The following is a 72,089-nucleotide window of genomic DNA, read 5'->3' on the forward strand; positions in this document are numbered from 1 at the left end:
GTATAACAGCCCTTGCACCCTTTGCCTCTGAATCATAATTTATTCTCTTGACGAAAGTGTTCTTTCTGTTTCTTTGCTGAAATCTTATGTTTTGTGCTGGTATGGAAATGATGGTGGTAAAAAATTATATGATTCAGGGATAAAAAACTGTGTCCATCAAACTGGGTTCTGGGTGGTTTACTAACCAGAAGACTGAGTACTTCTTTGTTGTGATGTCCTTGAAAATTGGAATGTTGAGAGAATGACAGACTTTGAATGATTTGTACTGTCTAATTCTGTGTTCATCTGGACAAAAGAAATATCAAAGAAGAAATTGTTCAGTTTTCAGAATTTGTTTGAAATAAGTAGGCATATGCATCAGTAGGGAACACTGTTTGTGTGCCTGATATTTGTACATAAGAACTCACTGAGATCCTGAAGTTATTTTAGGAGTGGCAAGATGCTGGATTAGAGATACATCAGACTGTAAAAATCACGGTTTGATCAACCTTCTTTTCCATATTTTAGCACTAATTAATATATCAGTATCAGGTACAAATCTCTGTATGCACATCCTGGAAACGTGTCATTGTATTAAAACATTGATCAGAAATTTATTTTTCCCATAGTTATGATCAGTTTTGTAACACAAAATCTACCCCTGGCATTGCAGATGCTTCAATTTACACACATGAATAGCTGTGCTGACTTTAATTCACATCAACAAATTTATGTGCATCTGTAATTATTGCCCGATCAACGCTGCATGTTGTAAAAGAAAGGAAATTGTTCCCAGAGTAGAGTAAGCATTCAAGATGTAGTGGAGCTAGCTTTATTCCATGTGCCATTCATGCAATCTGTTGGGTCAGGAAAATGGAAAACAAAAAAATCGACACTTCTAAAATAATGGAAATAAGTCAGTCTCCTCTTGTTCGCATGTTCTTTAAGAGGGTGTTGCTTCTGATCTGTGAGTAGTATATCTCCTTTTCCCCTCTCCCATATGGATTTCAGCATTTAAACTATAAACCTTGCTTGTGACCTCCTATCAGACCTTACCTCCTGAGGAAGGTGTATTAAGTCAGGATGCAGAAATAAATTTTCCTCAGAGCTCCTTCCTGCACATAAGTTTGTCTGTTACAGTCTATGTAACATGTGGTGATTCAAATATAGCTTGGCCTCTTCATTTGAATATACTGCAATTCAATCAGCAGTGTTCCTTCTACATTCTTAGCATCATCTGCCCCAAATGTGGTTGGCAGCATACGTTCTCACTTCAGAGAACTCAGTTACAGTGGACCTCTCTTCCTCTGCCTACCTTAAAATATCTTGATTAAGCTTGGAATTTCACTCCTTGCTTTCCAAACTTCTGACAGGTGATCTTCTGTTCTCTGAATTCCTCCATTTTCTCCTTTGCCTCGTTATGAATTAAAGCATGTGTCCTCACTTTATCTTGCGCACAGTGACTTATTGCAACATCAGCAGATATGTATAAACACAGTGAAAAGTATGGACAGCATGTCCAATTCTTCCTTTAAAATCAGACCACCTATTCACACTTTCTCTGAGTGTGGGAAACTGACTGCATTTGGACCCTGAACTTCAGTTTATCCCTGAAATCATGCAAAATAAGGATTAATGATCTCTTTTTGTGGGTCTTGTAGTTCACTGCAATCTGCCTAAGCTGGCTTTCCTGCTAATGTGTGAATTCAGTGTTCATGCTCTGCTAGGAGAGTGATCCATGCTCATATTCTGTTTCCTTGTTACAGTAGAAAATAAGTCCATCAGTACCAGAAGGTCATATGTATGCAAATAGGAAGGCTGTCACACATCTCTAAGATAGATAATGTGGTTGCTTCTTATATCCTCTGTGAGCACATTCAGAACCACAATTGAAAGGTCACATTCTATTTTGTTAAGTCTAATGGATATTTGTAATGTAGAAGAAAACCTTCTATAGGCAGAAGTAAATAAAAATCTGGGCTTGTTCACTTGCAGAATCTTTTGGTTTCCTTCCCTGACCAGACTGAGCCAAGTACATGCAGCAGGTTTTATAAGGTGTATTTTTTACACTGTGTCCTGTAACACAAGGTAGTAGTTACACATTTTAATTACTTGTGTGGTATGTTTTAAAGTGGTATGGTTTCATTAAGTAATTTATTTATGAAATCCACAAGGCTTCCTAAGGCCTGAAGCAGCAGGATGATAATGATTAATGAAGGCAGGCAGCGTGTGGCCATGAGCTCCAACGCAGCTCACTGCAAAGCACAGCTCACATGGTCTTCAGATTGTATGGGGAGCAAGGAGAAATGTTCTGCTAAAACACCGTGTTTTGATTCTAAGTATCCCACTGTACTTAAGGTAAAAGCTGCATTTGTAAATTGCATATAGGAGGATTGTGTGTGAATTGATTCTCATACGAGTTATGGTAAAATGAGAAATAGATCTTTCTGTGAATAGCGAAATCTGTATTGTTTGATCAATATGTAGATGTAAAATGAGACACTTCTAACTCTTCTTCTGGCACATAGCTCTGAAGCTTTGCATAGGAGCTTTACCATTACTGTTTCTATTTTAGAAGGCCTGGAGACCCTAAATGGCCCCTGCCAACAGGAACTGTGAAACATACAGTGAAAGTAGGTCCTAAAGAGTAAATAATTTGCATTCTAAGTAGCACATGAGGGTGAAGAATGATCCAGGAATTTTGCAGAGGACTGATGGCAGGTGGAGGATTGGAATACAACTGTGTTGACTAGAGTTCTAGCCATACTGCTTTTCTACAGGACTTTGGTCTTTGTGCTGCAGCTTCTTTGTTCTGAAGAGCCAATGTGTTTTAAGCCCCATCTCCTTTAGCAGCCTGTCAGTGCCCAAGAGTACTCAGGCAGTGCAAAGTCTTTACAAAGCTGAAACACAGCTGTTCTTCATATGCTGATATGCAGTTGTTAGACAGGAATGTTCCACCCAGCCATGAGATGAGGAGTTTATGCCAGGGAATGACTCAGAATGCAAGGCCCCAGAGTTATGTGTCTCCAGTGGGCAGAAACTTCTTAACTAGAGGTGTTCTCTTTGCTGGCTGCGTGCTGTGGTAGATGTGATGGTTTCCCATGTCCTTATAACATACAGACAGAATGCTGTACTTTTTATAACCCCTTCTGTATTCATCACACTAGTATTTGTGCTGAGCTGAGTAGTTGTCACTATAAAATTAGAGATGTCTGCTCTTAACCTCGTTGTATAAATACCGAAGATTCCTTATTATAGAGTGATAGGGAAAAAAAGCACCTCTAAAGATAGTTTCCAGTACTCACTGGTAGAAAGCTAGCTCTGATCCTGTATGGCATGACTGTTTTACGTACTGAGATTGATGAGTGGTAGCCAAAACATTTCATCCTTCAGCTGAGATTATTGGTCTGCTTACAGAATGAGCTCTGTTCATGACAGAGGTACATGAAGAGAAAGACAGCAAGAAGGGCTTAAGAACCAGAACATACAAGATCATAAGACTTAGTTTCAGCCATGCCACATTCTGGTTCTGTGTACTTGATTGCTCTCACGTGAGGTAGTCCCGAACAAACATTCTGATTGATGTGTATGTAATTATTTAATATTAACAATATACTTAGTAGCTCTTTAGTGGAAGGTCTTGTGTTGGTACTTTTTTTTCTTAAAAGGAAAAAAAAAAAAAAGACAAAACCCTGCTGGAGATAATGGTAGTTCTGCTACCTTTGTGCAAATACAAGTGGAATCTTCTTTGAGCATGGAGCTGACATCTCTGCATGCCAAAACAATTATTGTTTTGTGTGAGAGATGAAAGAATGCCAAAAATCTTTCTTTTCTCTTTTCTCCTCTATTATTAAATCTCATTGAAAACTTAAAAAAGTAGGATGTAGTGTCAAGAAGAATAATTGTTAATCTTTGATTAAAAAATTGCAACAAATCAGTGTCACATGACAGGAGTAAAAACTATCCCCTCATCAAAATGATACCTTTTGGGAAAAACACTTTGCTGAGGAGCTCCTTGAAGTATGTGGAATTGCATTTTGTTCCTCGGAACAATTCAGTTTAGTTTGCACATCACATCCACTCATCTAAAGACAGCCACAGGCAGCACAAATTGCCAGGATGCTCAGTTGTAGGTACAATGAAGAAAGCAGTTCTGTCTCACAACACTTACAACCTCAAAAACAACGTGATGTTTTATTACAGAACATTTCATCCATCTGTTGTAATTAATTTTTTTCTCTCTCTCCTCCCCCTCTCTTTTATTTATTTTTTTTGTTTGCTTTTCATTTGTTTTCCTGGCTGCTCGGTTGTCGTGTCTGCATTCTGATTCCAGTATTTTTGTAGCTGAGTGACTTGAGCATCCCTTTCTTGGGGATTACAATTCCTTTTTTGCACATCCTCAACAAAGCAAAGAAGTGAGGATAGAGCTTTCTATTGCTCTCCCACTGACATCCAAAGAATTGTGCTGCTGCCTTCATACCAGAAAAGTACTCCTGTCAACCTATGGGCCTCCCAGAGAATCCTTTGTAGCTTTGGTGCTGGTGGCATTGGGTCCATGCCTTGCTCTCCACTTTACTCTCCAGACATCCAGTGAGGGTCAAGAGGATGTGGGCTTTCACAGCTGTCAAGGAAAGGATAGCATTAAAATACTGGTGATTCAGTACCCAGATTAATATGAAGCACTTTGTACCTTTTTAAAAGAGACTGCAATTAGAAAATGAATGCTATTCTGAGCAAACTCTTCCAGGCCACCAGTTATTTCTCCCCATGTTTCTTTCCTCATACTCCTACTCTGTATTTTGTTAGAAAAGTAGAAGTTAACTGTTAGACCATTGTGTTCTCCAAAATGAGTCAGTTCTGCCGTATCCAACGGAGTTCAGCTTCAGTTTAGCTTCTGAATAAGATGAAATACAATTAAAATGGGGAAAGTGGCACCGTGCTTAGTACTGTGTCTGCTAATTGCTCCAGTACTTTCATTTATTGTGACAGTTTCCACGATGAATTGTCACTCTGGTATGCTCCCCCCCCACACACACACTTTTATCAGCTTTTTCTTGGATTAATCTCTGTATGTTGCTGCACATTGCTGTGCTGAGCACATCCCACAGTTTGCAACTATTAAGTCTGGTCCTGATACCGCTACTGTTAGAATTAGTAGTTGATCTTCTGCCTCTCGTAATCATGTGACATGACGTGGCTCTGTTGATGGTGTCTATTTTCCTAAATTTCCCCTTTCCTAATGTATCCCATTCTTAAAGTCTTTTAATGTACCAAGGTACCAAAGGTACCATTTTTTCAGTTGGAATGAGGGCCAGTTGTGCTGTACTCCTGTGTACTAAAAAAATAATAATTACTGCCTTTGTGATTTAATTAACTTTTATAAATAAAACAAAGCATGAAAGAGGCAATTTGAGAGATTATGAAAGGGAAAATGATCATCAGATTTGTTAAGGTCATCCACGAAATCTGAAACTAGATCTCCTGAATCCCTTTCTGATATTTTAGTTACTTCTTTGCTTCCTATCTAGATCTGAATCTTAATGTCAAACTTTTTTCTTTTCCAGTCTCTTAAAAGCTAAAGAATCAGCTAATCATTTGCTTATCTTGAAAACATACACTTAATCAAATTTGTGCCCAAACTTGCTTTAATTCTCATACATCACTTGGCATTTCTTGTGGAAAGAGTGGTAACCTTGAATGAAACTATGAAAAGTAGGAGTCCCTTGTGCTATGAGTAAGGCTGCTGTAGAGCCAAAGGATCTATCACATGTTTTAGGAATCAACATTACACCGAACTCTGGTGTATCTCTGCTGACGTTTGTGCTTAAAATTTAGTCTCTATTAACGATTCATTGGATAAAGCCATCTGCCCACATAAGTTCCTGAATCAAATAATTATTCCTACACAGATTACAAATTTAAAATCAGAGAAGCAGGCATTTTGTCAATGGTTAAATGACTTATATGACAGTAGACCATTCTTTCAAGAATAAAGTGCTCAGAAGAGAAGTGAGTGGGCTCAAAGGAGGCTGAGGGTGCACATGATGCCAAGAACTACACATGGTTCCCACATAAGTATTTCCATAGCAGTTACTCTTCATATTTGCTTGATTGATAGGTCATGAACTTCCGATGCTAAAAGAGTAGAGATAATGAAACAAAGGGAGTTTTAGAAATGGAAAGAAAGCCAGGGCATTTTTCCAATTCATTTCTTGAATGTACAGAGCTATATTTCTCTTTGTAGTTCAAATTCTTGAGCTTGTCAGATTTGTGAATAAGAATCTTTTGTCCTTGTCCAATAATATCTCCATTCTACCTAAGAAAAGCAGTAATGGAAAACACTGGTGTAGCTAAATTTTCACCGTGTCCTTCTATTGGAGGCCCGGTCTAATACAAAGATGTGATATTTGGAGTCTTGGTGACACAGTCCACTTCCAAAAGGAAAGTGCACAATTCAAAATAGGTACATGAGGTCCATTTAAACACAACTCTAAAGAAACAAGGGCACAATCCCTTTTGCAAGAATTAGAATGCAGGAGAAATGGATAGCTGTGCTGTATTCCGTTTACTAACCCACATAGATGTTCATATTTGTAAGAGAGAACATCAGTAAATGCCGGCTTTGTCAGAAGGCATGAAGTCTTTATGAAAATTTCATTCTCCCACAGGTGTTTAGAAGAGAAGGGAGAGAAGGCTTATTAAGATAAACTGTACATGAGCAATCATTACAAAAAGCTTTTTCTGTATATGACTGATCAGATGTAAGTTTTTCAGACTAATAATAACAGAGTATTTTATGCTGTCGTAAGACCACTGTCAATCCTCAATTGTAAGCATCAAGAAGGCATCAGCAAACCATGGGATGCCATTTCCCTGCAGAAGTTTTCTTGCTGCTGCCTTTCACTTTGCTAATTCTGTCTTCATTGGGTGAAGCCATTGACAACCTCGTCCTTCCCTCCCATCTATACCACTTTCCATCCCAAAAGACATCTGAAGCTCCTTTTACGTGCTGATGGGAGAAACCACAATGACTATGTAGTTCCTCCTGGACACCAAGCAAATGGCATATAGTACTAAAATCTGAAGTCTAGATTGAGTAATTCATGCTTTGTTAGTGTTTTTCTTCATTGCATTCAAGTAAGGGATTTTGTACGGCTGTATTATTCTTTAGGTAAGACATTTTCTCCTGCATTTCTACTTTTCTTTCTTTTCTTTTTTCCTGTCAGAGATAAAGAGCACAACTCCTTTGCAAAAATAGTTGAGTGGATACTAGGCTAGTTGAATTGCATGTTATTTTCTCTGACTCATGCCTCTACTCTTCTTTTGCATTATGAATCTTCATCTCTCTCCATCACTGACATGACCTATATTGAAATAGCATCAGAGAAAGCTTTTATTCTCACATAGAAAGGCAGTTGGACAGAGTGCTGCTGTCCCCATCTTAGTCTGCACCAGAAAACATATGTGATTTGCCCAGGGTAGGGGAATGAACTTGCATCTATTTCAGTGCCTTACTCATGGCCTGTCTTTCCTCTCTGAAGATGATCTCTGCTGAGATAGGAAAGATATTCAATTTGGCCATTGTACATAAAATCCACTTTATATTATTCCACTAATCTGCTGTGAAATTGCTGAGAAAGTGTCAAAGGATTGGTCATTACGGTAATTTCAATTCCAGTCACCTAAGCTGTAAAATACTGCATTTAAACTGTCTGTCATTCTGTTCAACTGGGAACTGCTATAGCTCAAAATACAGCCCCTGGCTAATTAGGGGAGAAGTCATTCACTGTCCACTTGGTGGCATACTTGGCAGATATGTGAAACCAATGCCTACATGGGAGAGTGTCTTTGCTTGGTGTCTTCCCAAAACCTGAGTTTTATGAAGGAACTTGAGGTTGTTGGAACCATTTGTTCCAGATGTTCTGTTCTCTAAATGTTGTCACATTTATCATGGAAGTCGACTATGAGGAACGGTATTTTTGTTCAGTTGGTCAAGACTGAAAAAATGTTAAGATCTTTTAAAAAAATATTTTCCATTTCCATGTGCCAAATTCAAGAGGCCCTGAAAAGACTCGAATAGTACTCCAGGTCCCTGTTTGCTTTCAGGAGATGAAGGCTTCCATGATGCAGATCAAAATGGAACGTTAACACCTAAGAAGTTTCCCTCAACTCTAAAGAGCTTTTGTCCCAAAATGCATTGGTAGGCTGAGGCTATGGAAATCCACTGATTTGTTGCTGTGTCTGTACTTGTTGGAAGTATAGGTAGTGCCACAGAGTTTACTGAAATATTCCACATGAAGTTGAAAATATAAGGGCACAGAGAGCTAATAGGTGTTAATGCTAACGGAAAGCTGCCCAGCATCCTTTGCACATGTACTGCTCAGGTTAAACCACAAACTTTAAATACAGGAAATCTTCCCAGAATGATGTCTTTGTTGAAAAGAATTCCAAATCCTTCATGTTGTGCTGTAGGCTGATGTTTTTAACCTTGTTTGTTTGTTTGTTTGTAGTCTTTCTCTGCTTATCTTAGTTATTCCTTCATGGAAGCACAAGGTTTGGCTCTTAGTTCCATACACCTTAGCAGGCCATACCCTGAGCACAGAATAGTATTGAAGGTCACTCCTCTCTCTTATCCTTCCAAACACAAACTTCCAAAGCATTTGGGATGTGGATGTTCCTTTATTCTGCTCAGCAGGCCTCTGATTGTGGTGATATCCTCAAGGTTGTAACTGTTACTGAAGGGAAGCACAAGAACATAGTTCTCCTGCATGTGGCTTTAATTATGGGTTCTCATGAATCTTTTTCGTACTTGCACTTAGTTATTTTGTCCTGAAATCTCCACTCCGTAAGGATTTTGTTCGTGCATGTTGTTAAAATGCTGTATAGGAGCTAACTTGACGGATTAAGGGATCCTGATACTACTGCTTACCACTTCATTTCTAATTCAGCATGACAAACTGCACAGAATAGATTGAATAACTTGTGCCTATTCCTCAGGAAAGCATCTATAAATTAAAAGCAAATGAGTTTGGGCTGTTTTTCATCATGCTAGGACCAATGGCTGAATTTTCATACCAAACAAAACAATATCATCATTTTAGAAGATGTTTTTTGAAAACACGGGGTTTCTTTATTATTGTTTTCTCATTCAATAATAGCAGCCCTTCATATTTAAAAAATAAATATTTATACAAGCATGCACTGTAGAATGAGATAATTTAGAGTCTGAAGCCCTGCAGGGAAAAATCTCTCTTTCTTTGTGATGGTGTTTTTCTGAACTGTTTGATAAATATTAACCACTGAGGAGGCAGTTAAGCACATAAAAGTACTTTGGAATAGTGGAAGGAGATCAGTTTCCTTTATGGATGTGATCTTAGTCAGTGTGGACTACACCTGAGCATTAAAGAGTCGAATCTATCCATCTAGACAGCAGAGGTAAATTAAGCCCTAAGTCAAAACAAAGTGTGCATTCACAAATATGCCGCAGGACAGCTGCATTTCTGACATACAGTCAGGATAAATTTTGACTCCAAATTCCTTTCCAGTGTCTCAGAAGTTGCTGCACTGTTGGTGCTACTAAGCCTAAAACATTCACAGTCAAAATATTAAACCAAAGGAGTTGTGCAAAATTTGTTTTTCTTTGTTGACTGGCTTTAAATTTGCTCTTTTCTCAGTTTTAATTTGAGCTGTGGTTATGATTCTGTTTAGAATTGGGCCAGAACCACAACTTTGGATCTAAAAACCCACAACTCCTGGCCCAGATTGGAATTTTTCATCTTGAGCTCATCTCTGATTCAAAAGAACCCCCAAATTCTGTTAAAACCACTAAGCTGAGGTTGTTGGAATGCCAAGCCACAACTCAGCGCAGGTTTGTTTGAAGATGGACCTCAATTCATCTAAAACGGGTCATGGGTTCAGTTGAATGTGATCCAAAGTTGAATGGTAACATTTACAAACTTCAGAAAATCTGTGCAGGATTCAGTGCTTGCGAGAAAAATGAATTGGAGTTTTGTGAGGTCCACAGGAAAAAAATGAAGACATTCATGCAGTTCTACAAACCCATTGTGACAACTGCACTCATTCAGAGGAACTGGTGGATTGGAGGACTCTTGTGCTTGAGAGTAATTCTGAAAATAGTGATGCAAATGTATCAGTTTCCTCTCATGTTTTTTTTCCATTTTCAGTGGAATTGTTCTGCTCTGCATTCTATACAATTAAAATGAAAGCCTTTGAAGTGTCTGAATTTGCATATTTTATAATTTTTTCAGAGACTTTGTCAGAGTCTCTTATGCAAGTGATGGCATTAAACTGGTGCAACAAGATGAATTCCAGGAAGAGAGCAATCTTCATTAAGCTTGTTTATTTGCAGGAGTTCCATTAAATTAAGAATCCTTATCAGAATACCTCTGTATTGATGAAACCAGCGTGGCTGTTTGCCCAAAGCATAGTTTCCCTGCCTGATTCTAGGGGTCCTAGATTCTACTCATGTGTTTGGCAAACCCAGGAGATCATTAGTTCAAGACTGACATTCAACCTATTGTACAAGAACAGCGTCTGTAGACTAAGAAATGGAGGTGCAAAAACAGACTTGGTTTAAAACAGATAAATGAAATTTACAGTTAAACTTGAAAACTGGTGTGTATCTGAATCTCCTGACCTGACTGTAAGACACTTTTTGTGGCACTGGCTGATGTCATTTTCATTCAAGCTTGCAATCCAGCATGAGGTAGGAATGCTTGCTGGTGAGCTTTGCCTTGTGCACTGCAAGGACCTCTTTTCAAATGGGAGTGTGTGGATGTAAGGACTGTTATATCTGGATACAGATTTGAAGTTTGAAGTACTGCAGGATGGGACTGCAATCTGGCATTCTTAAACAAGGCACACAGAAGTTTATCTTAGCTCTGGAAGATGCATTGATCTGCTTAGGTTACAAGACCAACCTAATGAAAGTTTAGCAAATGTTAAAGAGTTTTTTGTTATGAGCTCTTAATTAGTAGTGATGATGCAGTTCCAGCCATTTCATTATCCCATAATCTGTGTTACTCCTCTTGTGTTTAGAAAGTGCTGCTGAAGCTACAAAAAAGTGGGAAAAGCCTCCATCTGTGGCTGGAGAATGAGTATTCTTAAAGTAAGAGGGGAAAAAAAAGTTTAATCAATTCTTAATTAAACAAGTGGCAGGACTCCAGTATGATACCTTGAATAGGAGCTCATAAAACATGAAACCAAATTTATTTTCCCACTAAATGTATTTAATGATGGCTGTAAGTCACTGGAGGGGTTTCTTCTCCAAATGATTTAGAGAGACATTTACACTTTTCTGAAATACCAAAGAAAATTGATTTGACGTGTTCAGTTTCTGCTGCGCTGCAACAGATACTCAGAAATATTCACTCCTCTGCAGGGGATAATTGCTGTGGTCAGTTGGACGCATTATCAGCAACAGATAGGAAGCCTTCAAGAAGAGAGCTCCACTTAAAAGATGTTTGTGCTCTCAATTAACCCAGTGGCATCTGGTTGCAGCAAAGATGCTCTGCTACATAATAACGAGAAGAATTAGATATTAATGGTGATCTGGACATAAATGAATATGCATCTGCTTATATTTGCCCTCCTGACACGGCCCATCATGATGCTGTTTAGGACTAAAAACAAAAATGCATTGAAATGAAGATTTTAATGAAAAAAATCTCATCTTTTTTTTTTCTGAGTTTTACAATTCAAGTGTAATGGTGACAGCTTTCAAATGATCTCTCAAATGCCTACACTCCTATTGTAGGAGTTGTTTATATATTGTGTTTGTGCAGATACCAATCGTAAGCTTTTCACAGTGACAGACCAATTTAAGGTGGCTCAGACAGTGGTAACAAACTGCTCGATAATGAATGCTGGGAAAACTGTGATGGCAGATCAAAGGATCAGCTTTGTAGCTTTCCATTCCTGATGCATTTAGTTTAGACTGACTGTAAATAAAGTTCTAGTCGAGTTCTAAATGAGCAAGGCAAGGTCTTCTAGGGGAACAGAAATACTGCTGTAACATCTTCAGAAGGGCTGTATTACATGTGTGAATTGTGGAGAGATTTGCAAGCTCAGATTTTTAGCGAAAATTGCCTAAAGCGATATTAATTGAATATGCATCTTTCTGATAAACATACTGTACTTCTGAAACTGTTGTCATCAACATGACAACAAATAAGTATGGAAAAGTAAAATTACTGAGCGAAAGGCAGATTTGCTGATGTGAATTTATACTGAGAAGTATGGAGTTTGCTGTTCCAGTTTGTAAACAGCTGCACTTGTGGCTGCATCAGATGGACGCTGTTTACATGCAGTGGTTGTTGGGTTCTGCATTTGTGTTGCAATGAAAGACAGAGGAAGATGAAAAGTGATGGAAACAAAATGAATATGTAAAAATGGAGGGATTCAAGTCAAAGAAGAGCACTAAGTCAGGAAATGACATCCGTCTATTCTGCTGCTGGGATCCCTGCACTGTAAGATCAGCATACATTCTGCAAACAGAGCCCCAAACACCACAAACATGTTGTGTTCTGGAAAGAAATGAATGCTTCACTGTGAAACCAGAACAGTCCTCTGAGTCCTTTGTTTTGCAAAGTATACAACAACTTTCCTATGGAGAAACTCATCCAATGAAACCTCAGTGCAGGTTGAGGCTGAGCAGGGCCCTGTAGCTACAAACTTCAGTCTTACGTGTAACCTTCTAGGAAATTTGTAAGTATTTGGAAATAAGGGTTGAGAAATCCAAACCTATACATTCCAGCTGAATGATGACTATAGCTAATAACACTATGGCAACTAATGTGAATTAGAAAGTTCTGTTTCTCCCTGTTCCTTCTGCCTTTGTACAGATGTGTATGCTGTAAATGTTATTTATAGGATTCATTTAAATTCCACATACTTTCCCAGCACATATTCCACCTTCTTTTTCAGCACTTGTAAAATCAATATTCTCAAACTGTTTCTCCTTGGACTCCTCCTACCTTTCTTTAAATCTGTCTTAGAAGGCTCCATGTGTTTCCATGGAGCCACTTTTAAGCATCTAGAGACAAACCCAGGCACTAAACTTCATTTTTAAGGAAAACTGGTGCTGTTGCATACTGTAAAGAGCCTCATCATGCTTGGCTTCTGCTGGTGCAGGGTTTAAATGAGAACTGAAAATATTCAAAACACCTGGTGTGCTTCCTTCTTTTTTTGATCCGTGTATGTTATTTGGATATACAGCATAATCTAGCTAAGACATCCTGGGAAAAGAACTTCAGATTTTCTTTTAATAAGCCTTTCCTTTTATAAGGCATTCCAAAACACCCAAGTAATAGAATTATTATTGGTATTTAAGCAGCTAAGCACACATTAATGCCTTCAGGCTTCCATTTCCACACTTGAAATAAGTAGAATTATGAAAAATAGAGGCTGTTCCACAAAAATCTCACCTGTTTTCTAGCAGCACTAAAAACAAAGGGCTGATTTTGGCCTCTGCTAAAGCTGTTGTTTGAGCCACCTGACCAGCATGTGTCTCATGGATGTGCAGCTTTTGATTGCCTGTTTGCAGGGACTGCCAAAGGTTTGCTTCTCTACCTGTGGCTCTAGCACAGATAGTTGGAGGTGGTACACCCACACAGGTGCTGTCATATCTCTACTCATAACTCTTATGATGTGGTGTAGAGAGTTCTAATCAAGTCCCTTCTGGTTCTTTGACTTTGCTTAATGTGATAATCCAGACTGACTGCATCCCATAAACGAGATGTTAAGCATTTCAGAGTCAGGAGAAGGCTGGGCATTTGGCTTTCATAAAGAATCAAATCTCTCTTCTGATCAACAGGAGAATAGTTCTATCAGCAGAATCATTTATGCTTACAGTTCCTGGAATCATTGTTATTTGCACATGGAAACGTAGCATTTGCATATGCAAATTGTGCATTTGAGTGTATTGTGCTTTCCAAAACAATGCACAAGGTACAACATCCACAGTGGGCTAACTAACTAACACTAACTGCTCTTTGTTCACGATAAAGTCCTCTTAATGGCTTCTGGACCTGTACAGTGAATTCCACCCAGGCAGATTTTGGTGCAGCCATAGATAGAGAAAAGCAGCAGCCTACATAGATCTCTTTTCAGGCCTTTTCAGTCCCAAGCAGAATGGAGAGTCCTCAGACTTCCTCTTCTATACATATCACACCTCAGCCCACAAAACGCTTCCAACAGCACGTACCACCCTTAAGATCAACAGGGAAAGAGCAAAAGCCGCAACTGTGGTGTGCTTCAGGAAGGAGGAGTGGGGATCAAGAGCACTGCCAATGTGAATGAAGTCTACATGAAAGAGCCTCCATCACTGCACTGCTTTCATGGATTAAAGGAACAATTGAGCAGAAGAATGAGAAGAGGATGCCAAGAGGAAGGGAAAATATGGAGGAGGGAAGCTGGGTTTCTCTGGTTAAACCATTCTAGTCACGTTCTTGGCACACAAGCAGAAAAGCACAGCTGCTTTACATCTGCTACAGAGCACTGGAACTGAGCAGGCACTAATATAAGTATTCTCAGCCTGTTCAAATGAGTATTTTGTTTGCTCTGGTGTGGGCAGAATACTTTTTGTAATTACTAGCATGGAAAACTATTTTCTAATGCAACTGCCTGATTTGGCTTATAGATGTCTTTCAAAGGTCAGGGACTTGCAAAGGCTAATTTTGTCACTAGAGTGTCAGACCTGATGCCTGCCCTGGGAGACACAGTAACCATTGAATTACACAGTTTAACTGCCTTGTGCTTCTATCCATGAAAAACACTGAAATGTTTCTTTCAGGTAGCATCCTTGTTCTATTTCACGTAGTAAACCTCCCCAAGCGTTTTAGAGCTTTGTGCCTAAAGTGAGGCCCAGTTTCTTGGTTACCAGTGCGGTACAAAGATAATAATAGTTGTACAGCATTTCTTTCCTGATCTATAGTAATTGATTTATATCTCGAATGTGTCACTAAAGTATTATTTCTAAGACCCTCAGTTTATTGAATGTGGGGGAAGTGCATAAAAATGAAAATGAAAAAAAACTTTTATTCTAATTCAGTATCTCAGTTTGATCCTATTTAAGTGCCCAGAAACAGCCAGGAGGTAAAAGTACTAATAAATGTATGAATTGATGTGTTTGGCTTCAAACTAAGTCATTCACTATCACTAGTGCTGGGGAATCGTGTATTTCAAATCTAGTCTCATTCTTTGTAAGTGAAGCTCAGCTAGTATTGATAAGTATTTTGATTACATGAATTATATGAATCAGAACTTTTAAAGATGAGGAAAATAGCAAAGCAAAAGAGAGACTTTGCATCACAAATTACAGCCCAGCAGAGATTTGGAGCACAGCAACCAGGGGGGGGTTGAATTGGAGATTCCCAGATCACTGCTGTCAGAAACAACAGCTTTGGCTCTTCTGTCGCCTGCTGCTCCAGTTCTTTGGTAAGAGTTAAGGTTCTTTCAACTTTGTATTACACGATAATACACCTGTGTGGGTGATGATAAGAACTGCAACTGTGATAATTATAGCTGCTGAGAACAGCAGCACATTCTTCAGCTCAGCTCCACACTTGGAATGCATGTTTGTGAGTGTCATGTGGCTGTCTGCATTGCTCAGATACAAGCACTGGTGGATGCCTGAGTCTTCCAGACAGCCATATGAAAAAAAAAAAAATGCTGATATTTCCCAGTGGTTTTATGAACATTTAAAGAAGGAAGGCCATTTTGTTAATATCTTGTTTGGAGCAGTATAGTAGCATTTAGTTTTAAGATATGGATCACCTTCTAGGGTTTTTGTGTCTGTGTTTGCATGTTTAATGTGCAGGTATAACTGTAAAACAGGGAGTGCTGATCTGCAGAGCAACATTCTGTGTGTGTTGGAGCTTTAACCACATGTAAGCCATATGCCTTGTGCAGCATGTTGAACAAACACCTCAGGAAAAACTGACAGGGCCGTGGTGCATTGCTCGTTCAACTAAATGTTGGTGAAGAGGCTGCTATGGATCAGGCTTGTGGAAAAGATTCAGTACTGCTGTCTGGGCAGAGGCAAGAAACAAGGGCTTCCTTTTCTTCTCATCCCTTTGGAGCCCTGTGACAAAGCTGTTTAAGTCTGCTAATTGAACTGGAGTTTTGCACTTCACCCGTAGGAGTTTCTTATGAAATGTAGGCCATTTTATTGACGTGTATTTTTCAGCATCCTAATCTGCAGTGAGAGAATTATGAAAAACAACAAGCTGTGCTCCATGCAGACAAAACTGAGTGCTACAAAGAAACGGAATGTTTTGTTATAGAAAGGCTTTAGTAAGCCATTAGCCACCGAGCCCACATTAGGAGAAACAGGAACTAGGAGGAAAAACAAGACACAGTTCTGCTGTCGTTGACACACACTGCTGTTATTTGCTGGATAACTTCCACTCGATCTGATGGAACATTAGGTTTCAAACAGTGGGTGCTGCAACCAAACACGTTATTCATATACCTACGCAGTCTGGAAGATCCTGGCCTGCACGGTATGTGAGCAGCACTAGATCTTCCTTTTACATTTGGAAGCAGTGTTCCAGTGAGCAGAATAATCAGGTCTATTACAGTATTGACTACGCAGTGGCCAACATGTTCAGAAATTACTGTTGTTTTGATATGCTTGCATTTGTGTGTGCTCATTTTGCCACACTTTCTCTAGGCGTGATTTTCAGAGAACAAAATTTGGGCATTTTGTGAAAAGGAGGGACTCTCAAGTCACCCCAATTTGTACACTCAGAAATAAACTGTGAGTCACTTAAAAATTTAATTCAGTATTTTTATAGGAAAAAAAAAACAAAAAACAAAAAAACCAATATTTATATTATTTAATTTATACCAAATGTGTATTTGGATGTATTTCTCACTGGGTACTACAGAGACATCTTGGGTGTCACTTAGTAAGTTAATGACCGTCTGTTTTCATTGTCGTGAGATGGCTGTGGGAAAGCACACGAGTGAAACTCTTCAGCATTAAGAATTAAACATCTATGGTGAGGTGTAACATGGGGTACTTAGGAAGCTTGCCATTGAGTCACTCATTTTCTGAGCACTGGGAGTTTAATACCTCACAGCTCTTTTCCTTCCTTGGTACCAAAACACAAAGTTGATTTTGTTTTAGAAATGTATCTCTAAGGTTAGTTTCTAAGTTTGTATCTTAAGGTCCTTCAATACCTTGAGGCCTATTTGAGGCTATTCTTAAAACTACAAAGGAAAGCTGAAAGAAAGACAGTGAGGGAAACCTTTCTTCTGCATATGCTGCTGCTTCTTCACCTTTGCTTGGGACATTTTGTGGGACAGAGTTGTGAGTGATCTTGACCTGGCAAATCTTGCAGAACTGTGAGGTAGCAAGCCTTGCTAATGTGAAGCGGGATGTTCCCACTGCAGGATTCTCTAGAGTGTCTTTGGAAATGTCAAATAGAAAAGGTGCTCAAGTAGAGAAAGTGCTCCCATGATGCTGAGGAAGAGAGGAATGTCAAATGCAATACACCTCTTCTGTTGGCAAAGAAATAGTGCAGAATTTGATTCAAGAAACCTTCAAGAACTTCCGGGTTTTGTTTATCCCTGTTTTGTGCCTGATTTGTATTTAGACTCCAGTCTTAACCACAGTCACATAACCTTTTTTTTTTTTTTTTTTTTTTTCCTTTGCAATTTGTTCTCAAATGCAAATTAAATAAACAAACAAATAGAAAAGACCCCCAGCAGGACCCAACTGTAGTTCTGGTTTATGTATTTGATCTTCTCCTTTATTTTTTCTTTGCATATTTTGAGTAAATTAGTAATAGAAATAGTGCAGAGTAGTCTGCTGGGTTCCATATGTTTTCATGCATTGCTCACATTTCCTGTCCGTCTTTTGTGCCATCTCTTCTTTGCTGCTTTAGATTAAGCCACAATGCACAGCCATTTATGGTTGTCATATGTTGCCTATCAGGCTTAATTGTTCATCCTGCCTTTCATCATCTCATCATATTTCACAGACCAGCATTAACTGTGATTCTTTTGAGGCACCCAGCTTGCCTTACCTTGCTACTTACCCTTACACGTCCATATGGTTCAGCTTGGTTTTCAAAGATCTCTGGCATTTTGCTACTTAGTTTAACACAGCAAACCAATAACTGTTTTGGCTGGTTTCTTCACTGTGGCATATATACTTACCTGTATATTAGAATATAATATTAAAGACTAAAATGCATTTGGCAGATCCAGGGCTTTGTGAAGGGTGTGCTGAAAAAGAGCGGTCTGCAAACTTTGTGTACTATTGACATAATTTCTCTTTTTTTGTCCTCTTTCTTGTCTGTGCAGCCATCCCTTGGGGAATTCCAGTGCCCTCTCTCTTTTCTATTAAGAATATTCTTCTAATTTAGCATCTTAAATTTAAACTGTTATGTTTTGTGCTGCGTATTGTGTTCCAAGGTTGAGAATGATTCCCAAGGCTTGCGTGGTACATTTTTGCATCTGCATTAAAATCAATGGGAACATGTTAAGGAGATTGAGGGCAGAATTCCTTTTAATAGGATTTTTTCTTTGAGACATTTTTAGAATATGATGATTTCTCTTTCTCACTTAATTTTTCTAGACTGCACAGAACCTTTGCTTATCATTAGTCCCTTAATCTGTCCACAACTTTATTATCCTCTTTTCTCTGGCTCCCTGAAAAATGTGAGAACTAACAGTGCATATAGTTATCCTCAGGCTTGGCTGAGTCATAATCAGGACCTAGATGTGAAGCAGCCATTGTAGGCTTAAACTAGAGCCTCCTTTTCACACAGTCTTGAGATCAGGGACAGCTTTTGGATCTGATAAATTGACCAGCAACTCAGGAGCACTTTCAGAAAACACAGTGGGGAGTGGTTAAGGATCGTGACTGATCCAAAGTGGAGGCCAATGGAATCCAAGCCCTGCATTTTCCAGCTGAAAATACAGAATGAGGAGAGGAATGTTAAAATAAACTTGTTCAGCAAAACTGGCAATTTGGACTTATACCTGCAGCCTCTAAACTTCTCTTGCACTGTAGTCTCAATTCTCTATATAAAGGAAAGCTTTAAAGTAAAGAAAGGAAGTAGTTACATTTTCCAGGGCAATCTTGTTTGTCTCTCCGTTGAGGGTGCCAAACAGATGACAAGCATGGTATTATTTGTCTATGCGTATTTATTAAAGTTGACTTAATTAATGAAATCCATAGAGTCTTATCCTTAGTCTCATTTAAATTGTCAGATGCATAGAAACAAAAACCTGATTAAAAATTAAAAGGACATTGAAATGAGCGGACTGTTCTCTAATTTATTTTTAAGTTGGTAGAATTTGTGTGTGCCTGTAATGTCCATTTAATTTGGAGTTTGTGTGCAGAAGGAATACTAGGATGGAATGAAAAGTAAATACAGGACATCATTCTTTATGTTTCCATCTGGTAGGTGTTTTTGCCTCCTCTGAGGCTCCTGGGGCTGTCCCTGAGTCAGCTCAGAATTCTTTACTTTCTTTAATAATGCTTTTATATTTATAGGACCTGGTTTTCCCAAGCTGCAGGGAAACATGACCTTTGTGAAATATTTGTGGTTTTTTTTTCAATATGATATAACCAAGGGATGAAAATATCCAATGAGAAAGACAAAAGGAGAATATATGTTTTTAAATATCTCACTAATTTGTCATGGAAATCTGGAAAACATCTGCCTCCACTGTTTGTTCTTCTTTTCTTTTGCTTTTAATTATCCCCACCCCTTTTTAATGAAACATAAACTATGATTTCACAACATTTTGTGATAGACCAATGCATACACAACTGCCATGACATTTGCAGAACGCTGTTCTTGGCCTTCTCTTTCTTCCAGATGTCTTCTGTGCAAACATTTCAAAACTAAATATTGATTAAGAACAGTTTAAAGAATAAATGCAAACAATCTCCGTGAACAGACACATTAATGCAATTATAGAGGTCAAAGCAAGATTTGTTTGATTTACGTTTTCTTCTTTCTGATTCAGAGAAGGCAATGGAATCATGTTCCATACTGAGTCTTACAGTCATGTCCACTGCTCTCGGTAGTGAATATGTGGTCTCTGCTGGCTGTGCTTTCATAGGCAGGCAGCAAATGGCACCTGGAAATATCCTCACTTCCCAAAATGCAGCGAGACTGTAAGTCTGAATGGAGGGGGAGCTGTTGATCTGTAGCACTCCTTCAGTTCTTTGCAAAGGCTGGAATTTGTCTAATTGGAAAAATTTGCAAGATGTTTTTTCTAGTCCCTGCACACTTGCATCATTGCATGTGTAGGAAAGAATAAAGCCTGCTTTCTGAAGCTAATGCAAAGATAGCTTATTCAACACAAAGATGAACACAACTGCCTTTTAACACTGGCAAGTGTAGCAGTAGAAGTGTCTGAAGACCAGCATTTGCTGCAGTATGAGACAAGAAACACAGCTGAGGTTGTGTGGACTCCTCTAAAAGGTGCTGCATTTCAAATAATGCAGATGAAGCCCTTTCTTCTTCTACCCTTGACAGAAATCACTTTCAGCAGGGCCTGTGTGGGTATAGCAACAGAGCATTCAGCAAAATAAAACCACACTGGTAGTTTCTCCACTCTTAAGCTAAATGCTCTCCTGCTGTCTTTACTGTAGCTTTTATTCTGTCCTATGATGCTATGAGTCTAGAATTCTGATTTTGCATTTCAGTCTTGCAGACTCATTACTTAGTACATTCCGGACTGTTACAGAGATAAACAAGAAAAGAAAATAAGCCAAACAAGAAACCTGTTGTGAAATTTTCAAACAAAGTGAATAATCAAATGGAACATTAAGGCAAGGTCCAGTCATGGTGTGTGTCAACTTACTATTTGAGCACAGCGTATGTTAAGCCTCTCCCCCTGTTTATTTACTTGTCATCTGAATAGTATCTAGAACATGCATGCCCAGAATAAAAAATGTCCTTTTAATGTAAGTGGTTCTGCTATGAACACCTTCCTTTGGGAAAGAGCTGCATTCACATGTGAGTTTCTGGAGCTGGGCTCTGGATTAAGATAGCTCTGGATCATTGTCATTGCCCGGAAACATTCTGCATGTGCAGAGTTAAAACTGTTTCAATCTGGCTCACTCCTACAATGCAAATATCCACCTGTGCATTACTGTGAAGAACTTTCTCTGAATCATCTCTTTCAGTGTGCCTGGTGTTGATTTAATTGTGGGTTTTGGCATTACTTGAAAGCCTGAAGTGTTTTTAATAGATAAAATATGTTGTGTCCGTTATTTGTGTCAGCACTCCCTGGGGAATGTCGCTGTTGGGAATGTTTTCTGAGAGGCACATACATACACAGACCCCTGCAGACGTCAGTTCAAGCTCTGCACCCAGGGAATAATGACTAACAGGCTTCAGACAATGAGGAATCCAATTTTAAATCCCAAACTGAATTATATGTACTAAAAAAAACCGAAACCCTTCTTATTCTTCATGGATTTCTGTAACAAATGAACTCTTTGCTGTTTCTTGATATCTAATTATATCCACATCCATATGAATTACACCCCAAGACCACAAGCAAGGCAGATTGGAAAGGAAGATGCAGAGCTGACATCTCCAGCTCTAATCCAAACTTCTGAATACTGATGATTGCATAGCATGACGACAGAAACTTTATAAATGATATCTCAGCTAATTTGAGTAACTTGAAAACATCTTTCAAGCCACCAGAGATGTTCTCCTTTTAGGCTAACAACTCTGCACTGGAGTGCATTAAAGAGTTATTTCGGGGCGTGATTCATTGATTCATGTTATACTATGATTATTTTTAATTTACTCAGTGCATCTTTGTAAGAAAGGAGAGGTGTTGTGCATTTCTGTCGTGTCCCTTTGAGTCCACTTCTCTACCAAATGCAGCACATAATATTTACTAGATTTTTAACTTTAAAATCATGTTCTTTCCTTGCTTAATGTACCACTCTACCATATATCAATTATTGTCAACATCTACCATCAGTCACTTGAAAAACATTACCTCTGTTTGATGATAGATGTTTCCACCTAAGCAGCACAGAGGTGGTGCTCCTGTACCCTGCCTTTAGCAGCAGGAGTAGGGCATCTTTGGAAGACAGATAGGTTCATTTCTGCAGGAGCTTCGGTGAAGCTGTCTAACCAAACTCCACGGGTGCTCCAGGTCAGGCAATTCTTCTACATAGAATGGTTAATCAAACTGATAGAGGACCACGATCACTCATTTCTCACAACGAAATGCTTTGTTCCTGCAGCTCAGTCCCTTGATGTGAGCTTGTTAGATCAGGACTTTCCACAAGTGTATCTTTATTTACACAAAACAGATGCTTGCATAGAAAGGCAGCAGTAAACACCTGCAATGTACTGAAGGGCCTCGTGGCTGAAATGGTGTGGGGAAGGAACCTTTTTCTCTCCCCTTGATTGTACATACTGCTGATGTATGGCTTTATCTAGAGCATGAGTTGCCTTGCTCCGATCCCATTGCCTCCCTTACCTCATTATACGCTCATCATCTGCCCTGGTTGCAATGTGTCATAAACTCAGGAAAATAATCTTGCACAGACATACAAAAGTTTTCAGGACCTGATCTGGTGACATGCTGTTAAATGGAGATCTGAGAAGTTCACATGCAGTTCTGACTGTTTAACTCTGATGGAGCAGGATCACTGCAGTGTGCAATCTGACCCTATCGCTTCCCACCCCCTGCAGCAGAATAAAACATCTGAGTGGTTTATTTACTGCAGCTGCCCATGATAGCTGGTTTAAAATCAACATTCGGAGAAGAAGCCAAGGGGTTCCAGTGCAGTGCAGAATTTACCAGAGAGGAGAATATTGCTCTTGGACAAGGAAAACAACCGTTCCATTTAGCAAAAGATTTTGAGGTTTTGAGGCGTATTTATTTTCCAATAGGAATGACAGCAAGAGCTTTTAAAGCTCTCAGAGGCAGAGACAGACAGACACATGGCCCAGAGCAGACAACAGACTGCATCTTTTGTCAAGGATGGGATGGTGTGAGGCTCAGCCACTGTTTCCCATGGTTTTAGTTTCTTAATTACAGTTTCTCCAGCTATCTCCGTGTCACGTGAAGGAACATTTTTGTCCAAATTGCTGTATTTCTTCAAACACTTCCAATTTTTGTAAAAGGCTTCATGGGGAAGTAATTCTTCCTGGTATTCAGCAAGCCAGAGAAGCTGCCATATATACACACCTTGTCAAATAAATTTGGCAATGCAGATGGTTTTGGACATTTAGAGGACTAAAATAAATTGTGAGAAACAGAAATCACCCAGTGCTGAATCAGGGATTTGTGAAAACTCTGACACTATTCTGCTCTTTGGAATGTTTTTCCAGTACTCTTCCAAGGGAACCTTGGACCTCTGCATGAATTTAAGGCCATATCTGCTTTAGCAGTATTATTTCTGTACTGTTATTTTTTCCTCTGTAGAGACATGTTCCTGTTTTTGCTGCAACTGAGCTCTCTGTAAGAATTTTCTTGCTTCAGCCATCTCACCCTGCATTCATTCTTGTTTCTTTGTTGCTTTTTTTTTTTTACTATTTTTTTATTTTCTACTTGAATAGATTCCTCCTGTCCCTTTTAATTCATCTGGTTCATTTACAAGACATCCTGCTTATTTTTCCAGCTGCTTGTTTTTAATATGAGCTATCTGACTTTTACAGTCTACTCTTTTGGGGATGCATACAGAACTCTTCCTTTATGTGCTTTTCCCCCTCTCCTCCACTGCACCTAATGCTTCTGTTTGCCAGTGTAACCCAAGAGCAGGAAAGAAAAAACAGCAAATCCCCAAGCGCACAGAAGTTCACAGAATTCAGAGAGAGAATTCAAACTGGAGTTAATTCAGGGATCCCCCGTAGTGTGAGTAGGTCTGGGTGGCTGCTTCTGGCCTGGTTGCTCACTGTGGTTGCTACCAAAACCAGGTAACTATTTGCTAAAGAAGTTCAGCACATATTTGCCACCAATGATGTAGATGGCATTACTTTCCTTGGGATAAACGGATGAGTTTAATTTTGAATTCTCTTTTAGTCCTTTTTCTCTGCTGTGTCACTGTGAATCTATGGCAAATTTTGGCCTAGAGCTTGACTGAGCAGATGAGAGTCTGAGCAGCTGAAAATGGAAGACTGTAATGTAAAATTGTAGTAAACGGGGGAGGATTCCTACACTGGAATATCGGGGCAACGTTTAATGTAGGGTATCTCAAAAACATACCTAAGGGAAGAGGTAATCAGTGCTAAAGACGAGCTGGTGACTAGATATACCAAAAATAAATTTCAACACAAGAAATCTTGCTGTGCGCTGCTTTCCCATATTGAAAAGATGGAGATTTGTCAGCAGAATATTTTAAGATACTTGGCAGGATTAATATTCTACGCTGAATAGATGAAGGTGTTTGACAAAATATAGTTTGTCCTAAGCATTTTTTGACAGAATATATTTTATCCATATAAGGGTTTTAGCAGAACTGTCAGTGATGTCAAATGATAGATGGCAATATGAAGAGCTGTAAGAGGCAGCCTATTAAAAAAAGACCAGACGACTTAGTGCTATGGCAGCCTATTTGACTCTGAGTGGGTGGTTGGAAGGGGCTGAGGGAAGACTGATCTTCTAATAGGAATTTAATCAGATACCTTATAGAAATAATGGGAATCCAGAGATGATGAAGGAAGAGATGAGAAAGAGAAAGCTTTGGAGAAATTTCCTCACAGAGAGGATGATTCATTTTGGACTGTGCCGTCAAAAGGCAGCTATGGAAACTGCAGCTGTGGATGTATTAAATAGGCGTCAGGCAGGTGCTTACTGGAAAAAATGTTACGGATGGAAACAAGCACCAGGAGGAGTGGGAGGAATCTGCAGCGCCAGCTTCCGGTTTTCAGTTACACTGGAATAATGTGTTATTCTGCATTTGCATTGCAGATGCACAACAGTTTTCAGTCTGAGCAGATGCTTGGCTGCCGTGGACTTTCATGAACACGTGTCCGAGGGGCCATTTTCACCCTCCTTTTTGACTTTTTTTAAAAGGAAGAGGCATATTAAAACCCCAGATGAAGGGAACAGTTTCAGGTTGGAAAAGATTGAGCAATGGTGGTGTAACAGAAAGCAAAGTTTGGCTCACATTATTTTCCTCCATCAGGACTGTTTTTCCCATTAGTACAGCTAGAACTAAAGAGTATCTCGGACGTATGGCAATAAATCAAAAGTTAAGCCCTATGGAGAAAGACATAAAGTGATGGAGAGAGATTCTATATTTCAGGGAAGGAAAGAAGGAAATAACAAAATGAATGGCTTTGAGTATCTTTAGGAAGAGGAGCTGAGAGGGATCAGAAAGTTGCAGCATCTTATTGGTGCCATCAACCAGAACCACCGGAGGTTCTGCACTGAGTGACTTTTGAATATGTGAGTCCAGCAGAGAAACAGAGGGAGAAACTGCAAATGTGCAACTTCCCCAAACCTGCGTGTTTCCCTCTGTTCTTACACTTCCTTTTGGTTCTCTCTGTGCCAGCCCATTGAATTCAGATGTCATGTGGCAGCAGATGCTGCCATTGGTTTCTGTTCTTGCCAGAATGAAGTCAGACCTGAAAATCTGCAGAGAAGGAAAAGTTTCTGACTCTAAGGAGACACAGCTCATAAGTAACCTCTGGGACATATTCACTGAGGCTGTTATTGCTTTCTTTCCTGCATCTCAAATGTGTTTCCACTGACTCAGGGATCAGGTCTGGATGTCTCCATGTCATAATCTGAAAGCAGTTTCCAGTGCAGTTTTTTTTCTCAGCAGCTCCATTTTGACCAGAACTCTCCGTGCTGTCCTGCTGCCCTGCCTGCACACTGACCAATGCAAAGATAGCTACAGAACACAGCCATGAAGCAAACTCAAGGTTCTTCCATGAGCCAGACCCCCTGCAGTTCAGATGAGAGATCATTTCTCTATGCTGGAGAAACCCCAGTTTTGCAGTAGCTGGAGATTTGTCCCAGCAGTTTCTTTTTACAAACAGCACAGGGAGAAGGTTGCTGGAGAGAGCTGAGAAAAACATCCTGTTTTCTTACGGGAGACTCAAATGTCAACCATCAATATTTTATCTCCTGAATCCTGGGGATACAATTTGGTAGATAAAAAATGCATCTGTTCTTCAGTTCACTTACACCTCTTTGAAAGCATGTCCAAGTTACCGACTCAAATGCTTCCATAAAACTAGGTTTCAGTTCCATATGTTTCATTGTGTATCGCATGTTTCCATGGCACAGAGTTGCCACATAAAGCAGTCTGCAACCCTTTTGGTTTATCCTAAAGCCTTTAAAATCTGTCTCCTCTAAGCTTGAAATTCTCTCATTCAGGCATCCAGTGCTGTTGAAACCCATATGCCAATAATTCCTAATGATGTGTGTGTCTAGCCAGAGTAATTCTCCTCATTCAATTTGCAATTTTCCAAGTAAATCCTTTCAGCATTTTGACTATAGCAGTTTATTTTGCATTCTGAGACATGTGGCTCTCTTGAAACCATCCTGAATTTACAGGCAAAGTGATGTCTTATAATGAAGGACAACCCAACTTATAGTTTGCTTTTGAAACCAGGGATTGTATTATCTTTGCTTTCTTGCTCTCCTGGGCTTGAAGCTAACACACATTAATGCAAAGTCTTCTCTTAGCATTTGATACAAAGGACAAAAGCTGAGCCATTTTCAATTTGGCAGCATATTTTGTCTCCTGTTGAAAGAGCATTTTGGACTGAGGCTTGTATCTTATGCTGTTTCCCATGCTCAAAAGCTAATATCTGCAGTAACCAGCAAAAACTCTACTGTTAAAGCTGGACTCTCGCTTTATAGAGGCAATGTGCTCATCGTGAGGGGAAGAAAGAGGCCCTTTCTAGTCCTAACAGGCCAACTTCATCCATCTATTGAGATCACAGCATTGGGCTCAGGAAGGAAATTCTGCAGCTGCTACAAAGAGGATTGCAACTTTGGTCTTTGGAGGAAGTTGAGGTGAAGATAACTTGTAAGAAATGGGAGCACTTATCAGAAAAATGCAGGGTGGAAGCACACAGGTTTTATCTTTAGAAACCATTGTGACTTACATGCTCCTTTCCTCTGAAAACAAGAATTTTTTGATCCCTGCGTAACAAAAGTATATGTGAACTCAAGAGGATTTAGTTTGGTCACTGAAAAAAAGAATTTATAAGCCTCCCTCATTTCATTCATTCATTTTTTGTCTGTTCTTCAATACCCACTGAAGAAACAGCCACATTTAAGGATGTTTATTTTAAGTTGGTACTCTGGATTGAAAAGCTTTTCCATCTGTTTCTGCCCTGCATTGGATATAACATATTGCAGATGGCAGCATTTATCAGAATCCCACTGCAGACTATTTACTGGCTTTATGCCTTCAGAAGTGGGCCACATTCACCACTGCTGTAACTTCAGTGAAACTGATGGAATGGCACCACTGGTAAATGTGACCCATCATCACAATTGAAGGAAACTTGCTAAGTGCTTCCTGAAGTAAAATCATGCAGTTTGGGCACAATGGATGTGTCTCGGTTGACTTGTTTAATGTAAACATATTGAATTATATTTAGTTTTCATCGTTACTGAAGACTATTGGTTTGTGTTAAAAACCTCTTTGTTCTGATTTTTTCCAGTCCATGAGTGATTCAGCAAACAGCTTTCTAACATACCACCACAGACTGCAGCCACAGGCTTGGGTGTACAAGCTTTTTCATCAGGCAGCAACTGGGGAGAGCCTCTGTTTTGACTGACAATGAAAGCAGTGATATTGGCCAGATTAGGGTGTTTTTCTTTCCTTTAGGCATTCTCCAAAGCATTACACCTCAGCCATACTGTTGCTCCACACTCTCCCTTTCCTGATAGTCTCAACACTCTCCCAGACTATGTGTTGAATATGTCCCTCAGGATGCTTAGTTCTGTCCCCAGTTAAGAAGCACTTTTCCTCACTGGATGTCGTCAGTGATTTCCATGGAGCTGCTCATGGAGCTCAATACTGTCAAGAGCTAGCAGGATCTGGTCTTCTTTCTCCTAGGCCTTTGAATCACAAATTCCAGTTTTCATCAGCAGGTCCATTTGAAAAGCCTGTTTTTTGTTTCACTCTCATGTTATTTTTTCTGCAGTATTTCATTCACAGAAAGGTGCTGGAAGTGATGGATCATAGGTCCAAATCTCGGGTTTAGGTATGGAAGGAGCTTTTCATGCTTTTAGACCTTCTGGAAAAAAAGTGGGGGCAATTTTTCACGTTTACCTTCAGAAAAAAAATATTACTTGCTTTGGAAAGTTTGAAGAAAATTGGTGAAGAAATTGCATGAGTTAAGGAAGGCAGGAAGCAAAAGGAAATTTGACCTTTTGAAGACATTTTCCACCTTACCCTTATTTTATGGAAGAAATGGTCAGTGGTAAATGAGAATTCCACTTTTAAAATGTTCCCCATAGCAAACATACAGCACAGTTTATTTGGTGCTGCTGTAGAAAACTCAGTTCCAGTCCTGATGAAGATTTAAGTGAAATGACAGATTTAACTCTCACTTTTCCATATTCTTGCTTTTTTCTTCCTTCATTTTTCTTATCCTTTGAAAGATGTTTGTGAAAGGGTTTGTTTCTTAAAATACCATTTGATATGAAGACCCTAGATGCCTAACTGGACTTCCTCTGTGCTATTTCAGTGAATACTATTAATAATTTGGCAGACTAGCAGATCCTGGATGCTGTTTTGTGTAAGTTTTGACCACGGACAGCTTCTGTGATTCTGGCTGTGAACCACTGCAGAGGAAAAGATCATTTATTCTAAATAATGACTGTCCAGGAATTAGCAGTGAGGAGAGTACGCTGTTCTCAAACAGAGCTGCGGGCTATGGGAGACAGGAGCTTAAGTGATGGCAGTGTCACAATAGTGCCTGAGAGTCTTCTTGGTGCTTAAGCATCGCTGAAGCATCAGGATGGAAAAATACTTCAGAGATTTTGTAAGCTGTAGGAAAACCTCCAACTATTTAGCAAAGTTAATGCTGAGCTTTTCTGACTCATAGCACTGCTCCAGTCTCACTGCTGAATCAATTAGGACAGTGAGCACCCTTCCCATCAAAGTAACACCTTTCTTTCTTGCTCAGTTTTAAGACTTAATTCAACAACTTCAATAACAGAATTATATAAAGCTGTATTCTCTCTGTACTCTTGCCAAAGGTTGCTCGCATGCTTTGCATCTCCCTGCTTGCACACTCACATGTCTAAATTGCCTTCAGTCTGGAGTTTGGATCCTGTGCTAGCAATCAAAGGCCTTACAATTAAACCTTCTCAGTTAATATTTGTAGTCCACCAGAGAAAAAATAGCACAGGGATGTTTGGTAGCAGTAGCTCTCAGGATTAGACTGATGCTGCTGTAGAGGAGATCAGTTTAACACAGCCAGAGGAGCTGAAATGGGCAGTGCAATAACCGCCCAACTCCACAGCCTCAAAGCTGGAGAGGTCAGACTGCGGTACCTTGGGGCTTGTAGCACATAGCCCTGAATCCCAACAGAATGTCCCCCACAGCTTAACTCTAAAAGCAGCACAGTGAAGTAACCTGCACAGCATCTCTGCCTCCGTATTTTGGTCCCCCATGTATGTCCTTGATTCCAACAGAATGATCTCTGTGTGACTGCTCTGATAGCAATACTTTGGTTTGTAACAACTTTCTTTTTTATTATTATTATTTTATTTGATGATCAATAGGTCAATTATGTAAAATTACCTTTTGCAATTGAAGTATAGTTTAGAAAAAAGCATTGAATGTACAATGCTCATTTTTCATGAAGTTGCTTGTCACTGAAGCTGCTCTACAGGAAGGTGGTTTTACTGCTAGGTGAAAAACATCGATTAAAAATTCCTTAGAGCTCAAAGAGACTCGGTGTTGTCATTCAGTATTTAGGAGGAAAGGAACCCAGAATTGCAATTTGCATTTTTAATAAAGAGCTCTTGTGCACTGGGAAGTGGATACAGCTTGGAGCTGGACTTAGATAATACAGAGTTGAAAGGGCAGTGGATATAAATACTATTTAAACAGTCACGTAAAAAGAAAACTAAAATACAGTACCTTAAAAGTTGTTTCTTTCATGAAAAGAGAAGGACAAATCAGTTACTGCCTGTGTAATTGTTTAGTTATCCATCAGATTACTGCAAACTGCATGTGTGTACTTTTCAAAGTGCTTTGGTGTAGACAGACACAGACCTTTGCTCCTGAGGAATTCAATGATTTGCCCCATGGGAACTGCTGGGCTTGCCACAGTTCACTTAATGACACTGATGGGTCAATTCTCTGCCAGAGCCAACAACTCATCTTCATCATCTTCTCAACTTCACATCCACTAATGATCAGTCCTTATAATGAAGGCATTTTTCACCCTGCCAGGAGTCACGAGGAGAAAAATTGATTGACAGAGTTATCTGGATTGTAGTAATTAAATCAGGGCAGACAAATCCCTGCTCTCATTATATTTCAGACATGTCTGAACCATGAAAAACAGAGCTGAAGGATTCTGATTTGCTGTCTGCAGTTTAAAATATAGCATTAAATGCTGTATATGATATATGGAGTTACAATAAGTAATTATGGAAGAATTAGAAAAGGATAATTGTGGTCAAAATATGGGCATTGGGTATAAGTGAAACATGCATAATAAGTATTTGAAAGAAGTTATTAATTAGTAGACATTAATATTGTTTAGGAAATGATCTCGAAAAGATGCCAATGCATCCAGACTCATTCTGCAGTGCCTTGCACCAAAACATTTGTTTGTGCCGGTGAGATAAAAGAGACAGCAGGCAGAAATAGAGATACAAAATGTTTTATGGAGTACAGAATTGGCACTGCCATACGTTGGCACTTGCACAGTGGAACACAACTGTACTGTTTTTGAGCTCTCCTGCAGATGAGGAGACAGATTTGCACTGTAGAAGCCAGAACAGGATTTCAAATAGTATTGGAATTCTTTTGTTGGTGAACGCCTGTTGTGCAGCACTTCTCTGGAAGAAGGATTTGTGTGCGGATGTTCTTTGGGTAACACTGCAATCTGCATTCAAGAGTTGTCCCTTAATTCTCTTTTTGAAGATATTTTTCTTCCATCAGTTTATTAAGCCAAGCCATTTTTCAGATACCGTAAAATATTGTACCCACTTTAAATAGAAGATTATGCTCCATTAACCTGATTTAATATTAACCACATAATTAAGCTGATTGGATCTAGTTAATACTGGGTATATAAGATGCATATTTACAGAAAGGCTGATTATAGCTTATATTGCTGAAAAATGAGTATAGAAATCTGGATTCGCCCAGACAATTACTCAGCTAAAATAAACGGACTGAAGTTCACTGAGCTCAGCGTAGAGCCTGCATTTATGGGGTGTTCAGCATGCATACAATGCATTTGAAAACAAGCTTAATAACTCAAAAATGCAAATGACGGCTAAAGTAGAATTTAGGCAAGAGTGCAATAATGAAGAAATTATTTCAGGAGAGAAAGCTTTGGGGAGACAAAGCCCGTTCCCCTCACGACTGCTTTCCCTTCTCCCTCCAGGTTAGGTTCATGAATGTTACAAATTCTTGGCTGGAATTAGATTCCACATCAGTATGGGAGGGCTTTACCTCTGGTGCTGGATACACATCTTTGAGTTTATAGTACTGTTTATGGCTCTCTGGTCCTCCGTGGATACTGTCATCATCATGAGTCAGCTCACACCTCAGAGAACATGCGGGTAAATAGAGATAGTTATTAAAAACCTCTCTGCTATCAGTATCAAAAGGGCTACAGTAGTTGAAGGTGATGCAGAATGTTCTGGTTAGTTGCAGCTGCTGGTTATCCTTTGTAAAGATATGCTGTAGTGTAGACTTGCAAACTGCCAAAGCTGAGACCAAATTTCATATCAAGGACAGACAAGTTTGTCCATATGGGAGTCACAAACTGCGTGGAATTCAGGGACAAAACATGAGAGATACTGTGAGTTAGAAAACTGCTGCTGAATACACAGCAAGTCTGAACAGTGAAGGCATGCACAGTTAGTTTTATGGGTCACAAAGACTGATCTTTAAAGGGTTAATAAGGTAACGATAAATGAGTCAGATTCCGTTGCCTTTGGGTTGGCCTGCATATCACCACCAACCCAAAGCTGCACTTAGCATTGCTTTTAGGTCACCTGTGCAGAAAGGCTGGGGAGACCCTCAGGACATGCTGCATTTTGCTGTAGTGACCTTGGGTGATTCCAAGGCCTGAGCACAACAGAGATGGATTCTATGATGGGAACAGGGAAAAGTGCAGTGAGGACGTAAAAAGTGGGACTTGGTAAAATGAAGCTGATGCTGAACAAATGTCCTTATCAGTCAAACATGTTCACAACCCTTTCCTTATTAAGCAGAAAAATAAGGCAGTTCAGCTTTAATGACCTGTTGGAACACAGAGAGCTGCCACAGCCCTGGCAAACCTGACCTCTCTACTTCTGAATCAAAAGAACAGATAAGGGTTTGCTTAGCTTACAAATCAAGCCTAACCCTTTTCCTGTTCAAAAAGTTTGTAAGCAGACATTTTATTTTCCACTCTGAAGAGCTGATGTGAACATATGTCATCCTCAATCTGTCACATTTTTATCCAGTCAGGAAATGAAATTCTTAACATGTGGCTTTCATGGTCAATTGGCAAAACAGGGCAGGAGATCTTGCACTAAAGTTAAAGAGGGAACAGAATCTGGAAAATAACTCTTTTGTATAGAATTATTCTGCTGCAGGATGGAGACATCAGGTCAGTCCATGAGGGGATGATCCATTGCCTCAGTTAGAAATCCAGCTGTGACAAAGTGAAAATACTGAGTGAGAGTGTTATTTTAAGAGCGGGTAATGCTCATCATGCTCATTAAGGAGAGACCACCACAGTTCATCTACTGATTTGGATGCTACTGTTGGAAATCAAATATCTTAATCTTTTTCCTCCGAATTTATTTTAGTTCCATCTGTGCAATGAAGATGTCAGTTCCAGATGTGCATGTGCTTGTGAGCCTGAATAACTTGGTCTTTAGGTAGCCCAGCAAACACAACCGCTAGAAGGTGATCTGTCAGTGCCCATTTTGGAATCAGGATAAGAGGCAATTTGTTCTATATGTGATCTGTTACAAATGAGATACATAATTCTAACAGCATGTCATAAGCACATATAATTTATGAAGTATGACAGGTAGAGAGGGACCCTAAGATGTTTTCCTTTGCTTCAAAACAGGCCCTTTGAAAACCTGAGTTCTGTTGTCTCCTGTTTGGTTTCCGCTCAGCTGACATGTTTAGGATGATGTTCTCTACTCCATAGAACCTAACTAATTATTCTTCCTTACTGGCTTTCCCTGCGTGTTCCTTGCCCAGTTCAGGAGGTCAGCTGCACGTATTCCTCCTTCAGGACAGAGAATTAGCAAGACAGATGAATAATACAATTATGGGAGGCGATAAAATCAAAAGAGATTTTTTGTTAACGTTGGCACTGACTCACCATGTGAAGCAGAGCTCAGAGAGATACCTACTAGAGATTCTGAGAGGAAAATTAGACTTTGAAGAACTTTCCATAAATCCTGCTGTGTATTTTTCCAAACATTACAGCCTCATGGAAGAACAAATGGGTCAGGAGCAAAGCTTCCACAACCTTCCTGTGGAAAGGGGGCAAATGAAATCTGGATTGCTCCAGATCCATCCCCATGGTTGCAACTTCTCTGTTTCCCTCTCCTCCCCCAGATACACACAGCCTGTTTCGCTGTGTTATTTCAATACAAAGAGGAGGAGTAATGGTGCAGTGCTGGGAGATGAAAAACAGCATGTGGCTTACTCACAGCCTTCTACAAACCCCCTTTCAGAGAGGGATCTCTCATTTGATGAAGATCCTTTTTTTCTGTTTAGTCATAAACAGATGAATCCTATAATAGCCTCTGTTTCCTCTGCTACAGGAGGTCTGTATGATTAATAAGATCTCCCTGTAGTGAATGCCAAGCCAAACAGATGAACGCAAGGCGCATCTGCTGTAGATTAAACATTTGGAAAAAACATTTTATAAATATTTTTTTCCACAACAACATATCCATATGGCAGTTAACTAGGGTATATATTTAAAACCTTGCATGTACAGTATATAGCCATGCATATGTATTTAATACACTTATTAAATAAGTACTTATGTTGTCACTCAACAGATATCTTTCTGATATGACTTTTCATCTATTTGAAATGTCAAATCAGACTGTTTGAAAGGACCACATTGCTTTCTCAAGCAAAACATGAGAAGACGTTGCTTCTGAGTGGGTGGGTTAGTAGGAAGCAAACCTTTTATTTTATTAGTTCTCAGAAACAAGAATATGTAAGATAATTACCTGGTTAGTATGAGGTAAAAAAAGATACACTGAATATGGTTAGAGAGAGAAGATTGTCCTGGGTACAATGCAGACAGATCCTGAGAAGAAAGTTAAACTAATTTGAGATTTCTTAGCCAAAAAACCTCAGCACTTAAATTTAACTTTCAAAATATTTCAAAATACTGGCATTAGTTCTGATTATAATTAATATTTTAGACTGTTTTATCCATTTGGGTTAAAGGATTTACTGAAGTAATAATAATAAAAAAAGAATCAGTTTCTTCTGCCCTTAATTGTATAATGGGGAATTCCTTTTTTTCTCTTTCTGTATTTTCTGCCTTTGAGGACTGGACTGTAATTCTGGATTGATGAGAGATGAAATAAAACAAGTGAGCTCGAGCTACAACCAAATTCAGCAAGTAAATATTATCTGGAGAAGATACTGATGCTCTCGGATAAATCACTCCTGCATTTCAGGATGTTGTTCTTGTAAGACTTAGCGATTTTATTGTAGGCTGATTTTATGATAGGTCGGGGTTTTTTTTGGTTTGCTTGCCATGAAACTTGATACAGGATCAATTCCTGAAATTTTTGAAGCCGTTGTCTTAGCTGCCTTTCCAGACCAGCAGCCAGAAAGAGGAGAAAATAGTCTTTTGAGATTCTGTAAATGCTTTGATTTTTGTCTTGTTAAGCATCAAGACTTGGTTTGCGCATGTGCATGGAAAACTGGGGCACTTATCTGAAGAGCAGGGCTCTCTGAATCTGACATTTGCTCCAGGAATGGCTAGTGCTTGTCAATTCATGTCTGTCTGGGCTCTAAGAATGTAAATTTCCAGACCTTAAAGCATGATACTTGCAACCAGACATGACGTTTACCCACATGCTTTTACAGAGATTGCAGAATGGGGAAAATAATTGCCTAACTTTGCTTTTATTGCACACCATTGGGTACTTAGATGCCTCAGACAAGAAAGACAAAAGATCCTCATGTTCAAGAGACTTTTAATGTTTATGTTCATTTCAGTTTTAGATTTTGCTGCCTAAGTGATTTGGTTTTTGATATTCCTGCTGTAGTTTCCCATCCCCTCTCTGAGATTCTTGAGGGCAGATGGGAGCCTGGAGCTGGGCAGATCCCTCACATTCGAGCTCCTGGCTTTGGTGATTGATATCTCATTCTGCTTTAGACTCCTAACGGCCGACTTGTCCTTGCTTTGAACCTGATCTGCAAAATAGAGTTTTACTGTTCAAGTCAAATTATTTTGTTGTTTTATATGGAGTCTTGGAAAAACTTACTGAGCAAAATTTCCAGAAAACTTGCAGAAATAATGAGAAAGCCATAGATTTGTTCAGAGCAATATTAAGGTGATCCTTTTTTTTTGCATTTGGATTGAAACTAAAATCCAGAATGTGAAGCTTATAGGAACGTACCTAATTTTCAAAAGTATTTGTCTTTACAGTCACAGTAAGTGCTCCTTAGCTGTCAGTGATATTTACGAATTACTTTTTTACACGTGCCACAGCCATATGTTAAATTAGTTTGCAGCCAGTTTTAATTAAATGTTTAATGCCGTACAGTGGTTTAACAGAGACTTATTTTAGGCTAGCATTGGCTTGTTCCTAATAAATTCAACTGAAATGTATATACTCTAATTTTAGATCTATTTAATGGTGCTCCTACAGCCCTTCTTACTGGTTTAGCAGAACTGATACGTAGCAGCACCTTCATTTAAGCCTTTATGAATTCTGCGTTCCAGAAACGGTAACTGAGCTTCTGCTAGCCTTGCCATCGGGCTGTACTGCCTGTAGGCCTCCATGCTGGTGGATTTACCAGCTGCCCAGAGTACGCTGTGAGAGCCACAGACGATAAATGATACGAACACCTCTTCCAACTGAATGTTCTGGGTATGAACCTTCCGTGCATGCGGGCAGAGAGTCCATCCAGGAAGGAGGCTGGGACAATTTCCCAGATGCTCCCACTGCATCCTGTGATGATACAGAAAGATCACTGTGAAGAGCTGTCCAGACAGTCCCCATGGGAGCATCAGTCACAGTCATTGAGGACACAGTATTCTTAAAAGGCAGACTTGAGCGTGCATGGGCCAGACTGCATAGGTTATGTGTCATCTAAGGAACTTTGCAAAGGCTCTCTACTCTCCTCTGCCAGATCCTTGCCAGTGCCTCCCACAATCTTAGGCAATGGTAGGAGGACACAGAATGAGGAGGCTCCTTGTTATGTCAAGGGAATGTTTCCTTTGGGGGGGGGAAATGTATTTGCGTATTTGCTTTATTTTTTACTGAAGAATAGCTAATTAAGGTGAAATAAAAGGAGGATGAGATGGATAGATAAAAGATCGGACTAAGTCTTGATATAACCCATTACTTTCTGTTGGTTCACCTCAGAGATAAAATGGAGTTAAAGAATTGGTTCTTTCACTTTGGCTGTTGTTCTTCCTAGAACGTATGGATTTACTGAACAGAGGCATTGGCCTCCTCTCTACCCCTGCCAATGACCTGCATGAGATTTGTCTGCTTCGATCAACACACCATTCTCTTCTAGTTTCTGGGATTAAGACTGTTACTTTCCTGTGAGCCATCTAGATTGTCAGTGGAAAGACTGGAGGGTACGAAGGGACTTCATTCCTTCTATGTTTTATTAGAACATGAAACCACAGTTACCAGCAGAGATTATAGGAAAACGTTTTTAGCAGAAAAAAACCTTTCAACTGAAAAAGATATTTTCTAGGAAAATGTTTCATATTCTGAAAACAAAACAACAACAAAAAAAAACCCAAAAAACAATTGTCATTGGAAAATAGTCATTGGAAATTGAAACAATAGAAACTCTTTTTTATTAGACAGTGGTTGAGGAAAATGATAGAAATTGTTCTTAGACACTTTGGTGTCTTTGGCCAAGGACTTTTAGCTACTTGACTTTGGCTGTGGACCCAATGTAGTTTGCTGATGTCTAAGGTGAAAAGTACATGCAGTGAACAAAAAACTGGTCAGGGCTGGGAAAGAGAATGACAAACTTTTGTCTGAAAACATCACTTTGAAGTCCCTATAGAAGTTACCCATGGTTCTCAGCCAGTGTGTTTTTGGGACTTAGCTACATGTTCCGCCACATTATGCATTTAGATACAGATCCCTTCCTCCTACAGTGTGGAAACCTGAATAATAATTTCAGCTGCAGAAAGCCCTGGTGAATTGCTGGCCTACTTTGCTCTCCCAGGGGGAAGGTGCATTTCTCTAATTCAGGAGCCATTGCTTTGGCAGATGACTCTATTTACTCAGTGAGCAGGTCAGGACAAGAGGAAAAATGGAACATAATCCAACAATATCCATTCAAAGGTAGTTTTGCGCAACTACACCAAAGTCATTGCAGTCAAAGCCTAAGGAGCGTGTTCATTTTTTATGCATGTTTCCCAAGGAAATGAGGCTGTCTTCCCATCTCTCTGTCCATCCATGTCTATCCTCTCCCACTGATTTTATGAATCTGTTTGCCATTATGAAGAAAAAATGACTGAATGGGAGAGGGCTTTCAAAAATACAAAATTCCAACAATGTTAGCATAGATATGGCAACGGGGAGAGGAGGCCTAGAGTGCCCCCATGGATGCAGGCAGAGCAGTTTCTTGCCATTCCCAGTCTGGAAGGCATGTCAGTGTGGGATGTGGGAGCAGACTGGGAAACTGCCTATAGAGGACTAGGTGTTGGGTACATAGAAAGAGATAAAGCATGGTATTTGTTGCACCCAGGGAACTTTGCCATTGTCTCTTTGCAAAGAGCTGAACCCTGATCCTTGTGCTTCTACCAGAACTGTAACGAAATCTTTGTCTATGAACCTCTTTAGCAATGCACTAACACCTAGCACTGGTGCATTTAGAGAGATATAAAGAAGCAGCATTGACTCAACCCCCAAAGAACAGTACTGGGGTTAGGTACTGTTCCACTGATCCCAACCTAGATAAGCTAGCTCCAAATCTGGGAAAAGAAGCACTCTTTGAAAAAAAAAGAAAAAAGAAAAAAACAATTGAAAGCCAACTGAGAAAACATTTTGTGTTCCCAAAAAGTTGAACTTTGTGCATTAAATTTCATCTCTGTTTTGACTGACGCTCAAAACTGGTTTTGGAAGCAGATGTAAACATTAATATTATTATGGCTTCTTTTATGCTGAGCAAGAAAAATATTTTTTGCTTCAGTTTTCCTGGAACTGGAAGAACGAACAGTGAGAGATGGCAGAGCAGGTTCAAGTTCCAACTGATTATTGGATTCATTAAAAATGGGCTGTCTGAAGCAAACAATATAAGCAAACCCTGGAGAAAACAGGGAGAGGAGGTGCTGTTTTTTTCCCTTTATATGATTTCCCCACCAGCAGGTGAAGCATTTTGAACTATTTCAAGACATTTTTCATTTTGTTTGTAAATAGGCATGCACTTGTTCTGGGATTTTAGTCCCTAACTGTCTGCTTTGTCCAAGGGTGAAAGGCAAAAACATGAGTGAAGCCCAAACAATAAAACCTCAGCAATGGATCAGGCTGGTTATTATTACATGATTCCAGGCTTTGAAAGGTCATGTATGTTTTTCAAGCTGGATTTATTTTTTATACTTATTTGTAATATTACCTCTCTGTGTTTCATAATGTCAGGGAAAATGTCTGGTTTCAGGCCTAAAATGTCAAAGCAGCATTTTCAAAAGCACTCAGCACTGAGCCAGATGTTTTTCTGTTGGAATCAGTGGTAGCGATCCCAGCTCAGAATGGTACGGAATCCACCTTCAGTGCTGGTTTTGCAGCCAGCCTCCATTTCTCCACATTCTCCTTCTCTTCCGTAGTCCTATTCTTATGTGGCAACATTTCTAGTAAGAAAGATAAAAGCATGGCAGATATGAGTCCTGGGTTAACATTCTATGCTTCCTAATGACTACAGTTTAGATCTCGGAACTATTCTGTGCCTCAGTTTACATCTAATTGAAACATAAGATCTCTATCTCAGAGGGCTTTACAGTTCACCAACCCCTGGGAATGGAAAAAGTGCTGCTGAAACAAGTGCCAAGTATATATCATGAAAGAATGGTCCCTATAGTGTGGCAAGGAGTAATACAGATGCAGCTGATGCAATCTAGACATATATCTTCACCTGGCCATCATGTTAGTGAATTATTCTGGATGACACTGTTTGCAACAACCAAGAATTGCCCTAACAAGCAAAATCACAAGGAATTTGATGAGAATCTATTGTTGATTTTCCCTTTCTAAGTGGTTTTGCTGCTGAATTTGTCATGATAAAGACAAAAAAAAAAAGAAAAAAAAAAGGGGGGGTGGGGGGGGGGGGGGGGGTGTTTCACAACTCTTCTCCCAGTCAGCACGTTGGTGAAACACATCGAGCTCTTCCTGCTGCTGTAGGATGAAAATGCCCAATACCATATTTTTAAGAAACACATGATTTGCCTACTCCAGATGTATGTCTTCAGTTGCAAGTATGCCCAGACAAAAAGAGATTGCTCTCAGATTCTCTAATCCTCTGGGGAAGATAAAAAAATCTTCATTCCCCCTGTCATTGTCTGTCCTCTCCTGTACCTTGTGTTACTATGGCATCAGCTTAGAATAAGCTGATAAAAGTACCATAAATGTTTGTCCTCTACTTCTGTGCAGAAGGAATATTTCCTCAGACTCGGTTTATGAATGCTATATTTTTTCCTAGTAGTCTGTTTTAGTGCAAAGAAGCAATGCTGTGATATAGGAGTATGATCTGCACATGTTGGTTTTTTTTTTCGTGGTGCTTGGTAGCACACTGCCATCAGTAGTAATATTCTTCAGCCTGGATGGAGGTGCAGTACTGGATGAAAGCAGTCCAATCACCTCATGGTCTTAACCTGATAAATTAGAACTCCTCATAAGAAGGTTATTTCTTCCTACTGTAATACTTGTAGCCAGTTCCTTTGTCGCACTCACTGCAAATTGGGAGTGGAGAAATTTTTGGCTCCTGGATGATAATAAAGAATCAAAGAATAAAATTGTGGTCTCAGAAGACCACTGAGTTTAGTGAGAGCAGTTGTTCAGTTGGTGCATCCCAAATTGTGGTATCTGTCTGTGGAAGGAAAAACTGCTTGTTCAAAGTCTGACACTGAGGAGAAGACAGTATCCTCTAATAGAGAGAGATATGTGCTCTCCATACAGTTACATACTGCATTCAGAATAAGAATTAAGAACAGGTTTTAATGGAGCACATCAATGCTACAGTTATTTGTTGAATATATTCATGTCCTAATGAAATTAAAGGAGTTCTGTTGCATTCATCATAATTACTAATTATGAGGACAAATAGGAGTTACTGTCTGAGGGCCTGCAGCACTTGGACTTGAGCAAGTTGGAGATGCTTTCTAATCTGGGAGGCTGTAAGCACAATGGCCCTTCAGCCAGCTGGAAAGGCTAACACCTACAGAAGTGAGCTGAGTGTTTTACCATGTCTTAGATAGTGCATTTAATTTGTATGTCAGTGGGCCATTTATTTCATAACTTGTCTTTTGTTTGTCATTTTAGATTCTTTATTTATTATTTGTGCTTTCATATTTCTCTGTTGGGCCCATCAGACTTTGGTGGTAAACAAAGTGAGAGGACAAATGACTTACCTCTCATTTTTCCAACCACTCTTGGATGGAACCTTGAGAGGAAAAAAATGGTCTTTCAGAGTCAGCTTCTGATAAAACTCTGCTCCTTTATTTTGATTTTTAAAGGGATGTAATATCACGATCACTCTTCTCTCTTGGCACTTGGGGAGAGATTTTGAAAGGTATAAATGGCAGATATTCACCTCATTCCCATGGAAAGTGTCTGTAATTCCACTGTAATGTCAGTCAAATTGTGCTGGAGCTGAGATTGCTCACTGCCTGCACAAAACAATGCTGTAAGGTAGGAGTTTGCACTGTGGGTGTGTGAACCACTTCAGAGAGAGTGGTGGCCTGGCACAGAGGTGGGAGCTCCTCTTGCCAAGTTCTGACCAAGGTCAGAACTAGCTTGGTGTCCTGTTAAGGTGACTTCTAGAACTGTAGGATGTTAGGATTTGTCCTGAAAGAAAAGAAGGTGGCTTTGAACAACCTTCCTACCTTGTTGAAGTGAAACCCAACCAGCCAAGAGCACAATCCTGTCCTGTTTCTACTTCTCCAGCCTCATGCTGCTCACACAGCTATGTGCCATCGTTTGTACAGTGCTCCAAAGAGAGCCACTGGGCTTTTCACTCTGCCCTCTGGCGGCTCCAGCAGCTGCTGAAACATCAGGCAGGTATGGCTGGCTGCTGCACAGATGGACGAGGCTTTGTTTTCTTGCTGTCCAGTCAAAGCATCGTGCGTAAACTAAATGTTATTTATAAGAGTACTTGGAAAAGTTGTATTGCTTTTTAAAAAAATCATGTAGGACGTGACAAAATCAAATGAAAATTAAAATGAAAAATCCCCTTTAATTGCAGCCTGTACAACCAGATGCAATAGTCTGTGTGCAAATGGATTAATGTGCCAAAAACATAACTTGGGGCTAGAAGTATAACATCACTCAGTAAATTAACATCAATAATTATAAGCCGTAAACAGTAGCAGATATAATTAAGATTTGAGGCCCAAGGGTTGTAAATGCCTAGCTGCACTGACATCAGACACTGTGATCTAGATGTTCAAGTCCCCTACAGAGACAGCAAAGTTACAAACATTACCCTACATGGAAATAAAATGTTGCATATTAGGAGCATTTACAAAGTTCTCTGCCTCTGTTTTAAAGACAAAGAGGGCTCTTTTCAAAAGACAGAAATCCTCTGTGTGATTCCATTGTTGTTCATGCTCTCCTTGCAGCTGAAGATGTGTAAGAACATCATCTGAACACATTTTTCAAAGGGTTAAATTAAATTACTCATTACTGTGCCCTGCAGACAGGGTAGCTATTCCCAAAGAGCAGATGATATGGCTTTGTTTAATTTGTAAGCAAGGGAAATAAAGATGGGAGAGAGGAGGGGGTAAGGAGTGAGGTAACTACACTGTGAGCTTCTGAGCTGTGCATAAAGTGAAAAACAGAAGAGGTGTCTGTGTTTGAAATGTCCTTTCAGAGCCCTGAATTGCAATCATCATAATAAAGAAGAACAGAGCTGGGGTAGGGAAGGGGTTTCGGATGAAACTATTTGAGCATTTTTTCAGGATGTGAAGATTATTAGTGCCTTTAACTTGAATCCTCAGCGCTTTGCAGAAAACTGACACTAATGAAAGTGATTGAGCACTCATCATTATAGATAAAAACCAGTTTATTGTTTAAGAGTTAGTGCTTTAGCAGAGAAGACAGCATCAACAGAGAATTAGTTCATGTTTGAGCTCATGTGGATTGTGATACTTTTTTGGAGGGTAAAACGTGCCTTTACAGTTACAGTCTTCAATAAAGCATTTGTAACACTGAAACTACTTCAGTGCGAGTTCTTATAAATGTATTAAAGTGCTTTATGATGTGCAGAAATTTCCCTCTCTCCAACAACTGTTGGTGGCATTTACAGAGTGACATAAGGGCCAGGATGCTTTGGTAGGGATGGACATCAGAACTGCTTCTATTCCAGTCCAAAACAGTTTCTGTGGATAACCCAGGTATGAGACATGGGAGGAAGAAGAGGAGTTTAAGTGCTTGTTGGATGAAAGATAAATATCCAGGTAGCTGTGTTCTTCAAAATGATGTAATTAACTCCAAATGATGGGAGATTACCCTGTTTGTACCACTGCAAAATAATACTGTATAGAGAAACCCTGAGCTGGCATTTAACCTTAAAGCAATTCACCTTCACTTAAGGCCATCTGGCAGAGCAGTAAAATGTGACCTAAATGTACACGGGAATAAGAGCAGGAATGGAATTCTGTCCTTAAGGTAAAGGGATGCAAGTGTACTAGCACTGATGTGCATTGGTCCCAGGTGAGGTTAGGGTAGTACTTCTAATGAACGTGGGGTTTGCAGCCTGCCAGTGTTTGTAGGATCCATCTCTCAGCTATCTTTGCAATGGCCCTACCGTGGTTCCAGTGCAGTTTTCAAGATGTCCAGTAAAAGGACAAAAAGAAAACCGCTGTGGAACACCCCAAGCTCAGTGCTAGCACTGCTCCTGCAGCACTGCAGCTATCTCAGAGCCTTCCCACAGCCACCCGCTGCTCGGTGAGAACGTGCTTTCACACACACAGTGCATAGCAGGGAGCAGGCAAGTCTGATCACACACAGAAATGAGTATAAATTTCACTTGGCGAAAACAACCTTTGAAGAGTGTTGAAGTTTTCCTGTCAAGCAAAACAGAAGCAAAGCTCTCCATTCTTGGCCTAACAAAAGAGCAAAAAACAACTGAAGCTTAGCAGCGTTGCTTGCCTGTTTGTAGTGAGCCTCGTGGTTTGTGGGAAGGCCACATCTTAGGAAGTTACTGCTGGTAACAAGCACATACAAAGAGAAGACTGGAAAAAATGGTGTAACAAGTTTGTCTTGATCCTCCTGAAATATTTTTGTTTCCATTAAAATATACAGAAATGGTCATTTCACAGTAAGAAGCTGTGCCTGGCCAGGAAATTATTATTCGGAGGGATTTTGCTTCAGTGGCTGATTTAAGAGAAAGTAGCCTCAAACCAAAGCTGCAGGCTGGCTGCATTCCTCCCTTCCTCCCCTCCCAGTGCCCTGCTATGCTGTGCAGCTGTGTGCCACCGCTGTGCCCGCAGTGCCAAGCTGAGGTGCCCTGGGCTGGAAGGCCCTTGCTGCTCAGGAACAGCAGAGCACAGGGAGCTGCTGGCTATGACCCACCTCCTCCCCTGGGATGCTAATATCCTCATTCTGCCACCTCAGACTATTTATTGCCTACTTTACCCGTATCACCCTCTATCTCTTTCTGGAAGTCAAGAAAGGTGAAGACAGCTGAAGTGTTACTATAACTTGCAGCACCTCTATAAATCTCTTTCTCTTCGTAAAGAGCTGGTGTAGTTTTACAAGTGTGATGTCTTTTTATTTTATTACCTGGCATGCAGTACATGAAACTGTTTTCCCACAGTGTGTAAATGTAGACAGGGAGGGAGGACACCCATTCTTCCCTGTCACTCTGCCGTCAGCTGCCTATCTGAGATCAAGAAGCACGTGGAAACGTGAACTGCCTGAATTCTGAATGACGAGGAAATAGGTTAAAAGTGCTACTTTGTACTGTAGCACTTTACAGAAGAGGGTTTTGTTTGACAGGACTTAATAAAAAAAAATCTTTTAATCTCTGTCGCAGTGGGTAGATGGGAAGGCCAAAAAGTCTAAATGTTTTAAAGAAAAATTTTAATTAGCATGCAAATTTGACTTTCTGCATTAAAATGTCATTTACTAAGTAAATGTTGTTGCACGAGAAGTTCAGATATTTGATGGTTTTCTGTCAAGGTGCCTTTGCAAATTTCCTGAATGTAATAACAGCATTTCAAAAACAAAATGAAATTCTCCTTTGGTTCCAGTGCATTGGGTGTCCTCCACCAAAGGCTGTGTGACTCGAATCCCTTACACCAGCCTGCAGTCCCTGCTGCTTTTCTCCTTCCTCCAGTTCTCGATTTCTGTTCTCTGCAGAATTTTCCTGAAGCAGTGGAGCTGTGAAGCGCCCCATGCCATGAATGTAAATCAGTGAAGGGTTCCAACAAAAAAATCACAACAGCTATTGTAGTCATTCGAGGCAAAGGAAATAATCGTTGAGTTACTGCCAATTACTAGCAAAGGTTACCACAGTGATTAGCATTTACAGTATTTGGAAAATAATGTGCATGTTTTGATAGTTAACAGATTTCATTGCATCAATAAAATCCACACCTTCCCGTCTGCTGAAGGACAAGATCAGTGGTTGATGCTCCTGCTTTGCTTTTAACACAGAGGAAAATGATGTTCTAGTATAAAAGTGGTGGAATGATAGTTGTGAGGGAAAAAAACGGGAGAGAAAATTTAATGAAGGCAGGAAATACCAAGTTTAGTCTCTTCCATTCAGTGTCTGTGGGGTTGGTGGCTGCTTCTAGCCACCACTTAATAAATGCACTGTCTCAAGCTGCGTCTTAGATGGATCTCTTCAGGGAGCAGAAAACATTGCACATGGGAGCCGTATCTTTAGCACTTGCTGTCATTTATTGAGAGATGTGGTCCAGGGCCGAAAAATGATTTTAACATTCACATTGGAGCTCCTAAGTACAAAAGAAGGTGCAAATTCTTAGCAAAGTTGAAGACGTAAGGGAAAAATTATAAGACAGCATAGATGTGGTGAGTATGTGTGTGTAAAGGTTGGTACTGGACCGTGCTCACCCTGACTGAATCCATCAAGAGTCAAGGGAGTCTCAGGGTTCCTTTCCAGCCCAGTTTCATTGCCAGTCGTACCCACAGACGGGGAGGTTCACACAAGTCATGTAGCCCTTGGAAGACCTTGCAGTTCTTGTGATGTCCGTATAGTCTCATAGGCTGTCCCATGTGAGTCTAAGATATGCAGCTAGGTGTCCCTGATCTGGAGGCTCCTTGCAGCAAATCTAGAAGTTATATATGCTGCAACTATAATGAGGCTTTCTCAGTGCTCCGCACAGCCTCGTGCCTAATTTACCCTTGCACTTACTGTCACCTTGGCTGCAAACTTCTGCGAGCCCATGAACAGTGACTAACCTTCTGACCCTCAGGGCTGCCTTTTCATGGCAGGTCAAGACGTGTTAGCAGGAAAGCGTGCTCTATGAATGCCTCTGCCTCATCCGTACATAAACACCAGACGTCAACTCCTGCCATTGTTAATCTGGCCCTTTTGATGAGCATGAAATTGGTGTGATGAAAGACTCTATAATGAATTTTCTTTTGCATAATAGACATTTTTCTGGTTAAAGGCATACCAAACCCCACTGCAGATGAATGCTTTCACTACGTTAGCAATTTTTATATCTTATTGGCAGTGCACTAAAGCAATGAGGATTCAGACTCCTCAGTTCCCCAGAGTTTCTCGTAATTACAACACTGACTGCTGGCGCATGAAAAAATGTCGTTTGGCAAAATGACCATCTTGGCTTCCAGTCTCATCCTCCCCTCTCTCAGCCTTCCAAGTCCTGTTTGTTCAGTTTACTAGACAAACACATTGTTTGCTATTTGCCAGGGCAGATGTTTGTTTAATTCGGCACCTTCTGCTTCCTTCCTGAGAATGAGGAAACTCATAAAGTCATACTGTTCACTGTACTTTCTTTTCTATTTAAAACACCTCTCCACTGCCAGCCGAGGTGTAGAAAAGAGAAAGAACAGTGCTTGCTTTGAAAATTGTTTATTTAGGTTATGAAAAGTGATTCCATGTGCTAGCATTTCTACAACCTTAACCATCATCCCGTCTATTCTATAAAGGGCACGTGACAACACAGAGAGAGTATAGAGACAACACAGAGACAGTCTAGCTGGACTGTGTCCCTGTGCAAAGAGGCTACGTCCAGCCACTGGATGTTTTCACATAGAGAATAAACCCTCTCTTTCTTTGAAAGAACATGATGATCCCAACTCTGAGTGACTCATGCTCTCATCCAGCTAGGTCCTGTCTGAACAGTTCTGCTATGGAGAACCGGTATTGCTGAGAGGAGCACTTGCCTTGCAGTCTGGACTGACCAGCACCGGGCTGCTGAAAGCCTGCATAAAACTTCTGTGATGCTTCAGTGCTGATTTGAGGGCTTAAAAGGTGCAAAGTCAGGGGCAAGGCTTTTGCTGTTAGATGACAGCTTGCTTTTAGGAGTGCCTGATGACTGACCAGAAGATTACTCACTAGATGCTGTTGTTTTAGGACCCGTCTCTATTCTAAATGAAACTCCTGTTATTGAAGTCCCTATTCCAGTAGTCTTAGCAAGGGTTTGTATTTATTCCCATTCCTTTCTTCTCCCTTCCATTTCTTTTCCTGTGGTTGGCTGTGGTTGGCACACTGTGCTTTCTTCTTCCTTCACAAAATGTTGGCATTTTTTTCACAGCCTCCACATCTTGCTTTACATGTGCATCTGGTTTCTCCAAAGCTCTGTGGTTTGCTTTGCCTTCCCTCCTCAAAGCACGGCTTTACATACCAGGAGTATGGAGTTGTGTTCTTCTTTTAATTTAATAAAGAAGATGGTGCCGTTGGTCCTGATCGGTTTGTGAATCTTCAGCAAATTCAGAACTAGGCGTGTATCTACGTACTGTGTGCACCCAATTTTCTGCAAATGAAAATATCATATAAAATATAATAATATAATATAAAATGTCGTCTAAAAGGTCAGCAGCCAAATTCTTTCATTATATGTTCACAAGAGATCAGTGAACAAAATTCTCCTTTCATTTCCATTGGTACAGGGGAGGTAACTCCATTTAAGGCTTGTGAAAGTCTGCTGGGAATAAAAGCATCTTATGGGAGAAGTAAGCCTGCTGATATGAGCTCAGTGCATTGATGTAAGTGAAGGCAGAACTGAGTTCTTATTATTTCCTGTCTATGACATTTCTTTCATTGTCTTGATGGAAGCTGTGAAGATCTCTACATCTAAGTCATCCTTCACCAATAAAACTATACTGACTCACATAATAGATTAGACCTTTCAGACTAAATCTAGTAAATAATGTTAAATAAGTCTCAGACTACTGCTGCAGAGATATCCCTACGAACGGCCATCTACAATGCAGATGTTTCCCATCTCTTTTGGAATCACTTTGGTGCTCATGCAAAGGCTCACTTGCCCGTTCCCACTTGGGATCATACTGCTGGGCTCATGGTGCTCCCGGTCTTTCCTTTCTGCGAATGCTCCAATGCGTTTTGTCACTGTATATTTGTTGTTCCAAGGGGAAATACATTAGTGATCTCTAACACCCTCATTTGTATAGACAGAAACAAAGTTGAACGGCTGTCTGTTGTTGGAGGCCTCCTTGAGTGACCCCTGCTTAGGCAGTCCAGAGTCTCCTGTGCTTCAGAAGGAAATATTTAACAAAATATTTAACCATTTTTCCCAATTTTCCTTTCTGACCTTTTATGTTTCAGAGAAACCTTTTTTTTTTTTTTTTTTTTTTTTTTTTTTTTTCTCCCTAGGAAGAAAAAAAAAAAGAAAAGCCTTTGAGCAACATAGGACTGTTATTAGCTGTTCTGCTTTTCGTTTCCTTCCTCAGCTATTCTTTTAACTTGCTCCAGCTTTGGGATGTGTTCTTTTTAACACTAGCTCTCCCCAATCTGCTTCCTTCCCAGACTGTGTTTGAAAGACTTCCACATTTTGCTGATGCTAATCTTCCTATCCCCACTTATTCCCATTGGCCTCTCTTGCCATTTTTCCTGTTGGGATGGATTTCAGTCGTATTCTCTCCAATTATTTAACATTTTCCAGCTCTGTGCACTCAGCTTTCTGGTGCACCATAGAATTCCTCTATCCACATTGAATTCCTCTGGGCAGTTCACATTTCCTTTTATTTCCATAGGGTAAAAAGGGGAATCCATAGGGATTCTTGAGTTGAGGAATATTTCAAATGTAATGATAACTCTGTCCCAGGTGTGTCTGTACGAGGAGAGCAGTCAGCAAGAGGAATGCAGCACAGGCATTGCTTACCTGGTTTTCTGTGTGTATCTGATTGATCTGCGTGACCAGATCAGCCCTTGGGCAAATGTAGGTATTTCCCACTTGGCAGGGAAACCAGAGGACTGTCAACCAACCTTCTCACTGTAGCAGAAGCTCTGAATGCTCTCATTGAGGGGATAAGATCTTTAGCTGCTTGCTGTGGGCTAGCTGCTGGAAAAGATGCTACCCAACACATCATGCTTGTATTTTATTCATCTCTATTGCTCCAACTAAGCTAGTACAGATTTTGGTGCATGATGGTGATGAGATGCCAGGTTTCTAGTTCCAAGGAAATCAGTGGCAAAACTCCAGCTGAAATGAGAGGGTGCAGGAAGACTATCTGGTGCAAGCCAAGCCAAGGTATTTGTAGTCTGGACTAGACTTTTTAAGGACTTTTTAAAGCTGGATGTTTGGAAGGAGACAGCAATCACAGTGTGAGCAGATGCTCTGTCCTTGACCTCCCATTTCATCTCCTTTGTTCATGTGTGCCAGAGATCCAGAGATTCACAGAGTACTTCTTTCAAAGGCAGGGCTTGTTTTTCTTCATCCAGTTTCACATTGTCTTAAAAAAAAAAAAAAATAATAAATAAAACTAGTTCTGTGAGGCTACAGGGAGAAGAAAGTATTTCTCTGGAGCCTCATCAGGATCTTGGCTAGAAGCACAGCAAAAACCATCATTATGGTTAGCAGCAAAGGGCACGGCATCGCTTCCAGTGAAATCACCACTTCCTTCAGCATGAGCAAGATCAGACCAGGAAAATAAAACAGCCCTGAGTTTAACAGTTGAAGAAGAGACTGACTTTGGCTAGAACAGTAATCATTCTCCAGGCCTGCAGTGACACCATTTAGATTCAAGGCCTTTTCTCTGTTACCCTCCCCAGCGGATTCTGTTCATATCTGTAACAACGCTAGCAATCTCCCTTTCCCTCTTTCCCTAGTGAGGTGTTTTGTCCATCCTAATTCTGCAGGTCTGAGTGCTTGTGGGAGAGGTGGTGTAAGCATCTGGTTGGCTTTGCAGCTCTCTGCTTACCCTGCATACTATTGTGCAATCCATGTTATATGGCCTCACAATTTGGACCAGAGAGAATATATATACTGGGTCATCTGTCTTTAAACTGAGGGGTATAATGGGACGTTTTGTATTGTTGTGGTCGGTGAAGTGCCAGTAAGGAACCTGCCTGTGCTGCCAAGGCATGGAGAGAACTGCTCTCACTCTTTTCTCAAAATTCTCTAGATGTCTACATGAAGAATGATTCCCTCCCCAGGAATAATAGGCAGCAGCAGATTATGCATGATGCCTTTCGTGGATGCAGCCCAAATAAGTATTACATTCACTTCACAGCCTCAGGGCAAACTCATCCTAGGATTTGAAAGGCAGTGTAATGTCTTTCTGAGGGACTCAGCCCTATCTTCTTATGTAGCTATCACTGTCAGTATTCAGTCCTGGCAAGATCCTGGCTTTTCTCATTACAGTCAGGATACAATCAGGCCCAGTCAGTCCCAACCTATTTGCTATTTTCAGCCGGCTGCTCCTGCTCTCTGGTAGACAGACATCAACCTCTTTTGAAGTCAGGTTCATCCTCAAGTACCTTCCTCTTCCCCGTGCAAACTGTAATGCAAAGCCAGAGAGGCAAGAGATGGAAATGAGCTTGCAGACTAATGTCAGTATTGACAATCTCTGCATGCCTCCATCATCTGAAATGCTGGGTAAATTATGTGACTGCTCATATTGAGCCCTTCCAAAACCATTATCTTAGACACCCGGTCTAATTCCCTCCGTTTTGTTATGATGCTAATAATGATGAAGTAAACAATAACAAGTTCTATTTTCGTTCAGCCACACCAAGTTACTTGTCCTATGCAAGAATTGTACAAAATTTTTGTATCTTCTTCCAGCCACTAAAAAGAAGGTGCAGGTAGTGCTGCTGAACGGCACGAATACCTGTTCTGCGTGGCATTCTCCTATAAGTATGGTATTCATAGCCTGTATTTCATCTGTTTCTCTATGAGGTTGTCATGGGAAACAGCACTGAAAGCCTTACTGCTGTTGAGATAAATATCATCCACAGCTCTCCCATCATCCACCAGGCCAGTCTTCTCATCATAGAAGGCTATTACGTTGGTCAGGCATGATTTCCCCTTCATAAATCTACGCTGACTACCCCTAATCACTTTCGTGTCCTTCATATCATTGGAAATGGTTTCCAGGATTATTTGCTCCATCACTTTCCCAAGACCAAGGTGAGGTCTGTAATTCTCAGGATTCTCCTCCTTGCTTTTCTTTGGAGGCTGAATTGAAATTTGATGTTCATTTTTCCCAGTCCCCAGGAATACCTCCTGATTGCTATTACCTTTCAACCAGAATTGAGTGTGACCTGGCAGTGACATCAGCTGGCTCCCTTGGCTTTGCTGAGTGTGTGCCATCAGGTTCCCTGGACTTGTGAATGCACAAGTGCATGAACAAATGTAGCCTAACCTGATCCTCCTCTAACCAGGGTAAATCTTCTCCACTCAGGATTTCTGCTTGGCTTTGGAGATCTGAGGCCAACATTATCACTAAAGACAGAGGGAATTAAGGCATTGAGGACTGTGCCATTTTCCATGTCATCTGCTACCAGGTCTCCTGCCCCAGACAGAAGTGGGCTCATGCCTTAACTGGTCTCACTTTAGCAGTTGGATTTGCTGTCAATAAATTTGCTACACAAAAAAAGAAGATGCAGGTTCTGGTCTATGTGCATATGTTTATTGTCAGCAAAATGCCTTATGTTCTGCTTAAGTTCCATATATGAGATTTTGGCTTCTATGGTGTTTGCACTAGAAGATAGTTTAGGATATATATATATTTTAATATATTGGTGCTTTTCTTAGACTCAAGTCTTACCTTGAATTTTAATCTAATCACAACATTTGAGAGGGTATAAATTTACTTCTCTACTTTATTATACCCTTAGAAGACATTTCTTCCTACTGCACAATACTAACCAGCTTTCATTTCTGATGTGTCAGTATTAGAATATTTATGTGACTAGGAAATGGAGGCTGTGAGGACTGAGCATGCATGAGCCACAGAGAATTAGCAGCACCAAGGCCTTCTTGCTGCTGCGGGACCTATGTGGTCTTATTAGAGGAGGAGGGAACCATGACTTAAATTTGATTTATTTTGCGCAGGCAAACTCAAGACAATAGAATTTCCTTTGTTTTCATCTGTAAAACCAATAGAAAGACCAAAAAGAAATAGAGGTGAAGGGTTATGCAAGTCATATTTTTCTACCCTGTGTGACTGTGTCTTCAGTATTTCTTTTCACCTGCAGACATAGCTTTCAGCACAGTGACCTTTGAATAAACAGAATTATGGTATCCGAAAAGGAGTGAAATAAAAGGCACAGACAAATTTGAAAATGCCATCAGGTCTGTGACTTCTTTACAGCTAAACTGGATACTCAGAGTGGACTTCAAATATTAAAATAATAAAACAGAGAGATCTAGAGAAGACTCCCATGAGAATCTCTCTCTTTAACTACTAAACTGCTTCTGCTTAATTCCGTATGGAAAGACTAGTTCAACTGGTGACCTTCTTGTGCAATTTTAAGAGTGAAAAATAAACCCACTGCACATTGAGCAGATATTAAAGCTGTGTCAGAGAGGGGAGAAAAAAAAGCTTTGGACACCGTGCAGTTGTTGGAAAATTTATACCCTATTTTCTCTTCTGTAAACATAAACATAGCCAACATTTTACTTCTGAAACTAATAATTTAAGCAACTTCTCATGAAAGCTAGAATTGCCTTTCCCAGTTGTGGCACAGAGCCTGAGGTTCCTATTCTTCAAATCAGTCAGTCAAAAGAAGGGAAAATATCTATGCATCTGCACATCCCATTATATTCTAACCTCTGGATGCAAAAATGGCATCTGAGTAGTGAAAAGCTGTAAAAGCCATTGCTGAAAGCCTGCTATGGCTTGTTATGAACTCTACTTGCCTGCCTTGCTATCGTTTTTGATTTTTTCCACATGAATAGCTTTCAGGAGGGCCGTTTACTACATATCCATACTACAGCAAAATGCATTATTTTCTGTTCCAAACACACTTTCACATTACTCACAAACTTTCCAACCGTCAGAAAAACTTTGTTATAGTCCATCGACCTCCCCTGGAAATACAGCCTTTCAGGCTGCTTTCAGGCTTGCTCTACATGATATGCTGTGACTAGGTACATAACTATTTCCTTACAACATGAGCTTAGCACACACAAATGCAAGGCAAGTTAGCCTGGATCCTGGGCCTCAAGCCAGTCTTTTTGTAGTACTCAATGGAAGTTCTGAGTTGAAAGTAAAACTCACAATAAGGAGAGCTTCTGAGATGGTAAACTGCTATCTATCTGACCACAGTGGTAGCAAAAGCACCTGGCAAGCATGCAGCCATCATCTATTTCCAAGCTCAGTCTGACAGCAAAACCCATGACCTCAGTATGGATTGTGAACAGGAAGTCAGAGCAGCGTGTGGAGAGGCTTGTGAGGGAGGGCAAGCATTTTTCACTTCATATATCATTGCTCACAGCTCACTGCTGGGATTCCACCAAGTCAGCCAGTGCTAAAATGTTGTGGAAAATGACATTTCCTGGGTTATTGTTTTTGGCAGTTCTAATCACATTGGACAATTGGGCACTAAAACTAACATGAAAGTTCCTCGTGTTAATAAGAAAAAGACATACATTGAGAAATCTACTTTGGTAACTAAGCAAAAAAACAAAAAACAAACAAAAAAAAAGAACAAAAAAAAAAAAAGACTGAAGCATTACTGAAACAAATGCAGGGTATTTTCAGCATCCAAAAGGGTCTTTGCATCTGTCTGCAAAGTAGCAGCAGTCTATGCAGCGCTGCAGCAATAAGTACAAAATGCAGCACCTGCAGATTTCAGAGCAAGGTGCCACATCACCTCACATACATTTCTTTTTCATAACTTCTCTTTCCAGCAACATCATGACTGGGAGCCTAACAGCAGCTGAGGCAGTGTGTGTGTGTGTGTGTGTGTGTGTGTGTAGGTATATATTAGTTCTATGCTGAGGAGATCCCAAGAAGAGAAGCTTCAAGCCCATGAGCATGGGCTGAGCCTTCAAAGAAGGAGGTTAGATTCGTGCAGCAGTTCTGTTGCTCATGGCAGATGTGATGGATGTGAGATGAAGTTCCTCTCAAATAACTTGCTTTGGCATTTAGTTTGCACTGACCAGGGAGGAATTGCTGTGACTTACGTTGCCTTGTATCTCAGAGGGTGTAAAGAAGGAAAAATGTTGATAGAGAATAAAAAAACACAGAGTTCCTTGTAGCACAGAGGCAGGGAGTAAACAGTAAAAACACTTAGGATAATTAATTAGCTCTTACTGCCACTCTTCAGTTATCTCTGTGGACTGTCTAAGAATGACCTCATGTTAGGCCTTCCTCCCACTGATCTCCCACCTTGCAGCTGGGTGCAGCCAGCCCCCTTTTCCCCAGGCTCTCCCTGCAGTGATCCGAGCTGTCAGGAGGCGGCACTGCTCCTCTGCCCACTGCCCCTTACTCACTCCAAACTGTCCTCTGCCCATTGCCCCCTATGCTCTGTCCTTGCTCTCTGTTCCCTGCCCATGCTGCCCACAGGCTCCTTGTGTCACTGCCATAGCTTCTCAGCCGCAGAGCCAGAGGCCGTGCCCTCAACATCTGTACAACCCCCTGATGATTTCTTATCAGAGCTGCTCACAATGAACTTGTTACAGTTTTATTTGCAACACTGTAGGGACCTTGGCACTTTGCAAGACTACAAATAAGAATCTTTTCTGCATAATGACTCATATTTGGACTTGCTTCAGATCAATAAACCCTCTATGGAATAACCCCCATCTCAGCCCCAAGACAAACTCATCCTGTTACTCATTCTCATTTTGGAACACCCGTGAGCATTGTAGGCTTCACAACATGATCAAAAATCCCAGGCTCTGATGGATCAAAGTGGTGGCTGGAATGGGAGCAGCTGCTTCGTGACAGACCGCTGTGATGCGACCCGTGTACAGAGGAAGGTTCCCTCACAGGATGTGCTGGGATCATTTGGATCCAAGCTGAGATGAGTAGTGTCATTTCACGTTTCCTATTGAAAATAATAACTAAAACAAAGCAAAATCAAACCCTCCTGTTGGAAACGGCTGCTGTGGAGGCTGCATTTCCCATTAACAGGAACTTGGAAAACCCCTGATAGTTGCTTTGAAGCTCCATTTCTGAAGAGGATGATCAGCATTTTCATTTCCTTCCCTTCACATCCCATCATACTGACCGAAGGAATGTTACACTTTGCAGAGAAGCACCATCATGAGTAGCCTGAACGAGCAGTGCTGACTTCTTCTTACTTTTCTAGTTCCTAACACAGAACTCTGAAGGCCAGCTGTCTTTAATGCTTCTAAATGTGTCTTTAATGCTTCTAAATGTTAGCTTAAATCACAGATGACTAGAAGAACTGGCTTTTTCCCTGAGAGGTAGCCAGTACTCAGAAGTCAGCGTACTACTAGACCTAAAGGTTATAATCACTGATGGCAGCACTGGGATCTGTAAGCACAGTCATGTACACATGGCACCCCAATATCAGACAGTCCCAGCCATAGGGAACGGATAATCTAAATAAGTAATTTCAGTTTTACTGAGAAAGAAGTGCAGCCCAGAGGCTTTGCTTGCTTTCGTGGGCTTCTGCTGGAAGTGTTTTATGAATGCAAAGCACAGAGAATCACTTCAGCTCAGCTTCTGTGATTTGGGCAGCCTGACTGCTGGACTGGAGTCGGTCAGTGCGGGTTGGACCCTGCCAGTGAGCAAGGCAGGATTTGGAGAGCACAGCTGGAACGCCTTGTTGCCAGATGCTCTGTTTCCTTTCCAGTCTTCCCTCCTGTGAAAGAGATGGACCAGTAGAAAGGTCCCGCTGGACCCTGAGGGAGATGGAGCTGTTCTCTGAGTCATTCCCCTGCCCTTGTTTGATGGACGATCCCAAAGTCTTGGCACTCAGTGTGAGGCAATCAGGCACCTTTGTGTCTCCAATTGGACCCATCATTTTTATAGGTGTCCATTCTTCTGTGACCTCAGGGTTAGTTTCTTCCATGCCCAGTACAGTGCTGGAGTCACAGACACTGTTCTGTGCAGAGCAGGAAAATACCTCTGTTGTTGCTTGAGCTGTGAATGCTGAACAGGAGCTGGTAGCTCTATGTTTAGAACATAGCAGACTTCACAAATTGTCATTGGATGAGAGCAGGGCGGTCCTGGCTGTACAGAATGCTACCTAGAATAGTATTTCTGAGTCGTTCTCTAAAACTTTCTCTTTTATTTCTGTAAAAGAACTGCAACAATAATGTTAAAGAAAACCTCTTCAAGCACAAAATAATTTATGTTGTTGTAGAATTTGTTGAATGCCAAATACCCACTGTGCTAATCTTTGGAAGAACAAGAAAAGTTTGTTCTTTGTATATGTAGATTTTTTTCAGGGTATTGTTTGATTCTGTTTTTGATAGGGGTCATTTTTCTGGGCTTAGCTGGATAGTTTGTTTGTTCCTATTCATTAAAAGGGACCCTGCAGCTATCTGGGGAGGGAGTGCAGTATTACATTATTGTTGCTCCAAAAAGTAAGGACAAAAATGTATTGTAAAAATTCCAAGGTTTCTAGTAGGAGTTCTCTCAGTAATAAATACTCTCAGTCTGCTGGAGTGTGGTTAATGTGCTAACATCATGTTGGGCTAATTAGATTGATCCTTGAGGTAGAAAGCTAGAATGTATAGATCATTCTGTATATAACCTCTTGACAAACCAGATTTGTGCAATGGATGAGGGGAACAGCAACTTCCATGCTCAGCCTTTGCTTTGGTCACCTTATTTCATAGGCCCAGTGCTTGTGATGCTGCAGGGCCCTGTCTCCCTGCTGCAGGATGAAAGTACAGTGATGCTGATAGAAGTTCTGCATACCCTGGGGCAGGAGACAAAGGCCTTTGGAGGAGAACAGCATTGCAGAGACCAAAAATAACCTTTAAAATATTGATTTAAGTTGTTGTGGTTCACGTCGGGATAGGGAGTACAAAGCACCTTGCAGAACTGTGGTTGATGGGCTTTACTCCTACAAAAATAAGAACAAGGATCATGAAACTGTCTGCTCTTGCTCGAGTTATGCAGTTTGCCTATGGGGGGACAATAACTGAAGTAACTCTGTTTGCTCAGGAGTAGTAGGTGGAATGAAGTGTCAGTGCTATTGATTGATTGTGTCCAATGACTTCTTTTTCCTGGAAGAAACTGCCACGAGCAGGGACTTGTTCTGGAGTTGTTTATCCATAGCAAATCCTTCTTGCCTATCTTCTGGCCAAAGTTACACCTGTTTCACCTCCTCTGAGAAGTTGCGCTGTACCTTCCTATAGGCGGCCCTTCAGAACCTGCCATCATTTCACTTCATGAAACAAGGAATTATTTCATTATTTCACTGTTCTGATTGTTGATTTAAATATTTACCTGGCTCAGGGGTGAGTGCAGTCTGCAGCCTCTCTTTGCATGGCTTTGTCTTCACTCTATCCAGCTCTTTACTCGCTCATAGGATTATCCCACACCGCCTAAGATGTTTCCCCTGCCAAACAGTAACTTTTCCATGAAGAAAGTCACAAGAGATTTCAGCTTTGCTGTAATGGAGAGTAATGACAGCCTAATAGTATCTAACCTCCTACCAAGTGCTCAGCAAACAGGGAGGTTGGCTGAGATTATTCAGTGCTGTGAACAAATCACTGCATTCCACAGGCAGATAAAAACAACTGCCTAAGAGCTCTGAATCGATCAGAATATTAATGCTTTTAATTAGAAAAAAGATTATGGACTAGAGTCGCAGTGAAGAAAGTCATAACGAGAGCACAGAATCTGGGCACCGTGGGGTCAAATTGTTCCTTTCAGGTAAATCTTTGCTTTAAAGTCATGTATACAGTTTAGTTAAACCCTTCTGGCTTCCATATTAAATGGTCCCATTTGTAGTTTGGAACCACACTGCTGATTCTCCACTCCTGTGCACTCCATATAACCATTACCCTTATGTAGAGTGCACACAGCCACCTCCTGCTGCTGCATCTTCCCCACTCAGAGGACAGTCCAGCTTACAGAGGTGGAACAGCACTTGTGGCAGTCTTACAAATGAAACTGAAAAAGGCTACTATTTCAAAACTAGGGCGTCTCCTCTTTCATGTTCTAATTTTCCAGGTTTTCTTTCAAACTCAGAAACCTGAAGGTTTTAGCATCTTTTTACTATTTTTTTTTTCTCATTTTTCCTTCCTTTCACATGTTTGTCTCTGCACATAAATGAGTGCAAAGTATGCTGTCATTCCTTTCTCCTTTCCACGTCTCTTTCCGAACAGATGCAGTTTGTCTAATAGCAGAAGACAAAAGAAACTTGTCTCTTGGTAAACTCTGAAGCTATACAGCAAAAAAAGTGAAAGTGAGAGAATTTGAAGCAAAACCCAAACTGTTCAAAAGCAAAGAAACGAGATTCTCTATTTTTACCATACTTCTTGTCAGCAGAGTCCTGCCTTCTCTTCCTTTTCTCTTGGATCTACTGCAAAAATTCTTCACTACAGATTAAAGTCTCATCCACAGAGTCTGACACCTTTTCATGCCTTACAGTGCTTAGATAAGATTTTAATGCTGCATGTATAGTTAGCATATTAATAATTATCATTATCAGCCATTATCATAACTCATGTTTCATTAGTGAGCAGCGCTGAACATTCCTTTGGAAAGTCATTGACTGTACCACATTTGTTACTTCAAAGGACCGTTTTGTAATTCTAGAGATCAAGTTTCCCTTTGACAGTATATGAGCAAATTCCACTGAAGCCACCAATGGTTAAAGCCATTCCATCTTCACAGAGTCACAGAATGGTTTGAGTTGGAAGGGACTTTTAAGGCCATCTGCTCCCACTCCCCTGCAGTGTGCGGGGACACCCACAGCTCCATCAGTGCTCAGAGCCCCATCCCCTGGCCTTGAGTGTCTCTGGGATGGGCCATCACCTCCTTCTCTGGGCAGCCTGTGCAGTGCTTCACCTCCCTTACTGTAAAATACTTTTTCCTTATATCCAATCTAAATCTCCTCTTTTTTAGTTTGAAACCATTTTCTTGCCCTATGACAACAGTCTCTGCTAAAGAAATTATCCACTGGGTATGGATGATTTTGACAAATATCTTCCACTTAAACCACTGCAAAAGCAACTTCTACTGCCCATGACCTGCTGTGAAAATCAACATCTACTCAAATAGTATGAAATCAGGAGAGCAGGGTCAGACATTTTGTTCTGTTTGGGTAGGGATCTGCAGTCTGATACTTCAGAATTCCTCATGCTCTACTTGCTAATTCTTCAACTGTCTTAAAAAAATAGGATGTCACAAACGAAAAGCAAGAAGACTCTGGAGGGCTCTGGAGCTCTCATGGGGACTGGGTACCTAATGTGAGACTTCACAATACATGTTATCACTTGTGCATCTCAAGCCTCATATGTCAGTGGGACTAGGCTGTCTGAAACAGCTCTGGGCTCAGAAACCAGAACTGCAGATTCTTTTTGAGTGTCATTGCATCCTCAGATTCTAAATGTTGGATTAATTTACAGCATTGCTGGAAAAACCTCCTTCATTTTGCCTATAGCTGAAGTGTGTGAATCGGCAGCTTTTGCCAATTCACAAATTTCCGAGATGCCCAAATTCTCCCATTTACCTTGCTCTTCAATTCACATCATGCTGTTCTCTGCATGGGATGCAAAGATTTTGATCCATGCCACATGCTGCACATCTTCCCAGTGAAGCAAAAAAACCTCCCTTGCTGGCTGGTACCCTGCTGACATCCCATTTCTGTTAATTAGGACCCTGAGTAGTTAGTGCAAAATATAAATGTGGCAGGATTCCAAGCTGCAAAAAGAAGAGAAAGGGGGGAAAAATAGTTGGACAGCTCAGGGAATATGTAAATGTATTTAAAATAGATGGTTCTGACTGCAGTGAACAGATGAATTTTATATTTTTTTTTATTCCAACTGGATGGCTTTAATCAAAAATGATAGTTCATGCATCTGCTCTTTGAAGATAAGCCTGCAGTTACACAAAACACTTAAAGAAAGAAGCTGTGGTGTGCTGATGAGACCTCAAAAATTCTAACCCATGACTAGGAAGATTACAGTCTGGTTACTTCAGCAAGTTGCTAATTCTGATATATTAGACTGAGTTATTTGTCCTGTCTGATTCATGAAAGGATGCCTGTAGTCCCTGCTGAAGAAATTAAGACATTTTTTAAATCATTAGTGAACTTGCCTGATTGAACAGGCATTTCCCCTCCAGCCTCTCCCTGACTTCTCTACAATTGTTTGACCTGGAAAGGCTACTCTCCAGCATTCTGGAGTTTATTTTATAATGCAAGGTAAAGATTATAAATTAAAGCAAGACTTAAAGAAAGCCTGATTTGGGGAACATCGGGCTTCTCTGGAAATGATGAGCTCAGCTTTAAATTGGAGTCAGGTTCTCCTCCTTTATAAAAGTCTTAAAATCAGATGGATGCCTGTCTGACACAACCTCAGTGAACACTTTCTGACCAGGGAGAGGGAGAACACTGAGTCAAAGAAGAAAGACTATTCAGGCTCCTTAAGCTTCCTTTATGATTGCTGAGAGCAAAAATCTACCCATAGTACACAGTAGTAGTAATTACAGTGTTAATTATTGTATTACTTTATCGGGCAAAGAATCTGCTGTCCATTTAAAAGCTCTTCTGTTTTCCCATACATCTCAGCTCTAAAGGAACGCATCGAGACGCTGCACTTACAGAAGATAAAGCTTTCAGAAATAGCAATCTGCTTTAAACTTCCTCTAATTTAAGACCAGAGCAAAGGAAATATGGTGGCATTTTAAAGAGCTGCCAACATACCCGGCTCTGTAATGAATAACCTATCACTGGTTGAGACCACAAGCAAGCTGGGAAAATAACAATCATGTTCAACATGAGGCGAATCTACTCAGCACCTCAGAGAATTGTTCACCCCGGTGCAGTGATTCTCTGAGTAGCTTTCTGCTGCTCCATATGTTTTCCCTGCAGAACAAAACTGCAGGCAAGAACCAGACAGTTCTCCCTCTGGAATTACAGAACATTATTAGAGGCTGCTCCACTCTTGACAATGACATTGCAGTTGCTGCAGTTCAAGTTATTGCATTATTAGTCATGATAGTTTGGTTTAAGACTATGTGGAGCAGTTGCTAGAGGAGTAGCTTCCCTGAAAGTCTTCCTGATGTGCTCTCTGATGCTACATCGTGGTGACCCCGTTCCTTGTTGTCTTCCATAGAGAATGGCACCCATTTCTCCAAAGCTATGCAATTACTTCCTTGAAAGAAAATGCCCATTTGCCACAGGTTTTCACCCAGCTAATTGGTAGCTTTAGTAGATTAGGACATTTGCTTTTCAATCTTGAAAGCCTATTCAAGAACTGGATGCAATTCAGTCACATAGAACCTGTCTGAACTTTTGCCCAGAGACCATTCTGCCCTGTTCCATGGCTGGGAAAACCTCCCCGAGGCCAACAAGTCTGCAGAAATCTCTGCAGGAAGGGGCAGAAAGCTGTGAGTGGTTTGCATGACACTGCAAGCTCCAAAAGCAGCTTCCTCTTCCTGCCATGCTCCAGTACCCCCCAACCAACCCAATGCTATAAGGCACGGTGTTTGTGATGGCATGATCACACATGAGGTTGCCTTTTAAGCTATCCAGTCCCACCATCCTGAGCTGTGAAATAAGGATATCAGTTGTGCTGGACGTTCTCTGTAAACTAAATTGATCACTGATTATTATTTCTCATAAATACTGGTCTGGAAAGTGTTCATTAGGAACCTTATAGGAATCATTGCAAATACATCATTCACACAAACGTTTTATGTTATTCAAACTCTCTGCAGTCTCGTGGAAGTGTTTCCTCATCTGATTGTGGTCATCTTACACCACAGTTAGTAAAAATAACTAAATATCTAAAAAAAGAAAATCTGCTACTGCCAGTTGTTGAAGTGTTCCTTATTCACTGCGACTAGGTACAGGGTTGGGCCTATTGCTGCTGTTCCCAAGTTGTTTCTGCAGATATTCATGGAGATTTTGTGATTAGATAAAGCAATTCAGTAAGTTATATAACATTTTCTTTCACTTATCAGTCATAAAGCCGCTAATTAGTCCTATGACTTGACAGCTATTTCAGTTCCTAATAGTACCATCACTGTGTATTTATTGAAACGTGTGTACTCTATTATCATTCTTCCAGCTGGAAGGGAACAACCAGCATCATGCTTGTTTAATTCAGTCTACCTATTCTCAATTGTACCTTGAATCTCACTGTAATTTAGGTTCTAGTATTTGGCTGTATCACCGCAACTAATAAATATGTAGATTCTGGGACTATAGCAGTCTTTGTGCTGCTCTCAATGATCATTTAGCTTCATGCTTTCCTGTTTATTTGTATATATTGCCCTGCACCAATACAAAGGGAGCTGCTGATTTCATTCATTTTTGCAGGACAGCGTTGCTGCCGGTTTGATGCCCACTGGCAGTCAAACCTCCTCATAAGTGATATTCATTCACCCTGACAACCTCATTTCAAATCATCAGGAACACTGTGTCAATTGCAGACTAAAAAGAAAAAAATAGAAATAAAAAATCGCCTGTCAAGGGGCTTCTGAGGAGCTGAGCAGGCATGCACATCTCTGCTACATGGAAAATTAATCATTATATTCTGCTGCTAACTTGCTTTTCTATTTGTGTCACACAGGGATTCTTAAATGACCTAATATTGAATCTGGTGAATTATAGGCTGGAAGACCACAGTGTTTATTATGCACTGACAGAGGATGGATTGATCTAGTGCTCGTGGGGTTTTTTCTCTCCCTTGCTCCGGAGTCCGTTTGCCTCTGCTACCACCTCATTAATCACCCCTAGAATTTACCTTTCCATAAATACTTGGAAAGGACTTGTAATTATTCTTTTCTTTACCAACTATATATATTTTTTTTCTATGTGATAGAGAGAAAAATCACAACAAAGTCATGCAGACAGTTGTTTGTTCCTACAGAGTGGAATGTTGGGTCCAAAATTGTTCTCAGATTCGGTGCTGTGCTGACGTGCAGTTAAGGACATCCCCAAATTTTGCATATGCTAACAACCTTACGGCTCCTCAAGGCCTTCAGGGGAAGCGTTTGCTAAACAGCTCAGTGCAACAGAATTGTGCTTGAGCAGCACTTAATTCATTTGCTCAAACTGCGGCCATAGTGCATACAGCTAACAGAAGTAATTCTAATAACTTCACTTTTAACTTATCTATTACATGTATTTCAAATCGATCTACTCAGGAACAGCAGAAATGAAAGACTGGAAAATATGGAGTTTTGATATTAACGCCGGCATAGAACTCAGTCTTTGGTCTTGTCAGACTTGCCTTTCTTCTCTGGGAAGAGTTTGATCAGCCTTAGCATGTTATTGCTCTCACTGCTTTGAAGCCATTTCTTACACTGTTATTAAAGCAATTAGACTCAGCGTAGTAATTAAACAATATTTCCTACTATCAGAAATACTGATAGCAAAAGCGTATATACCGTACTTTTTATTTAAACATTTCATTTTGTGTTTCCTTTTAAATTTGATGGATTTCTTTAGCTGGGATGCCACACAAAGGCTCTGTGCTGGTAGTGATTTTCCAGTTGCTTAGCCTCATTTTGTCTTACAGAGTTTTACCAGCTGGTGTTTCCTGAATACTGCATTGTCAGGCCACCAGTTCATTAATTACAAGCGCACATGTAGCCATTTGTAATTTTCTGCTGGGTAATCCTGGTTCTGCTCATACTCAGGGCCCTCTGTGTGGCACAGAGCAGGAAGAAGATCAGGATGTTGTTCTGTTGCTGTGGATCTCTGAACATTTCGCTAGCAAACAAACCAGTTGTGCTATTACATCTGTACGGCATTTCAAGGCACCTTACATTCCTTCAGTGAAGCCACAACATATGTATGTTAAAAAGACACAAATGTCCCATTTATTTATTTATTTACGATCCAATTCTCTACTGTGGAAATATCAAAACATTTTTTACACATGAAAATCCAATGGAATGGTGGGTTTTTGCTTTTTGGTTTTCTTTTGTTTTCTCCCAAAAAAACAACATGTGGAAAAGGAATTTTCCATCCAAATATATTCCGTGCACAAAAAGTTTGAGCAGCTCTTGGAGCTGCACAGCAATGCTGAGCACTGGGTAACAGAATCCCCTCTGCAAGTGGCAGAGGCAAATGGAATGTACTACTTTCAGATACAAAGGCTACAGGGTTAGGAAGGAGATTTAGCAGAGCAGGTGTCCCATTTTAAAACTTTTCCTACAGAAATTCATCTGGATTTACAGAGCAATCCAGAGCTCAAACTATAGAAATCAATAAGTGTGATCCACTACAAGTATCATTGCAGCCAGCTATAACCTTTTGTCAATATTTTCAACAACAACATTGAAGCAATTGCTCATATTCCTATTCAGAATTAATTAAGACTTCAGATGTGAGCTTCACGGGTACTGCATATACCTGAATACTTACTGAATATTTAAGCATTTATTTTGCAGATCCTGCACTTGGTATCCTCATTTGGTCCTGTCGCTGTGTCCTGAGGATACCCAAGTTCTGCACTGTAGCTATTCTTTTATAGGTTAGATTCTCTCTTGTGAGATGGTTGCTGCCACAGATTGAACACAGCAAATTAATTTTGTTTGGGTTAAATTAGATGCTCCGTTCTGGTGAGATTCACAGTAAAATCCTTGTGAGATGCTGAGCACCCTGAACATCTGCCAAAAGTAGTAGGAACTGGAGCTAATGAGTGGTTCTCAGAAGGGTTAGCAGCGTTCAGGTTTTCCATGGAACACAAACATCTATAGAAGCGTTCTACATTCTGCAGAAATGTTCTTTCTGAAACAGATGGCTTCGTCTCATTTTTGCTTTCCAATGGAGAAATTCTTAACATTGCCATTCTCCATGCTGCTGTCCAAGCAGCTTTAATCATTCACCCAACCTGGTGGGTGCACCTCTGTGTGTGTGCATTCAGCTCAGCATTCGAAGCTGGTATAAATCTAAAGTTCAGGTAAGAAAATGTACTGCTGAGTTCTAGGAATGGCAAAATAGTTCTTTCTTGAGCTTTTTGTTTGTTTGTTTGTTTTTTTGGGACACCAATCTGATTCTACTATTGCAGCAACAAAGCATTTAGTGACCTGCCAGTATAAAAACAAGGAGATGGGCAGGCTTAGAAACTTATAACTAAGCACCAAAATGGAGACTTGGAACCACAAGTGGTGATGTCATCAAATTATCTCTGGATCAAATTTTAATGTCCATCACTCTGAAGCCCTTTCTTCTGAGCTCAGTATAGCTTCATTGCTCTTAAGTTCAGGCCATCACAAAATGATAAATATTGATGTTGAGAGCAGTCAGAGCAGAGAGAAACTGTCACAAATTTAATTTACTCCTTAATCTTTGTAGGCCATTACTCCAGAAGAATGTGTGGGGTGACATTCATCCACGGCCCTGCAAAGCTTTTAGCTGTTTTCTGTAATCAGAACCTGCGTACTTCATACCTGTGTGGTATAATGCACTGGATTGCTCTGCCACTGGTTGTCCTACACCCCTGCCTTGTCTACATGGAGATCTTCATTCTCCATGCTTACCTGTCCTGCTACTCTCTCTATAAAGAACTATTCCAAAGACTCTTAGTAAGCCATCTGCACAGTCCAGTGTTATGCAGTGGATTTCAAATTTCATTACTGTGTCCTTGCTATAATCAATAACTGTCTTTGCCACCCACCTACCACATGCATGTGCACTTAATATTAGAATCGCCCACAGAATTAATGACTATTAGGCAGACAAAAATACAAAAAAAACCCAGAGTAACTATGTACTGTAAAATACTCCCTTTCTTGGCATAAGTTGTTATTGATTCACCCCAAGAGGAATATTCCTGTCACACTTTCTAGAAAACACAGAAATTATCCAGTAATTGCTAGGGCTGGAAATTAACATCAAATGGCTATAATTTAAGACAGAGCACCATGGAAAAGAGATGGACATTTGGGTACCAGTATTCAACCACCATTACGTAAAGGAAATGCATAGGGATTACTTTTCTGTTTTTATGAGTTAGTATAGCGGGTGGCATGGAAGCAATAACTCCCAGCAGCCCACAGAATCTCTTTCACACACTTCCCTCCTGCAGTGGATATTTGTGCTTGCAGAGTCCAACGAACTGGCAGTAGTGAGGAACCCAGTGTTCTGTTTACTTGTGGGCTTTCCTTTTCAGTACTGAGAGTGCCTTTCTCAGACACAAAGCCTCAAAGCACATTCGTCTGCCCTGTCCTCTGGATGACTTTGAGAGGCCACCTGGCAAGGGCGTCTCATTGGCAAACGGTTTCCATCACTACTCTGAAAACATGATTTGCAATTTTAATGGCAGGACTATTCCAAGTGGAATGTGCTGTGGTCTTCTTCTAGTAGGTGGAAACCATATAGTGTGTTCAACTGGGAAAAGGGCTGGGGGAGCTTTCCAGTAGATTACCAGTTCTTTTATAAACACTTACAAGACTGATGTCTTTAAAAAATAAAAAATAAAACAAATACCTCACAAATACCTGGGATGCAAATGGCAGTGCCTTGTTAGCTGGGCTGGGATTGCTCTCCAGCTGGGATCTTTTCTGGCTGATTCTCAGGCTGTGATTCTGTAGTAGCTTTTCCTTTATGCGGAGCTGCTGAGCTAAGCCTAGTTTGCATTCAGATTGAAGTTTTGCTCTCATAACAGAGCTGCACCTGGCAGAGTTGGATCAGCCTTTGGTGGTTTTGGGTGGGTAGAGTAGCCTGTATTTATCTGTGAATGATGAGGCCATTGTCAGCCACAGCTCTGGTCTGTTGGACACCTCCTGCCCCAGTCTCACTGAATGGCAGAAGTGAGCAGCACATCTTGCTCATGGTCATACAGAAAGTCTGCGGCAAAGACAACCAGTCTAACGCGTGTTTTAAGAGCTTCCCCTCAACGCAGCAAAGAAGAGCATTCATCTTTACCAGCAAACCAGTGCGTGGCAGTCTGCTGTCCTCTGAGTCATCACTCCCGCTGAACGCCTCCCCTGGGAGGGCTGTTAAACTTCTACAACACTCACAAAATCTTAATGGGTTTTGCCAAATGAATTAAGGGCCCTTACAGTTTTTGTGCTGTGTAGTGGATTTTGAAAACTTATGTCAGTAGAGCAGTAAATCGCTTGGAAGCAAGAGGAGGTGGTGAGGAAAATAACACAAAAAGTGAAGATTGCTGTCACATTTGCCCAAATGAAAATTATACAAAACCATCTTGGTGTGGAACTGTATAAATCAGAGATAAAAAGCTGAATAATAAAAATAATAATAGACCAAAAAAAAACCCCAACAACCAGTTTGGGAATCTTCTGAACTTCTGAAGCCCCAGAGCAAATCTGATATTCTTTTTCCATGTGCTTCTGAAGCCGTGTTAACTCCAGTGACTGTTAAAAGAACATCCTTATCTCAACACCAAAAGACCAAGGGAAAAACTTCTGCTCTCGTTTCCCATTGGGATAAATAAGAACTGGACCAATAGCATTTATTAACACTGAGTGTTCTCTGTGGGAGATATTAAAGTTGTTATGTCTTTCTTCTGCATTCTCCTTCTTAAATAAGCAGACTGAAGGATGGCACCCCTTATATTTGGTAGTGTGACAACAGATGCATTTCTGCTGAGATGTGCAACTCTGGATTTTGTTCCAGAGGCTGGTTGAAATGTGTCACTGCACACGTCTTATCATTGCAAGACTTATTCTGTCACAGTTCTGTAATCTTACCAATAAAAAGCTGGACCTGGACTGGAACTGAGCATCCAGAAAGTCAGTTTTGCAGTGGATGTATTTCTTTCTTTTCTTTTCATTCCCTCCCCACCCCCCCGAGATGAAAAAAGAGAAAAAAAGAAAGTGAGAAAGTGAGAGATGAACCAACAAGGAGGGGCGACCTGAACTTCTTACGTACAGTTCAGATTCTGAGCTGAAACAAAAATCGTTTCTTTCCTTTTGTGTTGTTTGTTTGTTTGTTTTTAAATCTAGGCCCACTTGCTCACGTGTCAATGAATTTCAGCTCTGGCCTTTAATGCTGATACTTACTTTCCACTTCTGTACCCAAACCTGCAGTCATTGATCCAGTGCAGTCTTCTGATACTGCCTTTACTATCCAAGTTTAATGTTCTTCCTTTTATATTTTCAGATGAAACCCAATGAAAACACTCCTGCCAGACCTAATAATTGAACTGGTATGTCTGATTGCTTATGAAAACTCTGCTGTTGAGACCCTAAAATATTACACTGTGCCCATCAGCCACCAGCAGCCTGACAGCTCACTTTGATGTAGCAGAAATAGTCTCGGTGTGGTCGGAGCCCCAATTGCACATTTCCAGCCTTTCTTGAAGGCTCTTATTAAATAGTATCTAATTTCTTTTACTGTAAGGTACTGTCAATAGGATTCAGCCAATAGAGTGATGAAAAAGTCTATGCTTTCTGTGATTTCTGCTATAGTTTCTCCAACTGGTGTTTTTTTTTTATCTCAGTACATCCTGATTTTACACTTCTTGCAGCTTTTCCCTTAAAGAGAAAATTCAAAATCATAAAGTCCAACTTAAGTGAGTGCTAAATCTAATGCAAATTATGATCATCATAAAATCAAATTTATGATCCTGTGGGCTTTCCTACCACTGGAGGAAGCTCTCTTTGCCAGCGTTTCTTCTCAGCAAGGTCTGTGTGCCTGACAGATGCTCAATCAGTAAACCTGCCTCTTGTCAAACTGTATCATGTCAAGGTCTTACTGTGCCTTCATTCTGGGAGTCTGAAATGATATCTTGGTCCAGCAAAATAGTTGTTTTATCTTTCCCTTGTCAGGAATTGACATGTTTTTTCCTATCCTTAAATGTTAAAATCGAAAGGCTTATCTGCTTCAAAGCAGGCCGTTAGTAAAGCTTTTGTACCAGGGAGGAACCTTGAATGCTGTCCAGCAACTTGGACAAGTGCTGAATCACAGCAAAGCTGTCCACCTTCCAAGGGGAAGAGAACTTCATTATGCTTCTGTTGTGTTCTTCACACTGCCTAAGAGTCCTGTGCGAAATCTGAAGTGTTGATCTATCCGCACAGCAGTGCTAGACTAGGCTAAATGACCTAATATATCACTTCTCTCTCTGACTTGTTGCGAACACCTACGCTCGTCAGGAAACTTCAGCTAATCATCCCCTTCAAGATGGTTGTGGGAGCTGGATGTGGGAATTCTTACTCAGAGCTGCATTCCTCTGGAACTTGCTTCTCCTGGGTCTTTACCCGACCTTTAGCTCGGAAAATGTTTCTGGGTAAGTTATTATCCAAGCCCTAGCCTTACTTCCCTCCTTCCTGCATAGCAGAAGGTAAAGTAAACACATAGAGGAAACATGGGTTCATTTAGCTACACCCCAGAGATGGCAAAAGATGTTTTAAGACTGAGACTTCTGTTTTGCCTTCTAGTGTGATGAAGCTGGGTAAAATTTTAGCTTCTGTTTTGCCCTCCAGAGATCCTTGGGTCTGCAATTTATATTAATCCCGATCTGCTTGTCGAATATTATCTACTTCTTATGCCATCTCTTCCTACTTAGTAGTCTGAATGAGAACACTAATTAGACTCTGGTGCCAATTTACTGATGCACCATCTTCTGTTCACCCCGTGAGAGAGAGATTAGCTGAACACCGCAGCTCTTAGTCTGAGTTACTGGCATGTGATATTTGTTGTAATTCTGTCACGAATGGTATCTGCATAGCATGCAATTATAGCCTCCTTTCTGTATTGAAATCTATATAATATTCTTTCATTTCCCTTGAAGGACAGTCATACCCTGTGCAATTATCTTCATAGTTCCATGGCTACAAGAAGTTTCTAGACAGTTTTTATAGTGGGTGGGAGAGAAATATTGACTCTTAAAGCCCCATGTAGTTTTTCTTTCTCTACAGCTGTGGATATACAAACATTTGCTATGCTATGCTTGCAGCTCATTGTAACAGAATTTAAAGTGAGGAAGTTTACAGTTTTAGCATGGCCCCACCACAGAATGTGGAGTAATGTGGGATCTGAGCTGATTTTGAATAACCTGTTTTATCTTTCTGTATAAAATAGTTACCAGCAGCACACAGGGAATGAGTTTTGAAAGGCGTGGAAGCTGTTTTGATACAAAACAAGGCAAAAGCAATACCTAATTCTAAATATTGTGAAATTCTGTGCATGATCTGATAGGAACAAGATCAGAACACTGCAAAATATGTTACACTGTCAGCTCTTGTAGTTCACTAATGCCAAAAACCCCAGCGAGAAAGATGGCTGTTGCAAATTTTACTGTACTGGCAGATGCCAAAAAGAGCATTTCAGGCCCAGCAGTCCTGCAACAGGACGTGGCAGTGGTGGAAGAGGTGTGATGAGGCTGGCAGTCACAGAGGTTGTGTCAAAGACAAGCAAAGCCAAGTACAGTTTGCTGATCAGCTCCTCATCAGGAGTAGTTCCCTACACACTAAATTGGCCAGTGGCTATTTTATTTCTGGTTTGTAGTTGGCTCTGTTTAGACCAGACCAAGGCAAACAAATGTGTCTTGTTTTCCATGCTGGAGCTCTAGTTGATGGCTTTCAACAAACCCTCTTTTCTCTGCTCCTTTCTGAAGTTCACTCCATAAAACAAGTCCTCTGACCTCAGCAACTTATGTTACATGAGCCCTGACAGAAGTTCACCCCTATGGTGTCTTGCAGAAAGGCACCAAAGCAAACCATCTTTGCGTTGCCACTCGTGCAGGCACGTAGTAAGCAGCATGGTTTAGCCACAGTAAACATAGAGGTTATGACAGATGAGAAAAAAATCAAGGAATAGGGGTTATGCCTATATAGACTTTTACTCTAAGTTGGGAAGCAGAAAGGTTTGTTTGATTTAACCTTGAGGAAAGTTAGTTATTCAAAACACACCAAAAATAAGAATCCAAGGGCAGGAACAGCGGGGATGAATACATTCCCTTAGCAGCTGAAGAGAATCATAATAGCAGCAGAGGTTTCTAGGATCTTGCTGTGGAATTTCTGTCTTTGCATTTGCAGAACTGGAAGGTTTGTGTTCTCCACACTGTGATAAATTCTCCTTTACAAAATGGACCGAGAAGGAGGAGGGAAGGAACTGGGTGGAATCAATTACAAACCATATCAGACATTTAAGTTTAAACACAAGACCTTGCAAAGGCTTGCATGAAATCTTACTAGCAATATAAACAGGACTGGTGCCAAACTAAGCACCAGAAGTATTCAATAATAAAATACAGCTGTCTCCATTGGCACCTACCCATGAAAGTTTGTCATTTTTACTGTTAGAAATGCTGACAAAGAGAAATCTAAAAAATGAAAACATTTTTTTTCAGAAGAGGGAGGTTTTCATGAACTGCAGCCTAAATATTCATTGAACTTTGGAACATTCCATAAAAATAATTTATAACATAATTTCTTCTTCGAAACACATTTTGACAGAGTTCGTTTCAAAGACTATGGCCAAACTTGGCAATGCTAATAGCTTTGCTTTCATATCCATAATTCTTAATTATTAAAATACTCTCTATACACTTTTCTTGGCTCCTAGCGAGGCACATCAAAGCCTGGGGGCCCCTTTGCTTTGGCTTTGTGCACACCATGTCAGCTGAGAAGGAAGCGAGCTCTGCAGACAGAGCTTGGGGTATGCAACCCTGATATGCAGAAGCAGGCCCACGAAAGCTACACAGTTAGAAGTGGTTTTTAGGAGGAAGCCTTTCCAGAACAGAACCCTACATGCAGGCTGTGTGAGTCACAGGTACTCGTGCAGTGAGCTATAAGGTTTGGGAAACAAGCAGACTGAGACCTGTTATCACTTGTAACTTTTTTACACCTGCATCAATCAGGAGGGACCTTCTTAAGAAATAGTAGCATGCTTAAGTCCTGAGAAGTGAAAGACATACATGCAGCCACACGTGCTCACACACAGTGATATACAGGTGTGTGCTTGCGGTTGCTCTGCAACTGCCATCTGCTGAGTGCATCTCCTTTAGAAGATTAAGTTCTTTCACTCCTTTATTTGGCTTTAC

Source organism: Excalfactoria chinensis, chromosome 15 (genome assembly GCF_039878825.1).
Source record: "Excalfactoria chinensis isolate bCotChi1 chromosome 15, bCotChi1.hap2, whole genome shotgun sequence".
Taxonomy (NCBI): domain Eukaryota; kingdom Metazoa; phylum Chordata; class Aves; order Galliformes; family Phasianidae; genus Excalfactoria; species Excalfactoria chinensis.